Source organism: Anser brachyrhynchus, assembly GCF_964034855.1.
Source record: "Anser brachyrhynchus genome assembly, chromosome: 1".
Taxonomy (NCBI): domain Eukaryota; kingdom Metazoa; phylum Chordata; class Aves; order Anseriformes; family Anatidae; genus Anser; species Anser brachyrhynchus.
Window position 1 is genome coordinate 62894693 of NC_137694.1, and position 72089 is coordinate 62966781.

General features: G+C 38.9%; 3 protein-coding genes across 3 annotated transcripts in view; 2 read left to right on the forward strand and 1 right to left on the reverse strand.

The window, feature by feature from the left end:
* The first annotated feature begins 2192 nt into the window (after window positions 1–2192).
* On the forward strand, window positions 2193–27787 carry FAM180A (family with sequence similarity 180 member A). The gene is made up of 3 exons (XM_080593801.1): window positions 2193–2494; window positions 25981–26081; window positions 26936–27787. Exons 1-3 carry the CDS (start codon window positions 2419–2421, stop codon window positions 27275–27277), a joined length of 519 nt encoding a protein of 172 aa, XP_080449927.1. The 5' UTR covers window positions 2193–2418; the 3' UTR covers window positions 27278–27787.
* A 524-nt stretch (window positions 27788–28311) lies between these two features.
* On the forward strand, window positions 28312–56985 carry SLC13A4 (solute carrier family 13 member 4). The gene is made up of 16 exons (XM_080593784.1): window positions 28312–32240; window positions 36923–37051; window positions 39564–39700; window positions 40283–40464; window positions 41123–41177; window positions 42662–42701; window positions 43411–43488; window positions 45557–45747; window positions 47032–47151; window positions 50034–50135; window positions 50638–50739; window positions 51962–52059; window positions 53216–53346; window positions 54168–54329; window positions 55903–56040; window positions 56784–56985. Exons 1-16 carry the CDS (start codon window positions 32142–32144, stop codon window positions 56919–56921), a joined length of 1902 nt encoding a protein of 633 aa, XP_080449910.1. The 5' UTR covers window positions 28312–32141; the 3' UTR covers window positions 56922–56985.
* Window positions 56986–66831: 9846 nt separating this feature from the next.
* Window positions 66832–72089, reverse strand: part of STMP1 (short transmembrane mitochondrial protein 1) — a 7434-nt gene continuing 2176 nt past the window's right edge. Inside the window, exons 2-3 of the mRNA XM_080553101.1 lie at window positions 69535–69588; window positions 66832–67531 (exon numbers count right to left, since the gene is read on the reverse strand). Of these exons, the coding sequence (XP_080409227.1) occupies window positions 67451–67531; window positions 69535–69588 (135 nt within the window). The 3' untranslated portion in view covers window positions 66832–67450. The remainder of the gene's footprint in view (window positions 67532–69534; window positions 69589–72089) is intronic.

Genomic DNA, 72089 nt, shown 5'->3' on the forward strand with positions numbered 1-72089 from the left:
ATGTCCATCTGACCTGTATGCCAGTCTTATCACACATCTCTCCTGTCTCTCCCAGCTGCTGCTTCTCTGTTGCTCCTGCAGTGCTTTCTCTGGAGGCTGGAGGTGGAGTAGAAGATTAGGGAATGAAATTCCTGGGATTCTTCTCCTTTTCCTTTTCTAGACAGTCTATATTAATTGGTGACATCAAATGATCATAGGAATTGTCCTTTTGCTCACAGACAGGAGGCAAAGCCATCCTGCAGGGCTCTTTCAGCAAAATACGGGGGGACAGAGCCAGGCTGAACTCCTTCATCCTCTCCTATAAACAACTTTTCCTTTAGATATAAACAATTACATGATACAGCACCTCAGAACATCTTTTCCACTCCCCATCCTCTATCCAGCACCACTAAAAATGTGTTCCTTAATTACCCCATTGGATTTTGAGTTTTATCATAGTTTTCTTTCATCTCTCAAGGCTGGAATGCACACCCTAAGTGAGGCAGTGATGCTTCTCCCTGGTCTACCTGGCTTTGAAACATCTTGTTCACAGCCTCTGCTGGTATTAAGATCTTCATGCTATGGTAGCCTGACTGATACACTTAAGTTAATGAAGCCGTCTATTCCCACTTTGTTAACTTGCTAGAAGTTTTTCACTAAGGTGGTTTACTAATTTAAAGTGTACTTCCTCACTTTTTTCTTTTTTTTTTTTTTTTCCTCAACAGTTGGCAGATCATTACCCCCTTACTACTGTGCAGTTTGCACCTTCTTGATGCAAACACATCCTCTCAGAATTGGCCGTGCTGATGACTTGATTCAACTTCTCCAGAGAGCACCTGTTCTCACTCCTAGTTTTAGCATTGTATTCAGATCCATCCCTAACACGTTTCCGTAAGAAGAGTATATAATGAGAGAGATAGTTAGCCTCTCTCTGTTTTAATTATACCGTTTGCCATCTTCTTGGCATGCAAAGAGCTGTCTTACATTCATGTGCTGCTCATGTGGGAGTAACCTCAGGCAGTCTGAGCATAGGAAAATCCGTACGTGTAGGAAAAGAAGTGAAGTCGCTTTAGGCAAGGCAACCTTATTTGACCCTCCTCCTTCCTTGCAGCTGGTGTTACTTGAAGCTGGTACAGAGAAGAATAAGGGGACTGAGGCAAAGACCAATGTTTGGCATGAGCAAGGCAGGAGCTGAGCAGGTTTTCTCCTGCCTTCCTGCCAGCGCCCATTAATCCTGAGCCACAGTGCCCTCTTCATTCCAGCTCTTGATCCTTCCCCTTAATTCTGCTATTTATACCTTCTAAGCTGGACTCTGCTCTCATATATGTCAATTTTACACCAGCATAAATACAGTCAGTGGATTTTTTCTGGCTTTCGTTCACCTATAAAAGAGAATTAGACACATTACTTTGAGGCACTGAATGGGGTATATCCTGTCCCTTGATTCTGCTAAGTGCTCTTTATATCCCAGTTTTTCAGCAGCCTATTCTGACACACAGCAATCTGCTGTTATTCCAGTGTTGTGTTCCCACCAAGCACTGCCATGTGCTCCCCAGCCCTGTCCTGAAGTTGCTGTTGGAGCTGCACCACAGACAGTACATACCCACAGCTCCCTCCATGGTGAGTCTCTTCAGGATAATGCTCCCAGTGTCATCTTCCCTGGGGCCAGCATCAGGGAAGAAACATCTGTCAGTAGCCTTTACGTTCAGCATCACCTCTCCACATTCATCTTGGGTATTATAGATTGTCCCCATAGCACCGTTGAGGAGAGCCAGTTAAGGATTTGGACCTTCTTGTGCTCTGCACTGGCCAAACAGAGGAAAAGGCCAAGACTTGTCTCACAGAACTGAAGTCTAAGTACAGCATTATATGTTCCTAATAAAGGAGTGATTATATGAATCACAGTAGCAAAATGTTCTTGCAGAGCATATGCTCCACTCCCTGACTTAAGTGTCCAAGTGCAGCTGTACATCATTCCAGAGGAGCTTTCTGCCTTAGATGCAGGTTAATGTACAGCCCCCTGTGTTACAGAGAAGTAGCAACAGATCTAGCACTCAAGGGTGTCCTTTAATGAGGTCGCTTGTGGCTGTTTATTGGACAAAAATAAATTCCAACTGGCCCATATAACAAATGAAAATCAACTGCAAAAATGTAATGATATTTATTCACACAGCTGCCAGCAAACTCACATGCACCATGAGTCATTCCAGATGTGGATAAAAACAAAGTCTGTCTGTGAAAGTAAGTTTCCTGATCCCGAGGAGACTTGGTTTGGGAGAGGAGCTGCACACTGACTTCAGCTGCACTCGGAAGATCAGACAGGTTCTCCTTCAAAGGGGGAGGGGGAGAGGAAAAACCATTTATTTATTCCTGAGAAGAAAGGAGGTAGAAAATAAAGAAGCCAATACATAGCTAGACATACGTATTTTAAAGAAAAGGATGCTTTGGAAGACTTTGTTGCTGCTGCTATTCTATTACAGTGCTCATGCCACTGTGACGTACAAATGGAGCAGAGGTAAGATTTAAGCATGAAAAAAACATTTAAGAGAAAACTTTGAGTTTGTAGATTTGGTCTGTAATAATCTTCCATTTTATATATGTGTAATTTGATCCTCACAGATCTGGAATTTCTTTTCTCCTTTAAGTGGGTCAGTTAAATAATTACATAGACAAAAAGAAAAATACACATGCATAAGTGAATAAAGGTTAAATTATTTATATATTCTGTTATAATAAAAAATACAAGATATATCCCAAGAACCAAAATTATGGTTTTTGCTTACTTTCTTCTTTCTCTTTCTCCTTTTTCTCTTGAATTAACAGAAAATACAGGTCATGAAACCTTAAAGCAAAAACCTTTGCAGCCACAGGTGGCATGATTTTCTGCTCTACCAGGCAGATATCTGGTAACGGGAAACACAATAAGGCACAGATTGTGCAGGATGCTTGTGACACTGTGCTGGTAGACTAGCACACACAACATATAAAAAGATACCTAGGGTGTTATCAGGCTTCGATGGCCAATGCTACAATACATAGTCATGATATATTTGTATTCAAGTGTGTATATTTGTATTCAAGTGTATTCAAGACAGTAACTTATGAAACAGTTTGGGACTATTAGACTGCATATGAGATGCTTGCTTAAGAGCTAGTGAGGGTGGTCTTTCCCTCCCAAAAAGGATTTTTTGCTTCAGATACTGACATTTACAGATTTTTAAAGGAACTGGAGTCTGTTAAGTCAACCACTCAGGTGCCCTCTCCTACCTTCCAGCCCCAATCTTCCATTTCTTTCTCATTATAATTCCTTTCTAATCTGCTCTTCGGACTTGGTTTGAATTTTTTATGAGAGGCAAAGTCTGAATTCAGTAATGAAGAGATATACAATTCTGTTAAGTCTGTACCGATATTTAATTGTTCCTTACAGTCTTTGGGGCTTGCTGACAGGGCATCGACCCGAGACTCACAGTGTCAGGTTCTTTCCTTGGCTTTTACATCAGCCTCTTTAATGATACTGGATGAGTGATTGTGCCTTCACATACCTCACTTTCTTGTGACTGTACAATAAAGGTAATGGCACCAATTACCTTCATGAAAACCTTAATTCTCTAGATAAGTGTTTGTCTTTCCAGTGAAGACATATAAAAAGGTCATGAAATTAGAAGTAGATTTGCATATCTGAAGCATATATATATATGTAACATATATATATATAACATATATATATATATATATCCTACCTTTTGGAAGAATGAGGACATCCTATTTATGAAGGGGCGGGGGGGAAGGTGGGGGGAGAAGGAGGAAGGTCCATTTCCACAAAATAGTCACTACACAATTTAAGGACGTTCGTTGTTTGCTAAACCACTTACTTCAATTAAAAAACAACAAGACAACCTTCAAAGAAACCCATGCAATTATTAAAATCCAGTTTTAATCACCATGAACATTTAAAGGAAAACATCAGAACTCTGTTCTTCTTTTTGTGAAAGCAGATTATTTTCAAGCTGGAATCTCTACAGCTTGTTTTTTGAGACTTCAGAGGGAAAAGGAGATTCATTCACTGTTGTGATTAGGAGTCTAATACTCACAAATATTATATAGAGAGACCTTCTCAGGAAGAAACCAGACTTCTCCACAGCTGATGGAACTGTGCAGATGCAAATACGTCTTAAGGGCATGACTCCTTCAACAATAGCTGCTTCAGAGTACCTCCACTCCCTTAAATTATCTATGTGTCAGCCTAACCAATCCCATCCTATTCTGCAGTATCAAGGAGGGGAAAAGCACCATCCTAAGTTATGAATTGCTCAGAAACCTCAGAGGAAATTTGACTGAGTACCGAGGCATGACACACCCTTTTGCACACTCATTACCCTTCCCTCCCTCCACAAATGACAAATGACTTTTGTCTGGATTAAACCTCAGTTATTTAAGTCTTGTCCAACTCCCTATCTCTGTTTTGCAATAGAAAAGCAAAGACAGATCAGCATCTGGTGTGATGGAAAAGAAATACAAATCTGCATATCAGCTCCATATTGACTAGTAGTCCAGTTTGTTTACAAAACAGTTGGACAAGGAGTCCTGCTTTTATTACCAGCAGTTTTTGTTTGTTTGTTTGTTTATTTTCCCAGTAGAAATGATCAGTGAAAATTGGATAAAGCAAAGTCTAGCTTTTAATTAATTCATTTTTTTCTTTTCACTGGGGGCATCGGGGCACTTTGGATGTCTACGCCCTGTAACCAAGTATTTAGTCTTTGCTCAAGAACAAAGTCATGTGAGGAAAGACGATTGTGCTTGTGCTTAGTGGTGAGTGGGAACACCAGTCTGCCACCTCCCTGTGCTTTTATGAACATTAGTAAATGGAAAAAAAAAAAAAAAAGCATAAACAAATCTTAGGTTGTTTTGTTTGTGTTGGGTGTTTTTGTTTGTTTGCTTGGCTTTTTTGTTGTTGTTGTTTTTCTTTTTTACTCCCTCATTCATTTGCATTAAAAATGATACACAGTCCTCAGCCTGCTGAGATCCAGCTGTGGACATTGGTACAGAAGTTACAGGCATACTTTAGTCACTAGGATAGACATGTTTAGAGTATTAAAGTAAGGATACTAAGTGAGCACAAAATGTTTTGTTTCATCAACACAGATTTCCTCAAGCCTTCTGTAGCCTTATCGGTATGATATTAGGCTCTTGAATTTTATAAAGTGCATGTTTAGGGAAAAAATATAATGTTAGGTCTCTAATGAGTTGCTTTCCCTATGGAATGGAAGAGGTGAAGTGATATTAATTTCTGAAAGGCCGAAATAACAATTGCAGTCCTTAAAAGATGTGTTTGTTATAGAGACCAAGCAACAAACCCTGCCCTTTGACAATAAATAAATAAAAACTAACAAACAAAGAAAAAAGACACATACTGCTTGCCACCCAGTTGCTTTCTTCACACTGCTCTGATGAGCATCAGTATGTTGAAGAGCAGAAGTGAGCTTCAGATCTGCATTATAACAATTGCTTATTCCCTGAGGGGAAAACCCAAAGGCAAGTCTTGTTATACATTTCATCTCAGCTGGCAACATTTGCTTTAAGGGCTTCCTAATTCAAATAAACAGCACAAAAACAGTAGCATGCCTGTTATGTGGTTGCTTGGGGAGTGAAGACAGTGTGATTCCTTGCAGTTGTGGCTTCTTGGACAGCGAGAAAGAGATGCAATGGTAAGTGGGGGCTGGAGAAGGAGATACTGGAAGACAGAAAATTGAAAGACACAAAAAAAGAAAACCTTAGTGAGGAAAGGATATATTAGCTATATTAATACTTATGAGGTTTCATGCTTTTGGGAATGGCTATGCTGTGCCCTCCAGACCTTCAGCATTATTACAGTCACATCCAGATTTATCTGATCCACTTTATTTTGTACCTCTAGTGCTCAGTGAAAGTCAAAAGGTTGTTCCATAACACCAGGTGAATACTTCATTCTCCTTAGAGGCTCTCTGAAGAAACAGTTACTTGGAAGAACAGAAGGCCCATCCTCCTTGATTTCCCAACAGTGCAAACCTTTAGTATTTGCTCTAATGTTGTGGCAACTGAGTTTGCGAGTTTGATGGAGCAGCTGATACATGAAAAACTCTTGCAGGCTGCTTCTGCTGCAGAGCTTAGCTGCAGCAGGCTGGTAGCTCTCCAGCGCAAAGAGAGGGGGGACTATGCAGAAGAGAAAGAGAGACTGGCTGATACTAGAAACCCAGCCAGTCATTTTGTAAGGAAGCAGAGTTTAGCATTTTCTATGCTATGTGATCATTTGCTGCATACCAGGTTGCTGGTGATTTTACCACGTGGAAAAAAGATGAAAGCCTTGGAATTAGGGTATGCACAGCATCTCCACACCTTTCAACCTTATTTTCCTCTCTTCCACCTCATCTCTTATTGCACTGTTATGGCCAGGTACTCCCAGGCAACGTCTGGGATTCCACCACTGACAGTACTGCTTGTTCAACACTTTTGGCTTGGATGGTGTGAGCAAAGGGAATGTGGCTTGAACACAGAATGTAATTATGACACAAATGTTCAAACACACATATTCACCTAGCAGACCTCAAGGATACCAAATTATGGTTTTGGCTTCTTTAGGACATGTTGAGGTTTCCAAAGGTCTGGCCCAAGAGTAAAGGCAAATTGCACTAGCTTGACTGGGTACAAGAACTTTTTAAAGTGCAACATCTATTTAACTTCCTTTGATTTTCATAAAGTTACTGTTATCCAATTTATAAAATAAGTATTGCACATAAAACACATATTACCCATGCCTGGCTGTGTAAAGTATGTTTCTTCTTATGGATAAAAAAATATTTACCTTTTCTCCGGCTCCTACATGGTCACTTGGAAAATTACCTCAGCTGCCCCGACTTCCCCGCTTGTAGGACCCATTCCACTGACCTTGATCCACTTGATCAATCTGCTGTGGATTTTCTTCCCAACTACCTTGAGTCTATTTCAGCAGCCTGTACCAATTCCTGTGAACACATGTTTATGGGCTGGAATGTCCTGGTTTGGGGGTTCATTTGCCTGATGCAAATCACTACCGCACTAATGATCACAGCTATACCTGTAAAGAGAAGTAGGCACTGTGTGAAAGGGATTGAAATTCAGAAGAATTATTAGCTTTGAAGACAAATAACCCGAAGAAGACAGCTTTTATAACTATGCTTTTATTTCCTCAGTTCCCTTGCAAAGAGTTGTAGAACAGATGAGTGTAAATGCAAAGATCTAAATAATAGATCTTTGAAAAAAAAATCCCACACTGTAGTAAGTAGAAAGGAGTCATTTAAAGACTGTTTCCTGCTCTTCAAGAAATTAGAAGTAGACAAAGACAAAAATATGTTTTGAAGCAGGAAAAAAAAAAAGGGAATTAATGAATGAAGGAGGCAACTAGGACATCTGCATGGCACAGTGGTGTGCAGAGCAGAGATCACAGACCCAGGGTGGAGGCGGCACAGCACAAGGCGATGAAGGGTCCCTATCTGGAGTCCGACCAAGGTGACAGTCACAATGTGGCATGTCCCCAAGGGAATGAGCTGTGCCTTTCAGCAAGGGTCACCTGTTTGGACCTCGTGCTACAATGATATGGCCATACTGCGTCTGGCTCTGACATGTCTGCCCTACGCTTTGCTGTGCAGCACAGATGTGGTCCTCCTGTTCCACTTAGCAAATCCCTTGGACATCAGCCACAGTGGGAGTCTGAAACTATAAAACAAGGAACTATTGCAGGAAACAGTAGGGAGTAGACTGAAGAAGGGGCTGAAAAGGGATTAATTCTTTGTACCTGTAAAAGCTGCTCAGTGTTGCAAAATATAGCTAGACTACAATAGCCCCTGAATGAATTTAACCTGAGAAGGATAAATATCCAATAGGGTAGGGCTGCAACTGTAATCAAAATCCTTTCTAGCATGTCCTGATTTCCCAAATGCTCCTCTAGAGGTAGTCTTAATTAATTTAAGCTGTATGGAGTATGATCCATGAATCAGGATTCACTGTGGATACCTGACGCTGAAAGACATACAAAGGGTGCTTAAAAAATCAAAGTTTATAATCTCTTCTAGGGCAATGGTGCTAAACTGTGATGATATCAGAGGAAGGATAGATTATAGTTTTTGCATTTTAGTAAGATCACAGGTGGATTTTGTACTCTATAAAATCAGTCATGCTGTTAACAGGGAAGGATCTAAGTGATTCTGAGACTCCTATCACCACAGAAAGCAGCCCAAAAATGGCTAAACCTTACAGCCCATATTGTCATAAATTGGTTGACAGAATCAAGTTAAAAAGGAAAAGAGCTCAATAATTTTAATGAAATCTAGGTAAAAAACATTAGAACATTGAAAAGAGTTATGAAGTAGAGCAGTTTTCAGTATTTGCTACACTAAGTGAGAAGTAGAAGATGAAAGTGACCCAGTAGAATCTTCTCAGTGATCCCAGGTCCATCCCAATACTGAGGACTAGTGAGCCAGTAAAACACATGCTGTTACTTTCATTTTTTAAATTATTTTTTCAGGATTTCTGCATGCCCCACATGTATTCGCATAGGTCACAGATGTAGAACTGCCATGGGATCTGGATCAGTACACACACTCTTTATCTCCCAGCCAAAGGACAGCTCAGAAGAACCTCTTGCCATCCAAATCCCTCCTTACACTTTCAGACTGAAACAGCTCTCTTCATCTTACTTTTATCAACCCAATCGCTGCTCCAAATGCACACTATTAAGCCAATGCTCTCCTCCACAGGCGAAGCAGCTCTGTTATGAATGAAATAACTCATCTACACTTGCAAAGACTGTAGAGCACTCTGTGAGTCCTATCCTGATTATCTTTTACTCCACTGCTCTGGCCAGAGACCCCACTAATACCTGACCTCTTGCAAACAAACATAGGTTAAAAATTTCTCTTCTCCAAAGAACTTTCAGTGTAATTAAGGAGAGTAAGTGTTAACATCCCTTTTCTTTGTGAGGCACAGAGTAATTTAATCATTTGCTCTGGGTTTCTTCAGGATGACTGCATGTGTGTAGTCCTGTATATTGGTTAGTGATGATTATATATTTTTTTTTTCATGTTTCTGAAGCATAAAGTGCTTTTCTTGTTTCCTTGGGTAAATCATTCCAGATTCAGCAGGAAGGTAATGACTTCTCAGGCAGAATGAAATCCTGTCAGAAGCACTGAACAGTACAGTGTCATTGAAGAGAAAGTCAGCAGGTCTTAATGAACATCATCAGGCTGCAAAGGCTCTGATTACTCAGATTGTGACAGGCAAGATGTAAATCACTGAGGTAAAACATGGAACAGTGGAGTAATTAACTCTGCTTGCAAAGCCAGTGCTCAGGTTCAAGGCAGGACAGGACTTGTATGCTGGGCTGCAGTCCTGGAGACTAAAACTGGACTCTGCAAAACCATGCACTCTCCCTCTGCACCCCACTGAAGGGAACATCTGAGATGCCGAGAACCTAGCAGGATGCATGAACCCTGAGTTTTTAGCAAAACAGGGAGCCATCAAGGTATCACAAAAAGGAAGAAAAAATCAAACAGGATGAACTACAAGTAACATTTGTGCGAAGACACACAAACATATATGTGGTATATCCGTCACAGCATACTCACTCATTGGGAGACATTATACCAGCCTGAGTCTGCATCCCAAGTCATGGGGCTCCCTGGCCTATTCAACATTTTATCCTTCACCAGTAGTTCTCTTTAACCCCCCACCCTCAGGTGCTGCAGACTGCAACCATAACCTGGCTTTTTTTTGCCTTGCTTCTGCTGCTATTGTGGCAAGCAGAGCTCCATACTGGGCTTGAGGCTAAGAAGAATGCAAGGAGGAAGAGAGCAGAGTTAAATAAGCTCCACTATTCCCAGTTTCCACTAACATTCCTTTCCTCTGGTGAAAGCGTATGTGGGGCCTTTCCTGGCTCAGCATGCTGGCTCGGTTTGGCAGCTCCCCAGTTCCCCTGAGATCAGCACGCATACCGCTCATCCTCTGGAAATTCCTCCCTGGCCACAGAGAAACAGGTCACCAGCCAGGAGCTGGGCTCCAAACTCCAGGAGTCTCTCTCTGCTCAGAAGGAGCCAGGTGGGTAGCTGAAAAAGAGTTGCTGAGAAAGAGAAAAATAAGCTCTTCAAAGCTCAGAGGTTATTTGGGAGGAAATGGGGTGGCAGAAGGGCAATGCTGTCCTGCAAGCACTTGATGGAGACCCAAATGCACAAGGTCTTCTGTGTGACCCACCCACACCCTTCCCTGGAATGGCTGTGGGGGAGCAGAACATTTAGGTTAGATTTTGCCTAGTTGTGAAGAGAGTAAACTGCTCCGGACTAGTTGTGGATATCTGCTGAGATCCAAAACATCAGGATTTCATCATTTCCATCTATTTGGCAGGTGGTGGCATACCCCAAATGGAGATGACGCTTCTGATCTCTTGTCTGTTTTGGAAAAAGTACAGACTTTCTAATCTGACAGGACTTTTTTGAGTAACTGAGAGGGAAACGAGAAGCAAAAGGAAAAGGCAGAAATGCTAAGAAAGAAAGAAGAGAGAAAAAGCTGAAGACAAAGGTAGCAAATTGGAGGAACTGGCATGAATGAGAGGAAAAGAAGAAAAGAGAGGAAAAGTTGACAGAGAGAGAAAATGTGATAAATGTGGATGGGAAAGAATAAAGCGCAGATTTGCTTAAGAATAGGGTAGCATTCACCCCCTTTTCAGTGTGATATGCATCCTCATTTGAACCTGCTCTTCAACAGATGTCCATCTGTCACAGCTGGTCTTCATCTTATCTGTCTACTTCTCAGGCTCATGGGCTGGCTGCATATATCTGCCTTTTCTCACATAAGCAGGACCCACATTTTCTTGTGGTCCTCACCGACCTGCCAATGCACCAGGATGGTGAGATTCAGTAGTCTGGGCAATTCACCACTGGTCACAGTGTAAAAGGTAAAGTTACTGCTGCTGAATCAGAAAGGTGTCAAGGTCTCCACATATCTCCTTTTGTTTGCCTCTCTCTGAGCTTTTTAAACTACGTAGGTATGAAAGGAACTCTTCCCCACTTCCCAAGAAACAGCCTGTTTTTTCCATGGAAGTTGCAAGAAGGTTTCTCTTTTACAAGGTTATAGAGCTACAGCATTCCCCACTAATACCCGTCATCTTCTCCCATTAACATCAGTCATAGCAGCAGTGACACAGTGGCACATGTCCCTGTTTTCCCCCCATCAGTCCCTGGAGAAATGGAAGCCAGTTCTGCAAGGCCTCATTTTCCTCCCTGGTTTTCATAACGCTCACAGCCATGACATTATGTTTTTGTTTGTGCCTGGCTCTAAAGAGGCACAAAGTAATTTTTTTATTGAATTTATTTATTAAATGCAGATTCTATGTCTGAGAGAACTGTTTGTGACTTAAACCCCCTCCTAAAATAAAAGACATTTAACGCATGCTTCATTTTCGTTTACTGCTATTGTTCATGACTTGGCACTGAACAAGCTCCATTTCCAGTTAAATACTACTTGTAGACATCCTAATATAGTACAGCATGTTTTAAGTGAAACCATTCATTTGTCATAGTCACAGCAGCTTCTGGTTTTCTGGATCGCCATGCCAATTTGGCAGAAAGGTTTGGAAGGTGATAAGTCTAACAATAAAAACGTATATAAAGCTGGTTTTATTGCTTTCTTTCACTGGGGTTTTTACTAAACAGAGCTCAAAGGGGCAGACTTAGCTCAGCTTGTACTTAGTAAGCCCAAAGATCAGTTGGGTCCACACAAAAATACCCAACAAGTTTTCCTCAGTTGTGTGCCCCATTACAAGAATCTCATACAATCAGGCCCAGTTAGGCCCAAGTTGCAAGGGGAAGTGTCAAACAATAAGAATAGCCCAAACCTACTTTCTGTCTCAGGTCTGGGGTTCTTGCCATCATTGCCTAACCCTCCTGCCTTTCTGCACCAAGTCCCGGTCTCTCACCATGCCCTGTCTCTCCCCAGAATCAAACCCAGATGCACAAAGACAGCAGCTGCTTGGCTGAGGCCTGAGCAACACTGAATACAGTGGATGGAGGGAATCCTCCGGGAATGCAGGGAGCTGAGAGGAAGATTCAGGTATTTATCAGTGGGGCTGAGAAAGGCAAGGCAGTCACAAGCCACACATCACACAGACTGAGGGGTTGTCTTTTCAGGGTGTTGTATTTCTCACATTCACAGTGAGGAAATGTTGTGGGCTCCAGGCTCCAGATTATGAATAAGTATTTCAAGAGTCTACCTGGTATATAGCTAACCATGAGAAATTACATTTCCCTAGAAAGACACTTTTTTTTTTTTTTTCCAGAAATAGTATTTAGGGAGCAGGCTGTTGGATGTTTGCTGGGAAGTTCTGGATGCCCTTCAAACCCTGAATGACTAACTACATGTACCACAGACCATCCATCCAGCACAGATCCTCTTATGTCAGCCCAAATCTCTGTGCGTGCTGCTCACAGCCAGCACTGTCCAGCTGAGGTGAAGTCTAAAGCAGAATGAGATGTTCATATATTTCCTACAGAGGAACATATGGGGACTCAGGCAAAATAGCACCATCAATGCAGAGCTCTATTTCTACTTGCACACATTTGCCAGTGAGGTAAACATAACCAACCCATCATGTGTGTTAAATACTCTATACTCATTCCTGCTTTCTACTCACTGGATCAAAGAGATGTGTGCATCATTTCCAGCTGGCTTGTTCACTCCTGATTGAATTCATGCTGCCAAACAAGACAACTGTCAAAGAAACAAATGAGTCTCCCCTGACACCTCTGCATGTAAATGCTGCTGAACCTGAGGCTGGACTTCAGCACCCCCTGAATGCCTGCTTGCTGAAGTGGAAAAGAGTGCTGGTCCTTCAACAGGGAGCAGCTATTTGAATATATTTCATTTTACTTGTCTGTTTTCAGACTACAGTGCATTTCTTTACAGGTGCTTTTGTTGAAAAAATAAAGCAAACATTATTTATATGAAGTTATAAATCACCTTCTGAATGTCCCTTTCACAACAGCCTAGAGTGCTGTCTGTAACCCAATGCAGCTGCTAATCCAGTGTGTCCTAGGAGCTCAGCCAGCTAGTTTGCATTCTACTTCATCTTTAATGTCTGTGCAATGCTTAGAGGTCAAAATGGAACTTAAAGAGTACTGCGGCTCCCATTTAGAAACATAAATATGGGGACAAGTTGTCCCTACCTCATTTTGTGGCCATGTGAAATGTCAATCTACCACTATAAATAATTAGTTCGGTGTGTGTGTTGTGTGTGCTCCAGTACCTCAGACAGTGATTGCCTCGAATCTATAAGGTAGACCAATAATAATATTCCCATAATATGACAGAAGCAAGTTAGATGATGATGGCATAAAATGAATATCTATCACATGCTCAGACCTAGATGATCTCTATAAGCTTCCCTAGTGATCATCATTACCACCAAACTGAGGAAGAAATGTCATGCAGAATTATCACACAACGAAGTCTGGTTTTCATGAAGAGTGTTTCTCTAGACACAAGACCACAGAAGTCAGAATGACCTAAAGATTTTTCATTAGCAGCTTATAATGACAAGCAAATGAGTGTAAACATACTGGCAAACTTTTCTAAGCAAACATATTTCATTGTGAAAGCATCAAATTGTTCAACTTAGTGAATCCAGGAAAAATCCAGGAAAAGGCAGGTTGATATTTACAATGTATCACAGCAACTTGCCTAAATTGCTCTTCCACAATCATAAAAATGTCTTCTCTTCCAGTTCCTTCATACAGAGGAGTTAAAATGAAGAATAAATTCCCAGCTGGTTTCAGTCAGCAACATGCTAGATGTTTTCACTGGAAATCAAGTCTTCCTTCCTTACTCCAGTTTTACTCTTCCTAAGTATAGAACATGAGATCATTAGCATTTTTTCCTTAAACATTTACTTAGACTATTTTCCTGGAAGCAAAAATCCATTTTACAAGTTCAGCTCAAAAGAAGAGACTGTACGGAAAGGAAGAAAAGCTCTGACTAATATCCACAACAAACTGGCAGGGTACTGTTGCCTGGGAGCCATTGGGTGATGACATCTGTAGGTGACAGGAGAGGGAGCAGCAAAAGATGCTGAGATTTGAACTTTCATTAATTTCAGAAGCAGCTGTCAGCATTTGGTTCCTTCCAGTTCCTGTCCTCAGAAGACAATGTATTTGAGTAATTTTGTTGACTGTAAGATTTCTGGAAGCCCGAATCTAACCTTCTTCTCTTCCTGTTGATTCCAAACATGCCTTTCACAGCACAGGGCTCTCTGTGACCTGGCTGCCCACAAAGGAGCATCACAGGGCTGGTAGTGCTAGTTCAGGTCATCTGAGGACCTCGTCCATGGTGTCCTGCCTTTAGCAGTTTGCAGCACTCAAGGTTCTGGCAGGACTTTCTGTATTTAATAGTGAATCCATTTGTACCTCAGTCTCAGCTTTATTTCAGCAGATTGTGAAACCTGAAAGGTCTAGAAATATTCAGATTTTAGGAGAGTGTGAAATAATAAAGAACAGTAGACAAAGGACAGCTTTGTAAAATGGAAATCCCATATATGTGTTTGTGGAGCGGGGGAGGCAGCTATAAAAATAAATAATTTTGCATCCATCCTTCAGATTACTATGTTTCTGACAATATCACAAAGATTGATGAAATTCTGTTGGCCCACCACTACATCTGCACACAATGAAATCCAACAATTATATTCTGTTATATTTGAGTTCTGTTAATTATTTTAGTAATATTTTCACTTAGATGCAGAAAATAACAAAATAGGGTCCAGACATTCATGCAGGTGTGAACTTGACAAAACAGATGCGTTCTTGTGGTAACCCTCCCTCACCACTCCAGAAGAGACATGTGGTCCCTTCTGGCTCTTCAGCAGGGATACTGCACAGGTTTTCGCACTCCGTGTTCTGCTCAGGTGGCAAAACAGCTGTACCAGTTCAGTTCAGAAACAAAGTGAATCCATCTTCAGCTCTGTTACATTCTCAGATGTCTTTTTTTTTTTTTTTATCTTCACTACTAGAAAATACACAATGTTTTGAAAACGCATTGCTTCCAGAAATAACGTATTTCTTCACAAAAAGGATATGATATCCCCCTGGTTTTTGTTTATTGGGCAATGCTGATTTATACATTTTCTCTATCCAGCACATATTCATGTCGTTAAGAAAAATAGTAGCAGGTGCACTGACATTTGGAGCTCAATGAGCAGCTGTAAAAACAGCTGGGTCTGCCTTGGTTTTGAAGAAAAAGTAAAATCTTGGAGCACAGGAAGCAGAGAAGTGGGATTTATGTATTCTCCTCTTACTGATTTACTTGAGCTTGGATGGGAATTGAAGGAAAGGGGAAGAAAATTCTGATTTTTTCTATTCTGAGGGAGAAGATATGATGAACACCGTAACTTTTATTTGTCCTTGGTTTTGAGCTGTGACATTGATACCTAATGAGTCTGAGGAGTAACTTGTCATTTCACACGTGTGCTGCTATATGTGGGTGAGAAGTTCATGCACAATTAAAATAATAGATAGTTTGTTATCAGTTTAATAACTGTTCCTAGATCCACAGTTAACTTCTGGAATTTATTTGCTGTTTGAAGGTATTCACAAATGGCTTAAGTGAATTATTGTAAGGTCCCTATCATTTCTTCTGTTTTCCTTTCCCTCAGCTAACAGTTCCATGATCTCAGTGGGACAGTTCCCACACAATAATTCACCACAGGACAACACAATCAGCACCAGCACTAATCCCTCGTTATTTTTCTTAATCTGCAGATCACATATTATGATCATAATATAATGTATTATGATGTAACATATATATTATGATCATAATATCATGATCATAATATCATATATTATCATATATCATATCTTAATCTGCAGGTCATATATTTTAAGTCAGTAGGTCCATGTATTTTTAAATTTGGACACCTGCACAGAATTTTGTACAGGGGCCCTTTCAACAGATCCAGTGCACTGTGTTTCGTTAATGCAGAGAAGGCAGACAGATTGAACTGGAAAACATCAGGAGACAGAAATCTAATTCTATTGCTAGCATGTGGTAGGGGACAGCCATTCTCTCAGTTAAAAAGGCAGGCTAATCTTGAAAAGAGCACGTAAATATATATAGTATTGGTTGTCTAGATAATATACATGATATTGTTCCTATTCTCTGAATAGATATTTTTTGGAACTGGCCAACAACAGCAATACATACTTCCACTGAAGAATCTGAGCTGTCATTCATGACTATGACAAAATCCATACTGCTCTCTGCTAGGTCTGTAGTTCAAACCAGATGTTTGATATTTTTTCTCAGCATTCATTCTTAGAATAAATTTGAAATATTCTTTGTGCCAGTTGAATTTACTCTGTTAAAAGTTCAGGAGAGTGTAAGCATAGAAGGGAAAGGAATGGTCAGTGGCTAGTGGTCCTGCAGCCTATCTTTATCTCTAGTAGGAGGAGTAACTGCACTGTGTGAGATGGCCATCCTCAGAAAGGAGACCATGAGCTTGGTGGTTAGATCAAGGGTGTGTAACCATGAGGAATGTCCTCTGCTTTTCCTAACCAGGGCTACCATCCATCCTTACATCATTCAAGAACTGGAATCATCACCAAATGTCCTAAGAGCACTTGGACCGCACTTTCACTGGGAGTTGCTCACAAGGAGGAGCACTGCTAGCGTAGCAGCTGTGATGGGAAACAAGGCAGCTAAAATCTATCATGTTTTTTTTTGGTTTGCTGTTAGCCTTCATTCACAACCAGCCAGATCCCTGACTTGGCTCACCGTGTGGCCACACGACGTAGTAGTGTCGGCACAAAGGGGAAGAAGGAGAATGTGGGGAAGGCATACAAGACTGCTTCTTGCAGCTGCAGCCATGATGAGGTCAGCCTCAGAGAAATCCTAGCTGCACAGACACCTTTGCCTGCCTAGAAACCAAGGAAGCCTGACTGAAAAAGAAATTACAACAAAAAGAAAAAAAAAAAGAAAGAAAAAAAAAAGAAAAAAAAAAAAGGCCTTTCATACTACTTGGTGCTGAAACACCAACCTAGCTGCACATCTTCCCTCCCTCGTTCCCTTCATGGGAGATCTGGAAGTAGACCTAACCATCATTATATCCCTTCACTTGTAACAGACATTTTCAAAGCCATTTAATTAAGATTGCTTAATGTTTTTCTCTCATACAAGAGATCTTGGAGAGAAGTTCCTGTGAGCAACGTGATACACATAGGGAAGGAAAGGTGGCCCTGCAATGAGGAAGGAGACATAAAGCACCGTTTCATTTTCCACCTCTGTCTGAAGTTTCACAGGTTTCTAAAATTGCTTATTGCCTCTGTGTTAGGTCTGTGCAACAGTGTTAGTATCTCCCTTCTTTACTGTTGCCCTTTGCTCATGTAGTGCTCACCATAGCCCATCCCCAGTTCCTGGGACTATGGCAGTAAACCGAAGGACACAACTTTTCACTTCTTCTTTCGTTTAGTTAGTGTGTGTGTATTTCCTCTCTCCATTTCTGCTGCAGCAGCTTTACTCCAGCACATTAAAGGCTTTCTTGGCTGTTTGCATGTTTTTTATGAGCATAAATAATTCTAGGGGGGGGACATCCTCTTTATGACCAAGTGAAGAATAAATAACGCAGCATACATTGCTCCAGGCCGGGAACTGGTAAAAATGCTGTATAATAAAAATTCCATGTGAGGCAATAAATTCTGAGACCATTTTAGTTGATTGATGCTAGTCATATCTTTCAAACCATCTACTTAAATCATAAAAGTTAAAATCTCCTCCGCCTCTCACAATCACAGGCTCAGGTGGACTGTTTCCTTCTCTAGCAGTCTCCATTTCTATAAACTGTTTTTTTCTTACTTATGTTAAGTAACTAGAAAGGCTATTACAATTCTTGTTTAATATAGGAACTCTGTTACACATTAATTTAATCTAATGTAGTCTAATCTAGTCTAATGTATCTCAGGATATTTATGAAGTGCAGAAATATAAAGTGGATTGGTCAAACTTTATGGAACTAAGACACCCATTTAGAAAATGTGTTTCTTTAAAAGTAGTTAAATAATAAAAATTAACTTTGGAAAAAAATGATTAGGTCATTAACTAAGTAATTAAATACAATCTGTTAATAATTCTAAGCTGATTTTTTTCCTCTTTTTTACTATTTTTTTTCTAAACAGTGTTACCTGTTACTGATTTTAGTAGGAAGATCTACTTCTTGTATCGTTATTGACAAAATTCAGACTTTCAAGATGGAGCTTTTTTCTTTTAACCTTCCATTTATAAGAAGAAACAAATCTCTATCCTCACTTTTAGTCAACGGGCAGATAAAAGGATGGATCATTGACATTATTAATTTTATTCTTAGGAGCTAAGATACCAATGATATGGAGCTGAAAGTACAGAGAGGAAAATTCTCTTGGTAGCTGCTTTTAAAAATGTGTTAGTTCATCTTGGTTTGTAATTAAAATGTCTTCTCCATCTCTCTGCTGTGTTCTCGTAAGGGGCACTGGGATTTCAAGTCCCTGTAATGGAGATTTTAATGTATTAAAGCTGGAATGCACAAGTTTTGCATAGTACTTGTTGTCATGGGAGCTACTTTTGTGAGTAACTGTAATTCCACATGCAGGTTTCAGAAGCTGGCCTATAGCACTGTGATGATTTTCCCTAGTCTTTCTTTTTTTGTGTGTGTGTGTGCGTGCTTGTGTGTGTGGTTCCCTTCTTTCTGTTCCTCTTATTCTTCCTTCAGCTTCCCACTCATTTTATTTCTCCTGTGCTAAAGCAAAGTGTTCAATCATTTCTAACACCACAGTTTTATGCATGAAGACAAAATGTCTGGAAGTATTAAGAAACATTGCCTGAGCACGCTCCATTGCAGTGCTGGCCAGTCAAAGCTCAGGTCTTTTCTTGGCCGAGAATGCAGGCCCAGGACAGTTTAAACACCTTATGGGTGATGAACCCACAGGGGACAAGACAAGTACAGGACAAGAAGTAAAGAAGAATGGGATTACTGCACATAAACCTGCTCATCATTATTTTCACTGCCAACCACACTCTTTCCATAGGCCAACACCATTTCACTTTGGAGGAAACAATGCTTCTCGAATCAAGATCTGTCCCAGACACAAAGTAGGTAGTTGCTTAAGAAAGCAAAATATGTATTGCCTTTGTATGACTGCAGAAAAGTAAGGACAGGAATTTCACAATCAACCTGAGGCAGTTAACTAGGGATTCCTGCACCAGCAATGGAGCAACTTAACTAAAACTAAAGCTCTTTATGTATAAAATATACTTCTTGGCTGGTTGTAAACTCTCATCAGTGAGATAATCAAAGTGAAACATGAAACAAAAAGCTTTCCTCAAAGGCATGCAGACTTTGAGACTCATGTCTTTTTCTCTGTAGTGTATAGTCAAGGAAAAGCATAGAGACCAAAGTCAAAGCAACACTTCTCATACACCATTAAAAAAAAATCCTCTTGTGAGAATTTAAGATATTTGCCCTAAGATCCAAGGCAACAGTGACCCCTGAGAACTGCCCAACAGCCTCCACAACAAGTTCAACAAACCTAGATCACTAATAATTTCTACATAGCTTTCTAATGGCTGCTGCATCTGCATATACAACTACCTTGTGGGCAGTGTTCAGCTCATTTGCTTTTGCAAATGCTTGAATTCTTCTTAAGTAAAGAAGAAAACAGAAAATCTGTTATCAGCTTATCAACAAATATCTTCTCTTGACAGGATGCTCTAGGTATGCTGAGATCCATTTAGTGCAAATCCCAGGCAGGTGAAAAAAAAATGTCATGATACCAAGAAAATTTCTAGCTCCCCAATGGAATTAACATATGCTCCAGGCTGATTAAGAGCAATCTTAAAAGGCTTATGCGTCTGGCAAAGGAGCTATTTTCTCTCTCTCTCTCTCTCTCTTTTTTTTTTTTTTTTTTTTTGACTCTTGAAGAAGCTAGCATATATATATACATGTAAAGGGAAAAAAAAAAAAAGACTGAGCAAGTTTACATATTTGTTAAATTTTCTTTTCTAACCATGTGATTTTTAGGCTACCACTGGAGTATGATTCAAATGCTGTGCTATGCTCTGTTTCTCTGGGCTTGTTATAGGACAGAACAAAAATAAAAACCAATGAATTAATTAAAAAAAAATTTTAATTAAAAATTAAAAATTAATTAAAAAAAATTACGTACTTTACTGAGCCATCATGAGCAATAACCTATCAAGTTTTACATTTTCATTTCCTTCCATGTAGTGGGTAGCGTATTTGTTTCCATGCACTCTGAGAACTGAAAAGTTCTTTTGTAGCAATAACCTTTATTCTCTGGTTTACTAATACAATGCATCAAAATAGAGAGAAATTGTTCTTCTTATAATATGGGATGCATTCATTTCCTCCCATTGAGATCTAGGAGTCCTGACTTCAAATGTCTTTGGCAAGAAAGGGAAACTTTTGCTCTGAGGAATCAAGTACTACAGAGCTTGTACCAGTTTCTCACTACTAAGCAGTGGTTGTGATCTTGTAGTAAGAAGATGGTTATGGTGATCTGAAAGGATATGGTTTTACTACAGTTGCAGGTAAAAATGTAAAAGAGTTTCAAAGATGGCTCTTCTTTTTCTGGTGCATTACTGCCTGTGCAACTGCTCTCTTCCTTGTAATCTCAGAAATAGGGAGTTGGTCTCAAAAATCTAGTGATGCCCAAATAAATGATTTTCACTGCTTTCTTTGGAGTCAGGCTCTAATAATCTAAGACAGAAAGACAAAACTAGCAGCTGCAGACTTGAATTTGGCTTGTAGAACAGCTCCACTTGGGCCACTGCATTCACATATGTCAATAGGCAAATGCTGCTTTCAGGAAGTCAAGCACAAGCCCTCTTGTTACTCTGCTCCTCTTGTCCTTCATTAAAAGGGTCCAAATGAAGCAATTAGATAGTCCTTTTCCATGACCCTGAAGTCAATCAAAATAATTCCTACTGAGTCATGATCCCAGTTAAATTGGGTTCATGTCCCAGGAACCCCAGGGAGGTGTACATGCTTTGCCAGGATGGCCCCCACAGGGACTGATTCATGCTCTTGGCTTGATACTTCTGTTTTTTGTTTTTTTTTTTTTTTTTTTTTGTAGGGGAGGAAAATGGCATTGATGACGCACAGACAATTCAGTAGTCTTGCTGCTATGCTCTGTACTTGTTGAGCAAGCACATCACAGTGCTTGAATCAGGAAAAAAATGCCATGAGCAGGAGCAAGTACTGGAAAGCAAAACCAAACAGCTACACTGTCACCAGTGAAACTGCATAGAAAATCTGGCTCACAAATGTCTATCATGTGGATACTGAGATCCAGAAAATCCTTGCACAGTTCTTAAAAGAGATGAAAACATCTTTAAAATAAATCTATTGACAGCTTCAGACTTGACATTACATTTAAGCAGTAAATAAGTCTCTAAGATGTTGTGAGCTAAACAGTTAAAAGCAGGCCAATGAGTTGGTGAACCCTGCCATAGCTCTTAGTAAAAAACCTGGGTAGTCCTTAAGGAGAAGTGGAGCTGAGCCAGCAGTTGTGTGAGAGTGGTCACACTCCTGCCATGAGCAAGAAGACGGGTACGCCTCCATTTCATTTTGTGGGGCACTTTCAGCTGCCCTTAGGACTAGACTTGTTGGCTGCCCACCACCTTCAGGCATGAGCAGTGGTGCACTCCAAGGCACAGATTCAGGCTGCTCAGGGTCAGGCGGGTGGGCTGGGAACAGGTGACCATGTTCAGACACACTGCTCTCATCTCCCTCCAGCCCTGAGGCCTCTCTGTGCAGTGCGGGTAGGCAGATCTGGGAACACTCCTAACACCTCTCTGAAGAGGGGATGCAGAGGAGGATGAGTGTCAGTACACAGATATGTAATAGAAAATGTTTACAGTAATATTAATCAAAACCTTATTTTTCTTACCTTATCTCCATGTATCGGAAGCTTTTCATTATGTGACCACTCAGCCCTTTGCACAGAAGCACCCATAACTCAGTTGGAGATCTCTCAACATATTTGTAACACAAGTAAAAACTACAAATCAACAGCAGCTTATCCATTGCCTTATAGCTCTAGCTTGGGCCTTCTATGGCAGTACTGACTGGGGATCTCCTCTTCAGACATTCACAACTGCTGCCACTAAAATGAATTGTCCGAATCATCACCATAAAATAATGCACCCTGTTCTGAATCTTGCTATGACATAGGGGAGAAAATAGATAAGATATGGTAACTCTTCAGGAGAAGAAAATGGTAAAGAGATGGTAACTTTCTTTTGAAAAAGAAAACTGTAAAGAGATGGCAACTCTTCTATTTATTGGTATTGCCCAGCTAACTTACATCAGATCTAGAAGTAAATGCAGGAGGAAGTAAAATCAGCAGAAAAGTTTTAAGTGGAATTTGTAATCACCAAATGTAGAAATTAGCTGCAAATTTTTATCTGTCTCAGCTTTTTTTGCTAAACTTACGTACATGTTAATTTAGTGTGATAAAAGTCAGAGAGTACTTGCTCTAAATGCTCACATGATCTCTGAGGAACTCGTGAATTCATGGAAAGGATGGTGGAGGCAGTGATGGTGGAAGGATTTGACTACTGTGCAGGAAGAAGGAGAAAGGAAATGACTGGAATAAAATGTGAAGCAGGAAAATCAGATCACCATGACAAATACAAATGAGCTCAGAAAGAGTTTCTGAGTAAAGTTTGTAAGAACTGTAACAAAGTTTAATATGTTTTGGGAACAAGATAATGAGATCAGGGAGTCAGTGCTAGTCTGGCCCCTACAGAGGATGGTATGATTCTGATACGCATACAAAGCTGTTTCTCACAGTGTAGAAGCTCAGACCATTGTCCCTTTGAATCTCCTAAAGTAATATATAGTCAACCTGAGAACAGCATGTTAGGAAAACCCAGCTGCCTTTCAAGACGTTACTTGTGATTCTGCAAGTGTGTCAGTACTAAATCAATAATATGTTATTCAATATCCTGAGGACTCCTTAAGAGAGTTTTTTTCTGGGCAAACGGTGATGGGCTGGATCTGATGACTCCTCACCAAGCCCCACTGTAGGAACCTGCACTTGTCTGAAAGCTAAGAGCAAATAGTGTGGTGACAGAAAGAATAACAGCACTGAAACAAAATGACACAGACAACTTTTCCATGGCTCAGGGAATATTTGAGCTGTGAACCATCTGCATATGCATAGGTACTTTGTACACTGGGTCTGGTTCCATTGAAAAGTCATATAAAAGAGATAAAAATGAATCATCACCATTATGGACTGGATTTCTGCCAGCTGCTTAGAAATTAGAATTTTAATTGCCCAGTAATAAAAGTTTTAATTACTCAGCAATTAGTGTTTGAAGTTTCAAGTCCTTCACAAGCACTCAAATGCATTCTCCAGCTGCCAATAGTGAAAGATGAAATAGCTCCAGTATGTCTCGGTAAAGCTATGAGCAAGAATGATGAACATCAGTGATGGAGCAGCAGCAGAAATTGTGGATAGTTCCACAGTGCCAGTGGTCAGCCAGTTTGGCTAGGTCAAACCCAGGCTGTAGGAAAGCTGTGTTCTCTTTCCAACAGCAGGAAGCAGATAAGAAGGATTCTAGCAAGGAGGTTGTTACCAAGACAGGGCATATTGACTTTCAGGGGAAGAATGGACCTAGGAGACACCTGTCCTTTTGATCACTTACATCATTCCTCCCACAATCCTCCAAAAAGCTACTACACCAGAGCAAACTGAGCAAATCTGAGTTGACTCCTCACATGAAGGCAAACACACCTGCAGAGCAGAATTTGCAGACAGCTTTTGACGTGTCCCAAGCTCACCACCTCCTCAGCTGGGCCAGACAAGATGGTCAGGTAGTAAAGGCGTCATGGTGGGGGAAAGACTACTGCAGAGACCAAGTAGTTGTCTGCACTTCTGTTCCTTTACTTGGTGCATTCTCTCTTTCAGAATTTTAGTCACATATTGTGCAGGTACCATTCAGTTCCTTAAGGAAGTTTTAATCCAAACTCATATGGATTTGATATTAAGCACTGAGCCTTATATGAAGAACCGTGTCTTACCAAAATTTCATTACACCCAACACTGTAGGATGTATTTACAGTTAGTAGTATCCAGCTGCAGGATGTTTTTTGCAAAATAGCAAACTATTTTACCTATACTATATTCCCCCATTAATTCAAGTCCAAAATACCTTTTCCTAGATCAAGCATGTATTACTTTATACCTGGTATTATCCCAAATAATTTTCCATATGCCAGATAGCAAAGATCCTAATTAATTAAATCTCTTAGGGTCTGGTTTCTTTCTCATTGTATTATAAGAACTTAAACATCATTAACAAGTCAAGATTTAACAAAGTCAACAGCTGGAAACAGTCCAGGAAACAGGAATACATTCAGGCTACAGAGTTTAAAAGAAACTATAGATTTTTGATCTGCTTAGGTAATCAAAGAAGAAAATTCTCTGAGGAACTGTATGGTCAAGGAGCAGAGACAATTTTTCCATAAAATTAGAGTTACTGCAGAATTTTTTTGCATGTCCAGCATAGAGAGCTTTAAATAACATTGAGATCTTCTACAGGCAGCATGCAAAATCCATCACAAGAGCTTTGGCAAAAAAAAGACAAAATTGAGCTAGTTAAAATATTTCATGGAAAAAATATGGTAGATAGAGGGTGGGATGAAACTTCTCAGAAATTTAAAATAAGTTGAGTGTCCCATTAAATGTTACTAGTAACTATAGAACTGTTTTTTGTTGTTGTTGTTATTGTTTGTTTGTTTTAATATATTTAATTTGGGGGGGGTGGGATGGGGCAGGAGGGTGTTCATAACGCCTTTTTTTTTTTCCTCCTTGTCTAAACTAGTTACCAAATTTACTTAGTGTTCAACAGCTAAAGTTTTGAAATGAAGTTCATGAGAAAATTCACCAATAATCATGTCAGCACAGCTTTAAAAACAAACAAACAAACAAAGAACAAAAACAAAAAAAAAACAAACAAAAAAACACCTTCCTGTTTCCAGATATTAGAAGAAATCCAGCAAATCCAAACTATGGTTACCATATCTAAACATCAACATCCAAATCATATACCTATAAAATTGAACAAAATATTTTTTTTTTCCTGAACTCCAAAAGGAGTTTACAACTCTTACTAATACCTAGTTAGTAACTCAAAGCCTTTTGGTGGTCGTCTTCCAGCATCAGACATTTTCTGTGCTCCTGACTGCACAGTTCATTGTTTCTGTAAATGTTTTACCACACTGGGGTGCTGGGTTCAGGGGATATATGTGTGTTTTATTTTCCTAAGAGAATATCCATAGTGCATTTTGCAACTGTGAATAAATGCCTAACTGTGACAGACTGGGCTGTGTCTAGCTATAAGGCTGTGTAGTATTAAGGTCATAATAAATTGGGATTCACCTCATTGAATTTAGCTGTCTTGTTCAAGCTGGTACCAGGCTTAATGAAGAGACATAGCAATTTCAAAAGGATGAGTCACTCCTTCCAGACATAAATAGCCAGGACAGATGAGGTAATCTACTCTCTGGAGGTGCTCACTGTCAACTAAAGAGAGATCAACTTTTAGACAGCTGAAACCAGGAGAAATGTAGGTCTTAGAAGTGTGACAGCAGGAGAATGGCCTGAAGAACATAGGCTGTATGGAGGGTCAGTATTGGCTTCCCATTGCAGAGCCAGGAGAAGAACACAAGTTTCAGGCTATATTGTTGGTGCAGTTGTCATTACTATTCCTTATTCTGTGGCTGCATCTCAGAGTCCCAGGCCTGGATGACAAACCACTCTGCGCTGGGCTCTCTACAAATAAGGAACAGACAGTTAACCTCTAACTTGATTTTTTGATTACAGTCAAAGCAGTCCATGTGGCCCATTTTATTTACAGTGAGAAATCATACTTTCCATAATTATTTTCCAGCTATGCTTTACCCAGCTGCTCAGCGATTGAAGAGGTCCTCAGCTGCCTTCCTTAATCCAGTGCTACAAAACTCCTTGGAAGACGTGGTCCTGCTTTATGAGGTTCAGTATATGGGAGCAGATGGTTCCTCTATCTCTAAGCAAGACTGGGGTTACTTTTCATAATGGGGTTATCCATCATATGTCTTCATACCTTTACTAATCCCAGCTTTAAACCCATTGCTGACTATATAGTAGTTTACCAAAAGGGAGGGAAGAGACATATAGACACCAAATGCAGCTCTTTCAGCACTTAAGCAGGCAGCAGCTGCCTGCAGTACCTCAAATGTGGGTTCTAGCTCACTCACAGGCAAAGTGAAAGACGGAGTAAATGTCTCTGAAAGTAACTTTCTTCCAGAACAGTTATATATTAAAAGCACGATGTATTTTAATTCTTTGATCTGAGTCTCAGTCCCAAACTAATTGTCCAAGCTATTAAAACAACCAGTATCAATCGCTGCAGAGTAATCCCACAGGCATGACTCTTTTACTTCAAAATTATTCAGGTCCCCTCTTTCCCATCAGTGGAGATTGCAGATGTAATACAGAGTCCAGAGCTGCTGTCCCTGTGAGTGTAAATGAGCTTTCCTAGTTGTATTGCAGTCCCCTCCTCTCTAATCCTCACATAGCACTGGCAGCAACCTCTGCCTGTTTTGGACAACAGGAGACTACCTGATTTTCCTCTTCCTCTCTCCTTTCCCCATAGCCTGTCTCTAGTTTTCCCAGGTGGGTAACAGAGGAGTCCAATATTCAAATAGAGACTTTCTGGTTTGCCACACCACCAGGCAGTGCTCTGAGAGGTTTGTCTCCATTTGACCTGTAGCAAAGACCTCAGAATACGTTGTTAATTTGTGTTTGCTTTGAATAGAGTCTCTTGGAGAAGATAAATAGCTTTCTGTGTTCTGATTTTGTACCAGTTCCTTTTATCTGAGCTTGACATTGACAAGAGTCAGAGGATCTCTATCAAAGATGAGGAACTGGCTTCACTGAGGAAGGCTGCTGAGTTTGACACCATCTGCAATGAGATTATCCCCAAGAGCATCACAGAGATCCGCAGGCTGAGTAGCAGGCTGTCCTCCTACCCGAGGGTCCTCAAGAAAGAAGACTTTGAAAGGACAGTGCTGACCATGGTCTACACAGCCTACAGGGCTGCTCAGTCCCAGGGGCACCAGAAGGACACTTGGGTTGAATCTTTTGTCAGTCTTTACAAAGCCCTGAAGCACGACCTGATGTTCCCATACAGCAAAGAGCCATCATAATGGGAGACTTGATACAACAACTCAGCCATCTCTTCTGGTTGATAAGGGACACATGTAGCACGTCCACCACTTTATTCTATAAAGAATTTAATAGCCTGCTTCATGAAAGATTATTTGTTTTCTAGCTCCCTCTTGTGGAATCGACTTTATAGATACAAGTTAAATGGGGAAAAAATGTTATTTTCAGTCCCCAAATTTTGTTTTTGTGCTGGCTTAGAGGCATGTTCTGTGACTGGAAAATAAGGGAGTCCCAGATGGGTATGCCCGTATCTAATCTGTATGTTTCCTATAAACAATACGTAAGTACATGATGCTTATGCTCACATACTTATGTGTATGTGCTGGAAAATGCTGCTTTCCTAGCTGGGAAAACAAGTTCATATTTCAGCTGCCCAGTAAAAGAATATTAAAAAGAGTTGCAAAGGTCCTCTGTGAAAGGGAGAGGATTCGTTACTGTCAGCCTCCAGAAATTATGGAAAATATATTAATTCCAAATATTCTTGTAAATAAGCACTGTCTGACTCACTTCATTTGGCTGAGCCAATTTTTAATCACAATAACATTTGTAGAAGACAAAGGGCATTGTGAACACCAGCAGCAAACAATGCCTGTGAACATATTCCCTGCTCCCCAGAACTGCCCTTCCAAACAGTCTGCAATGACTCTTTCACTGTTTGCACATGACTTTGCTTCTGCTCCTTTGTTTTTGAATAGAACGTGGATTTGTCCTCAGTGGAGTCAAAGGCAAAACAAAAGCCCTGTTTAATTTAACAATGACAATATTTTCCTGATTCTATCACTTGAACACATATCATCTAAACTAGTGCTTCAGAATCCCTCTGAGGCAAGGGAAGAAGGTGGATTAAAACATACCTGGTGCTGAATTCATCAGTGTGGCTCATTTTTGATTGTAAATTAAACTGTTCACCTGTGTATATGTGTGTGCATGTTTGTGCATGTGTCTGTATGTATGCGCATGGAATAATTCTTTTTATTCACTCAGGGAACAATTATATCCAACCATCTAGCAGAAGAGGCTGTTCATCAGTCCAGCATTGGAAATCATGAATTTGTGAACAGAGGAAAAACAGTACTTGTTTATAGCAAAACCTGTTTGTAGAATTAGTGCAGCAGATTATTACAAATTGGAAAAAAATATATATATCATGGAAGATGTGGCTGTAATGGACAGGAAAAGGAGATCTATCTTGTGACACAGGTGACTAGCAATGAAAGATCTAAATCTAAACTTTTCTACAGCAAACCCACAGATTTTTGTCAACAAGTTATACAAATGCTGTTTCTCCATCAATATTAAACGTGTTTCTTCTTCCAGAGTATGGGGAAAAAAAAGCTGAGCATATTTCATTCTTTCATACCAGCACTCTCTATCTATTTAAAAAATATCTTAAGGAGATTGGTTCAAATCACAAAAACATGAGACTCTACAGGGCAGCTGAAGACCCTAAACCCAGTTCTGAGACATGCTTAATTGCTTCTGTATCACTTGAACAAAGGAGCAATAAACTCCATGTCCTTTAACAAGGATACTCCAAGGACTGGAGCTGAAAAAGTCCATCCAGCATCACCTGGTTGTAGCTAACCAAGTGGCTGCAGCAAACCAACATTGCAAGCAGTCAGAGCATATTGGGCTTGGCAATCACCCATGGGAATGTGGAACTGCAGCGGCCTTAGGGGCAGGCTAGAAATGGCATAAATAGCTGGAAAAAGGGCATATAAAAGTCAGAGTCAATCCTGTTCCTCCCTAGCAGTTACAGTATCAACATGCATGGGTGTACATCATTGCATGTATACACGCATATGTGTAGATGCATTTTTACACCTTAAGACTTTTGCTGGCCATCTTCAAAACCTTACTGGTTTACATAAAAGGAAACTGGAAACCTCAGCCACAAATATATCCATTTTCTGTACTTGCACACACAGTTCAGCACCCTCAAAGCAGCCTTGTGCTACAACTCACATGCCTTTTAAAGCCTTCAGTATAAACTGTTGATCTGTTTGTGTTTTCTTCCTGCCCTATGCTTTACAAACAGGGGGAGAGGGAATGCCAGACATTCCTGCCTTTCGAGCTCTACTGATTCTTGGCTCCCTGAATCACTGCTTGCTGGAAGAACCTGGAACAGCAACTCTTAAATCCCTCACAGCCAGTGACTCCAAATATGCAAAGAACAGAAAAGAGCACCACAGCAAGTATTAGTTGCTGGCAGTGATCATCCACAGAAATACTTCCCAGCTACCCTCCTCATCCCACAACAGAACTGTAAAGCAGTGAGGGTTTAACCATCAGTAAGTATCATAGGCTCTTTGGAAAAGAATTAGAGATAGTTATGAAAGATGGGTAATCATCCCCTATGGTGTACATACCTTGCAAATTGGTAGTTGAAACCTTTATCTCCTGAACAGAAAATAAAATATTTCTGAGTTTGTTTCAGCCCTTGCATTACTCTGCGTAGTGTAGGAAAAGAGATTTATTCCTCAGGAATGTGCTTGGACTGCCCAAGTTAATTTAACAGAAAAACATTAATGTAATAATAAAAATATTTTGCATAAAACTAACTGTTTATCCATTGTATTGATTTCAGCAGCAGATTTGCTATTTAATGACTGGCAGAAAGGAAAACAGGTTATTTCAGTCTGTGAAACTGTGCAATCAACAGTACAGGAGAGAAGAGAGCATAGCTCTTCCCTCTAAGGAGCAGGATGAGGTAATAAATGGGAACAAGGGTGTCTCCTTTTTCCAGAGTTCTTGTGGGAAGGAACACTCTGCCTCAGGGCAGATCTCTGAGTTTAGGGCAGCTTCCCTCCTTTAGTATTGCTTAAGATGCATGTGCAGGTTGTCTGCTCCAAAAAGAGAAAGATAGATAGAAGATTGTTGGCTATCCCTAGCTCAGCTTGCTTCTCATTTCTTCAGACTGAGTCATGTTTACAGATGGTCCTTCTTTCATGGAGTAAAAAGTCATTGTCTCTAATATAAAATTTTATCCAGCCTTTGACCTTCCAGATCTTGAAAAAGTGAAATAACACATTTTAAATTTATAATAATGATAATAAATTTTGAGTATTTTAATAATTCTTTTGGGTTTTGTCTTGTTTTTGTTTGTTTGTTTGTTTGTTTTGTTTTGTTTTATATATTTTTGTAAAACAACTGCCAAAAAGAGACATAAATTCCCTGGCTGGATTGTACAACCCAAAATCTTCACATTAATTAAATTTTTGCTTCCAGATCTAATTGCTAAACTTGCCTGAAGGCTCTCAAGGTGCTGTTGCTTGACATTAGTTTCAAGGCATAGAAACATTACATAGTCTCAGATACAGTTATGAATTTTAGGAAGAATTCAAGCTGCACATCAGACTCATACGCTGAGGCAGTCTCATCTGGCACAGGTCTGCCTTTTCCAGTCCTCCAGGACTCAATGTCACAGTAGTATCCCAGCTCAGCTGGGGGAGCTCATCTTCTGTCTGATTAGCAGAGTATGGGGGGACAATAGGCAAGGTGAATATGTTTGGGAGCATGGAAAACCCCAGGTGCATAACATCTAGTGAGATCCAGGGCAAATGGATGTCTGCAGGTTGTACCTGGGTCAATGTATTCACTCATAATTCTGCAGTACTTTCTCTTCCACAAAGAAACCACTGAAGAGCAGTAGAAATGTTCCTCCAAAAGACCAGAGTAGAGAGCCTAAAAATTCTGAGTTTGAGTTGGGATCCTAGTGTTACTGAAGGCACATGAATCAATGTCCATGCTTTATGAATAAGAGGCATTCAAGGGTCAAGATGAAAAAACCATGAAAGACAAAAGGTACTGTCCAGAAAACAATGATTATTTGTTTATCAGTACTGGAACCTTGAAACAATAACAAACCGTTCATCAATTGAAAAAAAAATAAAAAAATCTTTTTCAACATTTGTGTATGTGTCAGAAAGAGGAGTCTGCTGATTTTCTCAAAATTTGTGACTGCGTTTTGGATAATGGGTGGAGCAAATACAGTATTCTGCAGTCCTCATTGGCGAATTAAAGGGGTGGGGAAAAAAAAAAAAAGAACAAACCCTTTTAAGACTTTTTTTTTTTTTTTTAATCTTGAGACCAAGTATAATCTGTGTTGGAATTGCTACCCTGTGAATTCCAAGCTCGGGGCAAAAGTGGGCTAAAGGTAGATTCAAAGTAGAAGCCAAAATTATAGCAGAGACAAAATCTGAACAGAGAAGATATAAGGAGTTGGAGTTAGTTGGTTTTTGTTTGTTTGTATGTATGTTTGTTTGTGTGTGTTTGTGTTTGTTTGTGTTTTTTAAGAAAAAAATACAATTAATTATTTTCCAGCAGAACAGAAACATATGTTTGAGACATTCAGACTAATTAACAGGAGAAAAAGAAGCATCCCAAAAGATATCTCATCCAGTCTATGAAATAGGAGTTACATTGCCGGAAATCAGATGATAAAAGAAAAAAAAACTTTCAAAACACGTGGGTAAGGATGAAATACAGCTATATCTGTGATTCTGAATTAGAAGAAAAAATGTCAAAAGACCATTATGCTCCAATTTACAAAACTCTGCCTGCTATGTTGTGATAATCATTTGGATGTGCTGATGAGCCCTACATAAACTGAATGCCTTTTTAATAGAAAAATCATTAGGGTTTCTTTTCAAAACAACAGCAAGAATAATAAGCAAATTAAGAAAGCTGTTTGAATTGATTTGGTGGAAATAGGAAACGAGGCAGAGAGAGCCCTTTCAGGGAAATCCAGGCAAAGGTGAAGGAAAATGTGGAGTGGAAACTGGACTATCTGAGGAACCCAAGAAGAAACCCAAGGAGAAGAAAGCCACTGGGAATTAAAGGAATATGGCAATGGTAAAGGAGATTCTCCGATCCAGAAATCTCTTACTCGTGGTTTTCATTCCACTTCTGCTGCTTCCTCTGCCACTGTTATACACCAGCAGTGTAAGTACATTTTCTTTTTCTTTTTCACAAACCTCTGAGTACAGTAGGCAGTTTTGCTGGATAAGCTTGCAGTAGTCAAAAAGTAAGGCAAGGATTGAGAACAAACAAAAAAAAAAACACAACAAAAAATGCTCTTAGAAAAAAGGGCTCGAATTTGAAGTAGTGTGAAATACAAGTCATTGAGCAGTCATCACAGTAACAACCAGAGATAGCATGAGTAATGTCACAGGCAGAGCTGAAGAACCAGGTGAAGCACTATTTTAAGGCAGAGACACTGTATCTCTTCTTTTTCTACAACAGTGTTTGGTTGGAAGTGGAAAACAGAACATTTCCAATAAAATTTTCTTTAGAGAGAGGTGTTTAAAATGAATACTTCCAGTGTTTTAGTTTTTAATAACAAGTATGCATGGATGGACTTTAAATTGGATGTGAGTTTAGAGGACAGCTGTTCAAGTGAGTGAAGAACTAGGACTCAATGACAGACATGTAGGACGAAACATGGCATCCACTACTGGCTACAACTCCTCTCTGTGCATGTCTCTGCAGTTGTCAAACATTTAAAAAAAAAAAAAAAAGTTTCCTACCTTATAGAGATGGTGATGTTTAACTTATCAGCATTTGCAACATGTTAAATATTCTGCAGCTGTGGCTTCCACAGAGCTAGACATAAATCTGGTGCAGCAATTTCCATTCCTTCCTCTACCCTGTTAAAGATTAATTCTTCCTTCTAGCACCAGAGGATTTATGAATACTACTACTTTATCAAATTGAAATGCAAAGGATTAGAAATTGTATAGCAATTTTCAAAATTAAAGATATAGGTTTTTATTGGGAAGGAAAAAACAGGATTCACAGAAAGGAAATGCTAGTACAAATGATATGTTGCAGTATGAATGAGTTTTCCTGCTTGAAACTTCAATGTATATCTCAGCTGCACTCTTATAGTAGCTTTTCATCTCTTCTGTCTTGAGAAGGAATGAATGACAATCATGCCTTCTCCAGAGAACAGTAATGCACACTTTTTTACAGAAATGTGTGTTTAAAAGGGTTTCATCTCCCCCAGTGTCTCTGAAAGGATGACATGAACAGATTCTCTGTGATATGCTTATATGGCACTGTAATGGTAGCATGCTTCATATCCCTTGAGAACCTCTCTTAAGCAACATGAGATTCACTGCACTTAATGTTGTTATTCATGTTCACTCCCTGCTGGAATCAGAGGCACAGGATGTAATAAGGAAACTCTAATAACCAAGGGAATTGTAATAGCATCATGTGGGTTTTGGAACAGAAGTTCACTGACAGTATTGCTGCAAGAACTGCTATTATACAGCATGTGTTCCTCTGCACTATTATTCTGCACCTTGTAGTGTTGCTTTACTGCAAAGTGATATGAAAAGTCATCAGATGATGCTTTAGATTCACTTTGTTTATAAGCAAATGACCACAGAAGTTAGAGCATAGCTGTGAACCTGACCCAGAGCTGGACAAAAGTTTGTAATACCATTAAGAAAACATCTACACCTAATAAACTCGGTTAACAGGACACTATTCAAGTGTCTTAGTGTAGTATTTACTTTGTTACAACCCATTGACTAAGATTACTTCTTAAACCTGAATATTAAATTTGTTGCCTGCTGACTTATATTTTCATTCACCAGACAATTATAGTAGCTTTCTGTCTTATAGGGTTCAGAATGGCTAGGTGAATTATACTTGTGTTTCATCTTGCATCTTCCTTGTTGATATCAGCACAACATTGGAAATGTCAAAGTACCATTACATGTGTGGTAGCAAGAGACATCAAAGGGAGCACGAGGACTCAAAACTGTTTGGAGATAAGATTTACAGGAAATTATATACACATTTTCTTTTCTAGTATTTTGTGACCAAAAAAAAAAAAAAAAGATTGGAAAAAAATACACCTGGGAAAAAATTTTGAATTATTCTTCCTTTCCAAAACTTATACCTGCACTATGACTTTTATAGCAAGTGTGGGGCACCCATAAGCACCTTTCAGGCCATGACACGTACAGAAAAACAAACGAACAGTCTGTGCTTTCCGGTATATGGGTCTTTTTCATCCTGTCTTAATTTCCTTCATTGTTAACAGTAATGGGGGAGCATTTCTACCTTATTTTTTATCTTTATCTACATTTTTTCAAAAAGCCAATAGTGATACCATAGAGTATCACATCAATAGAGTCAGTAGTGGCCAAGATCTCCTGAGACCACTGATCCTGTGCCAAACCATGGGCTGTTCCTCAAAAGGCAGCAAGAAGTGCTGTAAGCTGTGAGACCTGAAGCATTAGGTGATGCTGACAGGTTGACATGCCACATCTGGGGGATGGAGCCTGATGCACAGAACAGTCTGAATAGTAACAGATGGCACATTTTTGTTCACTTTTGTTTTTATGTATACAGGCTGAAGGGAGGGAATTACAGTGTGATCCTATCAGCTCAAAGACGGTAGACCAGACGCTGAACTGAACTGAGGGTTTTTTTGTTGATTTTTTTTTTTTTCACGGATCAAACACATGCATGCATGCAAGATGTGTATTGTTCATCCTTAAGTGGGCAAATCTGTAATCCAAAATTTGTTTTCAATCACTCTGAGAGTTTCAAAGAGTGTAGCAATGCTATTTTGTAAAATGCATGCTCCATAATTCATGAATATTAAAAAATAAAAATCCCCCTGATCCCATTCATTCAAACACAATCTCCTCTAGCCTCTCTTACAAGTTCTTCTCAGTAGCAACAATGCTACAAGTGCAATAAAATCTTTTAGTGTAATATTTTGTTGAAGGACTTGATCATAGAGGGCTAATGAAATCTGTTTTGGCTACCTTAAAACCTAAACCACTGTTTTGTAATAATTAAAGAAGAGAAAGAAGTATGCATGTTTCTGTGTAGTTCAGAATATTTCAGAACACTCAAAAATACAGGTACTTTTCTACCCATGAAATAACAATACAGAATTCAATTTCTCAACTTGTCTAATAGCATTACAGATACTCTTAATTGTCCCTAAAATCATTAGACTTTACCCGATTCAAGGAAATTATTTTTCCTGATATCATCTTTTCATTTAGTTTTGCGGCCCTAGTTATTTTAATTAGAACTACTTCATGTTATACTTTTCTGAAACAGGAGTCGGAACAAAGTCTGGCAGCTAATTTAAACCCAGGTTTCTGAGTAAGCTTGGCAGCAATTTCTAAGCATGTGAAGAAAACAATACATAATAGTCTATCTTAAAATTTTTCTCTGGAATGTGTCTGCCTGTTATTACTATAAGTGGTACTGAAAAAGAAAAAAGGAACAGCTGAATGTGTATCTTCGTACATTAGGAGTATTGTAAAAAGGAGATGTATAAGCTTGAATTTAAATACAAGCTATTGATTCATTCCAGTGAATACACATTTCTGCATAGACTTAGCTTTGCCACCTTGTTCACAAAACTGATTAAAAAAAAAAAAGTGTTATACATACCTAATGATTTGCACAAGGACACGTGGGAATATCTTGTGTGACTTCTTGAAAGCTGATTAATTTGGGAATCATCCAGTCAGGAAACAAAAGTAAAGAAGCTGTACTTGAATACAGTGAAATAGCCATTTATGAACAATGAATTTTCTAAATAATAGCCATTGTGAGATGTGAATCTTCGTGACTCAATATGGTCATATGAAACATCCAGGGATTGATGAAGAATAGGAAAATTAATAGCTGGTGTAAATCAGCTTCCATAGAACAATATGAACTTCCATAGTTAACCCCAATGAAGGGTCTGGCTGCAAATTTGAGAAAAGGAAAAGAATAACTTTTTCTTTAAGGTAATTTCTGTAATTATTAACAGGAAATATTCCTAGGTTTCTAAGCATAGCAAACTGAGCCTAAAGAGAGCCCTACTGAATGACACAAATAAAGACATATCTTTCTAAAAAGTGGACCAGACTTACTCCACCTTTCACCAGCTCTCTTGGAATGCTCAGCACAACATTGTCATGGCGGCTTTGTTTCCCAGAACCCTGGACAGTAGCAAATTTTCTTGATTAACTCTGTGATCGAGTGGCCCCTAAGTCCTTTGGGACAATGGTCTTTTCCCAAGGGTCTGCAGAAATTGCCTGAGAAAATAAAATTGCCTGAAAAAAAAAAAAAAAGTATTTCATAATGCCTAAAAAAGTAAACTGTCAGAGTATTTCCAAGAAGAGACATTGTGTAGCTTTATCGATGCTACTGCAAATGCAAATGTTCTCATCTGCCTGAAAGCTCCTATTTCCTTCACTTGCCCAATACTGGGGAAAAAGCCAGGTAGATATATTACAGGCTTCACAGACCCAGTCTGAGGAGTCATGAATATAACTTTGGTAAGTATTGGGTTATTTAAATCAAAGAAAACCATCAGTGTACTCGGAACCATTATTTTGCTGATAAATGAAGTTACCCCAAGGTTTTGCCCTAGTATGTATGCAAAGACTTTCATTAGCAGCATCTTCTTTAGGAACTGTCCTTTCAGGTGGTAGCCTAGGTTTAATACTCAAAAAGATGTAATTTAGGAGGTCCTTATATAGTTCTTGTTGAGTTCTTTTAGTCCAGACACCCACAAATTGATGAGTCCCATGAACACCTTCACAATAGGTGGTATGGCAACAACATGTAACCTCAGTGCTTTCTCCCTACAGGAAGCCTCATGTGCCTACGTGCTGATCGTGACAGCTGTATATTGGGTTTCTGAAGCAGTACCTCTGGGTGCAGCAGCCTTAATTCCTGCTTTCCTATATCCACTTTTTGGAGTCATGAAGTCCAGTGAGGTCAGACCAGTGTGCACTTTTTTGTCATTTCAACTTGTTACTCACGGTTAATTATTTGAAGAAAACAAATATTAGTGGACTAGCAAGACTGGGAGGAAGAAGTGTACTTCTTATAATGTGTAACTTGGGCCAACCAGCACTTTCTTCTGCGGAAGAAAGCTAGACATAGGAAAGGCCGTAGTAGCCAAGAGGTGTGTCCATCCTATCAGCTACTGCATCACCAGCAATGCCCATTGCCTACTCCACCTAAAGATATGACATTTCCTCTCCTCCAAAATTGTATAAACAGCACTTATGGGATAAAGTGAAAAGTTTCCTTTTAGTAATAGTTGGAAGATTTACATGACTTATAGATGATGTGTAAAAGCATGAGGCTACACATTCTAAAAACTATTACCATTTGCTGTATAAAACTAAATAATTTTAATATCCAGGTAAATGTTGAATCCTTTTTACAAGCTGTAACCCTAGAGTTGCCTTGTAGTCATCAGTTCTAAGGCAAAGGAGTAGCTGTATAAAAAAGTCTCTTTGATCAGTTCTGAATTTGCTTACTTGAGTTTCTCTTGAATGTCATTTTCTTTCATGATATGCCAAGAATTTCTTTGATTTCATCTACAGTTTTTTTCTCACTTTTCTCTCTTTCTCTCAGAAGGAGGGGAGGGAGGGGAATAACACTTGGTTTTTAAGGACTAGAAATACAGATAAAGAACACAGAAGAATATAAAGAAACCATAAGGTTGTTGAATTTCTAACACAATCTGATACCATGCATGTCCATAAATGGATTGAGTCAAGCATTAACCAAGAGTTTTATGACCTGTCTTATTCCTCCCAATGGTGTAACAGCTGTGTAATATAACCAGGTACATTTCTATGTCAACACAGTTAAATATTTTCAGTTGATTTTTTTTTTCTTAACAAAAAGTTAAAGTAGTTACACTTTTTTATTTCTAAACTCTGCAGCATATCAGAGAAGGAAAATTTACGGGTAGCCTGACAGAAATTCAATGTAATATCAAATTAAATGGCAGTGGGACTACTGCAGAGAATATATTATTTACTTTAGGAACATAAATAAATAAAACCCTGTATTTTAAAATAAGCAAGGCTGATGATGCTGCAGTATTTCCAGTCTGCTCTTCTGCGGTGCCATAGAAACTAGGCCTCAAGCTTTGCGGTTTGAGCCACACATAACTCACAGGGGCTTAAGAGCATGAGCCTGGGTGTTATATGCGTCTACATGTGTATTAATAAGAACATTAGTATTCACTTGTTTCTCCAAAATGACTGTGAAAAGGATAAAGTGAAACAACAGATTCTTTGTGCTGCTGATTCGATGGATTCCTTTCATTCAGTTCAAGATTTTTTTGAACAAAGTAGAAGGAAAATAAATAAAGTTAATGAGAAAGTAACCAGTGGAAGAAAGCCAAAAAAACCTGATATTTAAAATTTCTGGCACACAGACATGATGGCCAAGTCTATTTAGGTCACCATGGGGATTTGTTAAATATAAGTAAATGCTTAACACTTACTGTAACATTCACAAAATATTAGTGCCATTCATGAACTTTTATGGAAGAGGACAATGGAAGAAATACTATTTCTACTGATCTTAATTGCTTTAAAATACTTGAGTCTACATTTTGTTACACCAATAGTTTTAAACTGAAGAGCCAATATTTAGAGAAAAATATTCCAGAAATAGTTTGGAAAAAAATTCATTGGAAGGAAGAAAAAATTCAGCTAAATTCCAAGCATCCAATTATATACATTATTTCTCCCATTTAGCTTGTTTTCACACGTAAGTGTGTGTGTGTGCATGAATGTTCTGGTTTGTTTCTTGTTTGTTAATTTTGTAGTAGCTTCACAGAACATTTTCTCATGTCTTAGTAAGTCCCACATTCAAGAATTTTGCTTTGGAGTGTTTTCTCTGCATGGTCTCTGAATATTTTCCTAAGCCTTTTTTTTTTTTTTTTTTAAAACTTCACCTTCTTTTCCTGACACAATGCAGGTGTATTTCCACTGTGAAAAGTTCTGGTGCAGTGTCTAAAGACCATCACAATAACCTTTGCTTGCTGTATTCAGAGAGACAATTGAACATGAGAAATACAAATGAGATAGACAATTATATTTCCATAAAGAAAAAGCAGATGAAGCACATGAATAAAGTGCCCTCAATGCAGAAGTTTGTGGCTATTTCAGTGTGGACCTCACTGCATATGATTAACTGCAAGCAGTGAACATCCTGCCCAAAGAAGTAAGATTTCTCTCAGTCTCTTCAAAGCTGAGAAATCTACAGACAAGTGGGCATGGAGCACTGTTATTTGTAAATGCAACATAAAAGAAATTAAAGAAAACAGGAATCATGAATTCTTCATTTTCTCCATCTTCCTCTCATTCTTCTGGTGTAAGGGCAGAAACCCACGATATGTCTTGTTATTCAGCATGTTCTCTGTGTAGGATAGTTACTGATATTTTTAAATTGATTATTTCTCCCTTGCCTTTAATGCAGGTGGCTGCAGAATATTTCAAGAACACAACTTTGCTCCTCGTGGGTGTGATTTGTGTGGCAGCTTCTGTAGAAAAATGGAATCTCCACAAAAGAATTGCCCTGCGAATGGTCATGATGGCTGGAGCAAAGCCAGGCATGTGAGTGAAACTTTGACTTCAGGGTAGTCTGAGGTTCACAGCAGCAGCTTGAAAGATAATATAATAACTTAAATTTCTCCAATCCACAGGGAAAAGCTAGCTCAGTTTGAGGAGACTGTTCCTACCCACCATTATTTCCAGAGTTTGAAAGATTTCAAATATTCTCAACTTCTATTTATTTATTTATTTATTTTTCTGCCACCTCTTACTCCTTGGCTTATTTTTCTATTGCTTCCTATTTTCTACTGATTCCTTGTTCCTAGTCTCTCTGTTCCTTCTTTGCCTGTTTAGCAAACACAAAAGGATTCTTAAAGTATCCCTCGAAATGCTGAAAATTGGCGTTTCTCACATCACATGATGGTTTCCAAGTGAGGCAACAAAGGGCTTTCAATGATACATGGTCTTGTGACAGTTATTAGCACAAAGCAGCATTTTATCCAAGCACAGAATAGTATTTTGGTACCCACAAAGAAAAAAAGAAAATGACCTTACATAGTTACCATAGGTCTAACAAAAATGTTAGGTAAGAAAACCTTTAATATTTGTGAAAGTGCCTCAAGGTCTTACTGTGTTGTACTCCAGGTTGCTTCTTTGCTTTATGTGCTGCACCACGGTGCTCTCCATGTGGCTTTCCAACACATCCACCACAGCTATGGTGATGCCAATTGTGGAAGCAGTGCTCCAGGAGCTAGTGAATGCTGAGGAGGAGCGTGATGTCATCAGTACTGCAGGCAGCACCATTATTGAAGAAAACGAGCCAATAGGTATTTGCCAATGCTGGCCATTCTTTTCTTATTTATCAGTGACCAGAGAGAGTCATTGACACACATGAGTCAAATTCTACTGAGGTCAGCCAGAGCTGTCTGATTTGTACTGCCAATGATACTAGTCCATTCTTTTTCTTTTAGCATGATGATATTTCTTTCAAAACTGAAAGAGAGTTTCAAGATGTGATGGGAGAAGTGGAGCTGGGAAACTATTTAGGCTGAATTAGGAGACGAGATGGAATCTGTGTGTCATAAATTCTTAGGTCATATAATTTTACAGGGTCAGAAGGAAATCTCTGTGAAGAAAGTGAAAAAAAAATCTTCTGGACTGATAAGAACTTTAGAGGCTTTTAATGTTCATTCCTTGCCAGAAAGCAGGATTTGGAAAGAAAAAAAAAAAATACCTCTTCTTTCATTTCAAAGATTTCAGCCTGAATAATGTCATCTAACTTTTGTCAGAAGTATGTCATGAGGACAATACAACACAACAAAATGCTGCATAACAGTCAGAGAGTACCTGAGAAGGTTCAGACAAACAAGATTTTTTTTTTCCTTTTTTTTTTTTTTCTTTTTTGAACCTCCAGGTTCAGTGGCATGGCCCAGGGGCTCAGATCAGTTCTTACCCCAAGAGCTGCTTTCTCTTCCTTCATTACAGATCTCAGCAACAAGCATGACCAACCTTCACTGGAGCTTATCTTCATCAATGAGGAGTAAGAATGAACCCTGTACATCACGACTGGAGATTTGAACCCTACACAGGTTGCAATGAAATGAATCTAGGAATAGAGCCAGGAAGGGCAATCAAAAGCTTAAAAGTGAATGTTTTAGATGTGACTAACAAGGAAGGCTTATATGAGAAATAGGATTGATGTAATGGTCTGGATCTCATGAAACCTTGCCAGGATTCATTTATTTTATTTTATTTTAACACTATGGCCATTATAAAGGGAAAGAAACATCCACTTACAGAAGATTCTTGAGAAAACTCTGAATGCTAAGAACATGCAAGAGACAGATGACAGAAGAGGGAAAAAAAAAAACAAACACACACACCTGTAAAAGATTTCTTTTAGTACAGCCAAGGTTATTCCAAAGTTTGAATCACTAACAGTTTCAACCAGGCCTCTATTTTGGGTAGAATAAGGGCAGATCAAGGAAAGGACTAATTTCAATGTCAAGTTATCAAATTAACCAGCCAGATAGGAGAATATATGAAGTTCTTGTCCTCAAACTATACTACAGGTAAATTCCGAGGAAAATCTTCTTAAGAGATATGAGATTGAAATACACGATTGTTTCTTGAATTCCTTCTATTTTATCTCTAAGAGTTCAAAATAAAAGAAAAACAAGCTATGGTCACACCATTTAAAATTTGCTTTAAAACAAATATTATCATCCAGATGGCTCATGTTGATGATTTTAAGTTACCTTGCAAGTTCTGAATAGTTTTCTCATTCGTTTGGGGACTACTGCCCTCTCCAATATTTTGTCCACTGTCTCTTTTAATCCTAACCATATTTTCTTCAGTATAGAATAAAACTTTCAGTCTGACATTATGCCATTAATTCCTTTAAGCCATATTGAAAAATATGTGAGGGATATTTCATAACAGAAGTTTCATAACAGAGCTATCATTAAAATAGTATTACTTGAGAGAGAGCTTGAAATTTGTTTGGAAAAGAAAAGCAGACCATCTTCTGGAATTAAATATGATTTCAATGGCAAAGTAAAAGTTCATTGGAATGTTTGCATGGTCCATATGACATGCAAGAGAGATTTTAGTGAAAACTTTAATGTGGAACAGGAAGGTGCTCAGAAAGTGTTGAAGAGGCTGGTGGAGGAAAAAGTAGAGTACAACAAGACAGTGGTAGCACTGGATTGCCCAGTGATTCACTCCACTGTGAATGGAGTCCATTCCTAGAATGTAGTGTACACTACCAAGAATACTTATTTTTACTTACATGGAAGTGGAACCCCATTGCTACTAGGTTAGAGGCAGAGCTATGGAACATAATGACTCTTCTAATATATCTGCCCAAGATACCACAAAAGAGATACTAATAAATGTTATTCCTCACCATTTCAGTAGGCACTAGTTCTGCAGATATTGCCCTTCCTACCAATGATTTGTACCTTTTGGGGGAGCTGGGTGAAGAGGCATTTTTAAAGCATATTTTCCTTTCTTTATTTTTAGTGCTACTACTACTGACTTCAGATCCTTGATGAATTCAAAGGTATTGTCATAGGTAGTACCTGTATCTTCTGAGCTACACTGCCTGGTAATGCCATCAGAGCACAGTCTACATAGCTCTACAACAAACTTAGGTTTCCTTTATTTAAAAAAAAAAAAAAAAAAGTGGTTGTTGGCAGAAAGTGAATAGTACAAAATGTCCCACTTTGTATTTAACCTATCAGCCTGCTTTCACAAATCAAGATGGGGAACAGTAACTTTGTAGGGTTTGTTGTATATGTTGTTGGAAAGCCAAAGACCCAGTCAGAAAATTAACAACTCCATACAGACTCTCAAATTTTACCAAGCTCAGATAAGATCTTTTAAAGTCTAGTTATTGTCAGTCTCTGCATCTGAGATGCTTTGATAGATTAGAACAAACTACATTTCTTACAAAGCCATAGTCTCTAGCAAGGGATCTGTTAGGTTCTCTTACATGGCAGAAGGAGAAAACCTAAACTTATTATAATCTGAATTTTAACATCACTTTAAAATAAAAACAGTATTTTAAAATTATATGGGTTTTTTCCAGTATAAAATTTATCGCTGAACTTTTAGAATTTTTTGTTGTCATTGCTGTTGTTTGTTTTGTTTTATTTTGTTTTGTTTTAAAAGCCCACAGCCCATGACCTTTGCAAAGCATCATCTGTTGTAATCTAAGTGTCTCCAGGAACAGAAGAAAAGCTAATCTAAAGGCATTTGCCTCCCTACAGAGTATGAATAATGTGCACATGATAGCCAATCCTAATGGAACGGTGAATTCCAAGAGCAACGGGCAGCACCTACCTCAGGTAAGGAAATGTTAGACATGGAGGATGAAGGAAAAGACAGAGATGAACATATCTGCTCACCACTGCATCAACGTTGTTCCTTGTAAGCCACTTTGTATGGAATTACTTTCCATCAACTTAACAGCAGTCACATTTTAGCCCTATGCTGAGCCCTATGCTCCTATTTAGACACCCCCAGCACAGATATTTTTGAAGGGCCTTTCCCCAGTAAGATATTTCCTAATGGCTAGTACAATTCATTTAGCTTTATCTTCAGTTTAATGACCACAAGTTTCCCTTGTTTGATTGTTCTACCCACTTTATTTCTACAAAGTCTTCCTGGAAAATACTGCAACACAAAAAAAAACATCATTTCCTGACACACAACTGTTGTGGTTTAACCCGGCTGGCAGCTAAACACCACACAGCCGTTCGCTCACCCTCCCCCCTCCCTCTCTGGGATGGAGGAGAGAAACGGGAAAGTGAAGCCTGTGAGTTGAGATAAAGACAGTTTATTAAGACAGGAAAATAATAATAACAATAATAATAATAATAATAATAATATTACTAATAATAATGTGTACGAAACAATTGATGCACAATGCAATTGCTCACCACCTGCCAACCGACGCCCAGCCTATCCCCGAGCAGCTGGCCCCCCCTATATATTGTTTAGCATGACATCAGATGGTATGGAATACCCCTTTGGCCAGTTTGAGTCAGCTGTCCTGGGTCTGTCCCCTCCCAGCTCCTGTTGCACCCCTAGCCTGCTCGCTGGCAGGACAGAGCGAGAAGCTAAAAAGTCCTTGGCCTGGTGTAAACACTGCTCTGCAACAATTAAAACATCAGCATGTTATCAGTGCTCTTCTCATCCTAATCCAAAACATAGCACCCTACCAGCTACTAGGAGGAAAATTATCTCTGTCCTAACTTAAACCAGGACAACAACATACTAACAGCAGACATGAACCATTTAACTGGGTTTGGCAGTCTTAGTATCCTCCTCCTTTCTGTTCTGCCAAATATCCTCTACCAAAATCCTCCATTACATCACTCCACTGCAGTATTTCTACTTTTCCTGAGTGGATCCAATGAGTGGCTGCTGTTTTTTCTACTGTTACATAGTACCTAAATGGCATAAGTTGATGTCCAGAAAGGATTAACCTAAACTCAGCATATGTATTTTTATTAGCAGTTCAAAAGAATCTAAACATGTGTTTCTAAAATAAAGGCTAATGCACTGCTCTTGATATTTGATTTCCTCTTACATCCATTTTCCATTTGCATTTAATGGTTATTTTGCCACTAGTAAACTTGTTTCACTTTTAACCTACAGGGATGTGAACCAGAGTACCCTCACAAGAATGATGAATCTACAGCATAACTTATTTTATGACCTAAACCCAAATCCAAATTAACAATTTAACAGATTTGTTAACTCCCGTGCTATCTTTTTCCTGATTCTAAATTACAGCCTAGGGTTACATGCTAAGTGCTCTGAAGTGCTGTACCTTTTTTTACCAATTTCCATGTGCTTGATTTACTAACATGGAGTCTTTCCTGTCACTATTAAGAAAACTTTTGGAGCAATATCTTTTTCTGTAGCTTTTTCTTTCATATCAACATTGCTCAGCCTGTTTCATGCACTTTCTGAGAGTCCTAACACTCCATTCTTAATGAGAGGCCCTAAGCCAGTATGAGTGCAAATAGTCCACCAAGCATTTGTCTGGTGGCTGCTCATAAGTCTCAAGGATTATAAATTCCTTCTACTGCAGTGCTGGCATCCTGCCTCTGCAACCCACAAAGGCTTTTGGTATCCAGCTGAGACTCCAGTAAGAACTAGAGTTGACCCATACCATGGCCAGAAGCCTGATTACTGTTTGTCCTACATTTCTGCCTCAGGACAGGAAACTTCAGGCTCCTGGACAGGTTTCTAGCTCTGATCCCAACTAATACTGATGAAGAAAGAAGCTTGCTCCCTTTTATGCAAACCTATTGTTTCTTTGGGACCAGTAGCACCATGGCATTAGAAAAAGTTGGGTTGCTGTTCTAAACTCCTGTTCTCCTTGGTTGGTGTATCTCCTCACAGGCTCAGATACTGGTCCTGCCTCCTAAGCCCTCAGAACCGGACCTGAGCACTAAATACCGGTATCAGTCCAGACATGACCACATGGTCTGTAAATGCCTCTCACTAAGCATCTCCTATGCAGCAACCATTGGGGGACTGACAACCATTATAGGGACTTCTACTAGCCTCATATTCTTAGAGCATTTCAACAAGTAAGTGACATTTTGGGTGTGTGAGAATATGGTTGGGTCATTATCATCTCTGTGGCATTCCCCATGGGTTATTTATTGTCTCAGGGAACTCTTCTAAGATGGTCTCTCTGAAGACAGTTTTGTTTCCTCCTCTACTCTAATTTTTTCTAATGATTAATGGTTGAAAGAGGAAGCTTAAGTTAATATATATCCTTGTCCTTCTCCCATGCGAAATAAACTCCTAAGCGTGTGATATTTCTTCAGCAACTTCTGTTGATATTACAAACCAATTATTGTGAAAGTAGCAGACACCCTGGAAAACTACTTGCTAAAGCCATGCAGACATAAGAACGAAGACAAAAGGAAATCTATGCAAAAGGTGAAAAGTCATAAAACCTGCTTCAAATATTTTTCTATGGGTTATTAGAAAGCCAATTCTTGTGGTGAATCTATACACATCATTGGTGTGCTGTTCAAAATATGGTGCAAAAAAAATGACGAAATTTAGAAATATGGCCTTACACCTTTTCTTCAGGGAAGATGGAAAGCAGCTCTGTAATTAGCTAAATACTCCCTTTATCATATATTCCCAGGAGTCTCAAAAACATAAACAGTAACTCTGTGAGAAGACCAGTTGAACTTCTCTTCATGCACAGATACGTAACCAAGCTCAAAGCTGATTCTGATCATCTGATGCTGCCATTGCTGTCATAATATGCTGCACTTCTCTCTCTGAAATGGTGGCAACGAAGAAAACTGAATTCAGAACTCATCCCTAGCTCAATAATTTGGATTTCACAGCATTTCCAAAGACCCTGTTATTATGATACTTCCACAGCAGACACATGGCACATAGCAGACATCTTTGTCTGAACTTGGTAGAATATAGATTTTATTTTTATCATCCACAATAATACACACAAAGACGTTCTGGGTGAAATCATTCTTAGGCCTGTTGATGCTTAAATGATTTCTAACAATAACCTCAGGTAGGGACAGGATCTCATTCCTGGTAACTGTAAGAGTTTTTTGAAGTTGGCTGGACAATCCAGACCACCTGATCTTAAAGGTGTGAAGTGCTGTATGGCTCATCTCTTGGTCAGGCATGGTCAATGACTGACATTCTTTGGTAAGTAGCTTTAATATGCACATGTATTGTAGCTGTCACAAATATATGCTGATGAAAATTTTCTGTCATGTCGTGACAGATAAATGCAAGTACATGCATGGCCATCTGTACATATTGGGGGTGTTTTTTATCATTCTAAACTCTTACACACACACTTTTTTTTTTCCCCTTTACAGCCACTACCCAAATGCTGAAGTGGTGAATTTTGGAACCTGGTTTTTGTTCAGCTTCCCAATCTCCCTCATCATGTTGGTCCTTACTTGGTTCTGGATGCATTGGCTGTTCTTGGGTTGCAAGTGAGTGCAAGTTGTTCAAGAAGTACAGATTCCAAAAGCAGGGTGTCTTTGACTTTATTAGAATAGGTCTTATTAAAGCATTTCTAGTTGCAAATGACAAAAGCTAAGGTATTTCTTTCTTCTTGGCAGAACAATTACTGGAGGAAGTCATATTTCTTAGCAGCACTGGATAGGCAGCAGTGAGTGTATAGTATTGCTGCTTGAGAGTAAAGGTATTGGTGATAGAAATCTTTACTATGCATTCAGCTGTGGTGTGGTTGTTTTTGTTTGTTAGTTTTGTTTTGACTCATAGCTGTGTCTTGTTGTGGAGCAAAAATCTTGTCAAAAGTTCTTTTGGAAAAATACAACTGAAAAGATGAAAGAAAAACAAAACAAAACAAAACAAAACAAAACAAAAACCACCTGGAATGGAACAAGTTACTTTTCAGATCAGCCCCCAGCTCAATGAAGTTAATGTAAGACAAGTTAAAATTAAAGGTAAACTGTCTCCATTTATATTTGTCTTTAAAGTGGAAAGGACTCAGCCTAAGAGGTGAATATCCTCTGATACCAGCAAGTCCCTGATCCCCCAGATAAGAACAAGGCTCAGTCTCCAAGTTCATTTGTACCACGTCTTCTCTTTGCAGAGGTACTCAGCAAAGTTAATGAAAATTGACTAAGTATGTGCATTTAGAGTGGATTAGTTAATCTGCATTAAATTGTGGTACACACACGTTTACTCAGAATTAAAGTGTCCTTAATTTGATTTAGTTTACTCTTAAAAGTAAGATGAACTGACATCACTAATTTCTTCCATGAAAGGCAACCAAAAATACGATAATGAATTCTGCTTGCTGTTGACCTCGACTAGATTTGAAGAGGTAATTTAGAGGTGAATAGTTTCATGTCCTTCTCTCAGTCATTCCCCTGAGCCTTGTAGTTCCAAATTAAAATGCTAACATAAGTCCTTTTTTTTTTTCTTCTTCTCTTTCTAGAGGAAAAAAAAAAAAAAGCTTGAGAGGAAACAAGCCCTAACACTACCCTCAATAACATTTTTTTAAATAAAAGTCACTGAAATTCCACATTGTATCCAAGACCTCATGCTGATTAATGTTTTTGTAGATAATACCACAGACTGAAGCATTATTGACTTCTTGAGAAGTGCTGTTTGATTCCAAGCCTCTTAAGTCTCTGTTTATTGCAGTTCATTAAAGAATATATTATGTTAAGAGCTTGATTACAATACTCTGCCTTCACATCCTCCTAAGCCTAGCAACATTGACAACATGTTGAAACAGCTGTTAATGTCTGTGCATAAATGTTTATTAGACTCCCATGACGTACGTGTTGCATGTTCTCTTCCTAGGAAGCCCAGTGTCACTAGGCTGTGACTTGGCCCAATTGGAACAACATCTCAGACTTGGATTGTAGGTTTTTGACTAATTCAAAGGGGATGAAGAATAGATCCACCAAACAATTTTTGCCAGAAAAGCAGGGCTAATAACATAATTGTCGCTATAGAACTGACCATTACAAAGCGTATACCTTTTTTCTTCCAGCAGATGCATTACTGCTGGTGGATTTAATGGAGTTTAAAAACAAGTTCACAAGGAAATTTAAATACTTATATGTGTAGAACTGTACTAACGGTGCTTAAAACAAGTGTCATATAGGTGTTTGATTGCAAGGGACATGAAAAAAAAAAGTTTGAGACTTTTTTTTTTTTTTTAACCAATCAGGTGTTATTTGTATCTTTAGGTATGCAAATTCCTTTGATAATTTGACCTTAACTCTTGAGGGAGATACTAGTGCACTGTTTGGCCATTGCAGTAGCATAGATCTCTTGTGGGGTAATAAATGACACATTAAAATTGCAGGAACTTTAAAACCAGGCCATTATGCTCTCAACGTACTTATTATGTTCCAGCTTCTGAAAAACCTATCTTAGACTGGCTTAGTTGCAGAAGTTTCTTAACTCCCTCCATAAGCCCCTGTCTGACAGATGATACAGCTGAAGCAGAAAAACAGAACTGTGGCTCAAAGCACAGCAAAGTGACACTACTGGAAAGAATAAACGAAAAAAATGTTTAAATGAACTTGCAAGTGTATTCATTTCAATTAGGAAAGTCTAGTCTTAAAACATGAAGGCAAGCTGCAGAAACTAAGGGCTTCACCTAATTTGTATATGAATGTATGGAAGGTTTATATGTGTTCAGATGTGAAATGTGCTTGTGCTTGCATTTACCTCGTGGAAGTACAGACTTTTTTCAACAGGACAAAACACTATTGCCTTGGCCTCTGTAGCAGAGGTGATGTAGTACTACACTAATTGTGCCTAGTTTAGAAACTGCTAGGAAGAGTAGAAACAGACAAGCTGTGAAAGCTACTTTGATCCCCAGCATAGCTTTCACCATTAGTTATAGTGAATCCTAAATATTCAAGTCAAACTTGTGCTCAAAAGCCAGACCAAACCCCACATGTTTTGGCTATCCTTGATCCTACTGGGAATTATACAGTTCCTTCACAGATATAAACTAGCCGTAACCTTTGGAGTTTTCAGGCACAGCAAAAAACTAGCCACCGCCAGACATTTGAGGAAGTTTACAGGAAGGAGTCCAACCATAGTTTGGAGAGGCTCAGCGATACCAGTCAGCATTAGACAGACACCATAGGGACTTTCATACCATGACTAGGATTGCTTCTTGGAAAACCTAGAAACCTGACCATACGAAGGTGACAAGCCATAATTTCCCTTCCCTTTGCCATCAGACCTTGTCCCAGTCGTATCTTCTCCCAAGAAGAATGAAAAGAGGAATTTTCAGCTTGCCACTTTGTTGTTATTTTTTACAACTTTTTATTTCACTTGAGACCTTTGTTTAATTTGACTGTGCTATCTACCTTAGTTTTAAGGAGACCTGTTCTGTGAGCAAGAAGAAGAAGACCAAACGGGAAGAAATGTCAGAGAGAAGAATTCAGGAAGAATATAAGAAATTGGGAAATGTTAGGTAAAACAGATGTGATTTACTCAGTAATTTGCTTGCCCAAGCAGGACCATCCACAAAAATATTTGTGCAGATTTACTTTGTCAATTGCTCTTATGCTTATTATACTTTTTAAAAATACAATACAAAGTGTTTACAGTAGAATGGTAACATGAACTTTAACTCATTACCACATTTCATCGGAAAACAGTGCAAATGCATAACAAACATTTATGATTATGTTCCTTTAGGATTTCCCCATTAATTATTGAACGGAAAAAACAGATAATGATATCTTTAGTTCATTTTTTTTTACTAGGTTTAGTTGGTTCACAGCTGAGAGTAAAATGTAGAATTCTTTAATTCAGATTAATCTTCCTTTCTATTGCCCTTATGGTATATACCTGTTTTGTGGGAAACATTTATAACTGCTTAATTCATTTGGAATCTGCTCTCGAGTTTTCAGACAGACCTTGGATTTTACTCTCATTTGTTTGTTTGTTTGTTTGTTTGTTTTTGTTTCTAGCTATCCTGAGATGGTGACTGGGTTTTTATTCATTCTAATGACATTGCTTTGGTTTACTCGTGAGCCTGGCTTTGTACCAGGCTGGTCGTCTTTCTTTGAAAAGTAAGTTCCCTATGTAACTGCAAAGGAGTACAGCCTAGCAGCTTCTGACTTTCTGCCATAAATTTTGGCTACATACGTCATTAGCCACTTTTAACAAGGTGGCAAAAAATGAAGTTTTTATTCAAATTTAGGATTTTTGCTTTTTAAATCACATCTCTTCACATGGCAGCAAACTGTGTTCTTTCTGAGTAAGGAAGAAGGAATTAACTATACAAAACAAACATATTTCATATGTAATAAATGGGAAAGCCACATACTGAAGTGAAAACATTTTAGTGCATTCATAGAGAAGCTGTCTCTGAAATGTATTGCTGTTATAATTCAAATTAAAACTTTTGGGTGCTTTTTTTTCTATTTTATTTTGAAAGATTTTTTTTTCTCAAAATAATGTATTTTTTTGGAGATAAAGTTTATTAAGAAAATATTTCAATTAAATATTAGAAGATTGAAACAACTGGTATTTTTTATTTTAAATAATATTGAAAAGATTTCTGTTTGAAGTAACTTTAATAAACAATGCATAGCAAAGACTACATGAAGTTAAATTTTCTTCAATTTCTGCTGTATAAAATTATTTTAATTTGTAATCCTAATTCTCCCTGAAGAACAGCTGTTAATATAGTATTGGGATTTCCTGAGGATCTTTGTAGTCTGACATACCTTGAAATACTTTTCAGGCTGAGTTTTAATGTCCAGTTCATTTCTAGAGGATTATTTGGGCTTGGCTTTTCCTGAGAATGTATTTACTATTTATTCTTTTTGGTAAATAAATTATTTTACTGTACCTCTGAGTTAACAGATTTGTAAATCAAAAGGGATCTCTTTTTATTCTTTTTATTACTAGAATGTTAAAAATATATAATAATAAAATAATAATAATAATAATAATAATTAAATTAATTAAATATAATTTATTATTATTATTATTATTATTATTACAGGTAGTTAATGTAGACAATTTACTATATTGAATAAAAAGTTTTGTTTGTATCCTTGATGTACAGACATATTTTTCTAGAAGGCTGTTGCTAAGACTTCAAAAGTGGAAATAAAACTTCACCTATAACTGTTTGAGTGGCGGTTTGGACCAGATGACCTCCAGCAGTCCCTTCCAACCTTAACCATGCTGGGTTTCTGGGATTCTGTAACTGCTAAGAGTTATGTACCTAGTTTAAGAATGTTTCTGTAAGTTTTTATGATAACTTCACCACTTCTTTCTTAGGAAAGGTTACCGGACTGATGCCACTGTGTCTGTTTTTCTTGGTTTCCTCCTTTTCCTCATTCCAGCAAAAAAGCCATGTTTTGGAAAAACAGAAAAAGGTAGGGTACATATGGGAAGAAAGAGCTATGGCACATTTTATTTTAAGAATATTTTTCTGGTCTCTATAAAATGTTTGAAGAACACATTTTGTTTTTCAAGTGGAAGTGTATTTTTTTTTCCTCTGATACCATCCTTTCCTACATCAAACTCCACTTTCGTCCTCTGCTTTAGTTCATGTGGTCTCATCTAGTAGATTACTAACAGGTAATAGGCCACAGATACACTACTAGGTCTTGTAACAATAGCCATCATCTCTTCTGTGTTTACAGAGTTTTGAAAATTTATGACTGAGCTTTAGGAAAGGTTGAAATGTAGTTCCATATTGAGAATGATAATGCAGAGATTTGCAAAGTTGGGTGAAGGTAAGCTCTAGTAAATAATTTGGTCATTCCTTGTATGTAAGAAGTCATTGATAATCTCATCAAGTAGATGTAAAAAAGGTAAGTAAATATGTGACAGTTGTAATTTTTGGTAATGCTCCTTTTGCAATCTTCCTGATAATAACAATGATCAACATTTCACGTTCATTTTTGGATAGCACTCAGAAGTATCGATCGGTTTGCTGTGCCAGGCTTTCAGCAATAATGTATGGAAACAGAGCTCCCTGCATAGTCTTATGTAGAGATTACAAGTGTATATAGATATGTGGTTTTTTTGTTTTTTTGTTTTTGGTTTGTTTTATACTGAAATGCATGCAACATTCAGGAAAAATAACACCCTCTGGCTTCTACTTCAAGAAATTATTCAGGGACATAAATGCATTTTATTAAGCTTCATGACTTAGTGGGGAGAGAGAAAATGTCCTTTAACAAAATAAACCCATTTTAACTTCATCTTTGTAATTTACAGATAATTTTCACAGGTATATACACAGCAGACAGTCCCTCAAGAAGCTGTATCATAAAGCACAGAGTTTTGTAACTATTGACATCAACAGAGCAGCCAAGTGGAGGTCAGGGTATTGGGAATCAATATGCTGCATTTTCTGAGGCTGAGCTAACCAGAGAATTAAGCTATGCTTTTCTTCTTCATCTCTCTCACAGACAGGTCTCAAGATAACTTCCATGGTTATTGCATTATTGCTACTAGCATGAAATGTGAAGATCTTTGTATAAATGCCAATGTAAAATTGATCACACACTTATTTTCATGTAGGAGATGTTGAAAGGTCAACAAACATTAACACACTGGATCCCATCATTACCTGGAAGGACTTCCAGAAGACTATGCCCTGGGAAATTGTAGTGTTGGTTGGAGGTGGTTACGCCTTAGCAGCTGGATGCAAGGTACTGATTTAGATTATATTCCCCTTCCTAAAATGAATAAATAAATAAATAATGCAAACTTTGAATTTTATCCTTTTGTATGCTCCTCAGATTGGAATTATAAAGCAGATACTTTCAAGTTTGTACACAAGCTAGCCCCTACTCCCTAAACTCAATGGAAAGATACCTAGCTAACAAAAGAATGGGTAGGGCTCAAGTCAGTTGTGTAAGCATAGGCACCTACTGCCATTTCAGATGCTCTAGTAGAGCTAGATATTCCTACAAGGCTGGTAAAAATGACACAGGATCTGAGGGAAACCTCACCCTTTCTCAACTAGCAGCTAGCTAGCTGTGGGAAGAACATCTCAGCTGCCACTGGTTGCTCATATTTAGGCAACTGGGTCAAACACCCAGCATTGATAAAACAAATCATTCTCTAGGCTATACCGACTGTATCTCCACTCAATACAATTCGTGAATATACACCTAGTTCTCCTACAGACACCTATCTGTAGGCAAATAAATTTGTGTATGAGTTCTACCTACACTATGAAATCCTTCATCACCAGTTTGCAATACTTCAGTTTGCATGCTGAAGAAAGAGGAAAGATCAGCCTTGGTGCCAATTCATGTTATTTATCTTTTTGATACTATGGATAACTGTTTATTAGACACTACAGTGAAATCCAGTTTACTAAACAAAAGGTAACGGAGAAAGCATTGATCTAAATTTTGTTTATTTGCTGGTGGCATTCTCTGATGCAAACTGCCCTGAAAAGAACAAACTGGTTATCAAACATCCCATGTACTTAGTCATTCTTGTGCTTCTGTCCTTTTCTCAGACGTCTGGCCTCTCTACGTGGATTGGACACCAAATGCTGTCCCTGAGCAGCCTTCCCTACTGGGCCGTAACTCTACTGGCCTGCATTTTGGTGTCCCTTGTTACAGAGTTTGTTAGTAACCCAGCAACTATAACCATATTTCTACCTATTTTATGCAGTATGGTGAGTAAAAATAATGGCATTTTTAGTCTGTTGTTTTCTCATAGGCCCATAGGAATTTTTCAGGATGGGAGGGTATTGGCATTCGGATCCCATGAATCCCTGCCTTGGTTTCCAAACTATTGATCTGCAGTCTTGTGTTCAGAAGGCTTTATAAACTCAGCCTGGCAAAAAATACTGACAGGCAATTTTAGCACTGATAAATTTATTTGAGATTTCTAGGACAAAGCAAAAGCATAGCTCCTGCCCTGAAGAATAGATTGTTTAAATAAAAGGAAAGGTGATCATGTAATCAACAAGATAGTTGGTGAAGTCTGCATAAAGCTTATCAATGTTATTTTAAATGTGTAGTTCATTAATTAGTGGTCACCCACTCATTACTTCTAAGAAAAGACTGTACTAATGAATTCTGTATCAGATTAAAATGTGTTCAAGGGTGTGATCTGGTAAGTGTGCTATCATCCAACATGGAAAGCAGAGGTTTTGTAAGGAAAAGTTAACAATTAGTAAACTGGTGACAAAGGCAGAGGAAATAAATGCAAATCTCATTCCGTATTAGAATAGCAGTTAGAGAAACCTATCTCATTCCTTTTTTTTTTTTGTGTAATGTGAAGCTTTCCTTACCAAGAATGCAGACCATGATTCTTGTTTCCCTATTATAACAATTTTATGAGATTGAGTCAAAGAACATTATGTGAACTGCTCTGAGGTAATATGAAGATACGGTCAGATGAAAATAAGTAATTATGTTAGAATGGCTTATGAGTTCAAATTTACCTCTGCACTACACTTAAAGAGACTCTCCTAAAGAGAAATTTAGTGTGGTAATCTCCTTTTAGTAGCATGAATAGCCATTTTTATACAGTATTTCTTTTTTGACTGTGAAAGAAACTTGGAGACACTTCTGTCTGCAGTTAGCCTTCACTCTTCAGTTAGCCCTTCCTTTCCCTCCCACATAGAACTATGTATTGTGTTGCTACAACAACACAAATTAAAATACAAAATTTCACCCCCACTGAAGGCTGTAGTGGAAGAACAATTATTTAGACCACTTTAAAAAAAATAAAAATAAACTTTCCACCAGCACTGCCCCCTCACAATGCAAATTCAGACCAAGCAACTATTTTTCTTAAACACTGCTTGGAAAAGCTTTACAGAATTGTTTCAGCAACTTCAGCAGCTGTAATAAGGAAATTCTTCATTTAAACCAGCTTTGATCTCTCTTGGATGAAGACTGAAGCAGCTCTCAGTGATCAGATCCACAGCTCAGAATGACAGGGAGAACAAGTGAGAGAAAGGCTGAGGAAGGCCTAACAGTAGCTATGTCCACCCATGCCCAGTGTGAAATAGCTCAACAGAAATCCCTGGAGGGTGACCAGCTCCAAAGCAAACCATTATCCCACTTTAAAGAACAAACAAACAAAAAAATATTTCCACACTTAGATTTAGATATGAGGGAGCTGAGATTCATAAACTTATTATCTTCACATAAAGCAGAGACAGGTTTTTCATCTTAACTATGAGCACGGCTTTTACTGGTTAAGTAAAACTTCTCTTCCTGCCCCTCTCCTTCCAGTCAGAAACCCTGCTTATCAACCCTTTATACACTCTGATCCCTGTCACCATGTGTATCTCCTTTGCGGTGATGCTGCCGGTGGGTAATCCTCCAAATGCCATTGTCTTCAGTTATGGGCACTGCCAGATTAAAGATATGGTGAGTCTTGAGATTGGGTATATTCTCCGATACTTCATGCAACCCCAACACCCTGTCCCCACATCCAGCAGCCAATAATAATGGTGATGATATTAGTGTTAATATAAATTCATGCTGATTTGCACTACTGTTATGACACAGAGCTGCCAGGTTAAGAACATCCGTACTTCTACTGTAGAATATGCACATTTCTTGTCTTTATTTTTTATGAACATAATGGTCAAACAGGTATCAAAGAGTAGAAGTACACAATACTTTGTGTTGACCTATTAGGACAAGCAAAATGGCAGTTGCAGAGGAAAGAGACTGCACAACACAGTGCTTGGAGAAATCAGGAGAGCACAGGGAATCGGATTTATCATGTAGCTCCACACTAAAACATGCTGTTATCACCCTTCTATGTGTAGTACAAAACCCCATTCTCATTATGTGATTGAGAAGTTCAAGTGACAAACTAAGTAGTTTTCTGATTAGGTGCATCAGCATTTATCCCTCCTGAATACTCTCACGATATTCACTCTGATACATAATAGTTGTGCTTTTTTGTCACTTTGGAAGTCAGCATATGTATATTATCATTATACATATAAACAGGTATACGTACATATACAAATATATTCCATCAAAGTTAGTTCTGCACCATGTACCCTCTTGTCTTCTTTTTTTTTTTTTTTCCATGTTAATTGTTTTTGATCAAGTCATCACTGACCATGCTCTGGTGATTTTTTCATTTTTTTTCATAGGTGAAAGCTGGCTTGGGTGTAAATCTGATTGGTCTGGCTGTTGTCATGGTGGCAATCAACACATGGGGAATTAGACTCTTCCAGCTGAATACTTTTCCAGAATGGGCAGCAGTAAGCAACATCACTCGCCAAATTTAGCCTTTTTTTTTTTTTAAATCTTCAAATTAAAAAAAAAAAAAGTAAAAAAAAGTAAAAAAAACAATGCAAGACCAAAGCAAGTAGGGGCAAGACCAAAGCAAGTAGGGACAAAATACTAAATCTATATTGTACATATGAAAGAAAAGAGAAAATTTGTGCATACATATAACCAAGATCTGGGGAAAAAATAAAATAAATAACAAGAAGGTCTTCTGCATAACTCCGTAACTCTTCAGTTCTGAAAATCAATGTGAGTTAAACGGGGAGATTATCTTTCTTCTGTTGTTTTCCCTTAGATACCATAAATATGAAAAAAAAAAAAAAAAAAAGGTTTGTTCCAAATTCTCTGCCTATGGATTTTTCATGGTCTAGAACAATTATGTAAGCTCTATAAAACAGGAGATATTGGACTTCAATGAGAGAAGACAAGTATGCATACACTCGTGTACTCAGTAGTTAGATATTCAATTCCGCTGTTGACTTCTACAATGAATAAAAGGTGAGTCTTCTTCCCAAATCCAGAGTTTTCTAAGCCTACTTCTTTTGAAGGCAAATTATTACTATTCTTTTGAAGTAAGTCATCACTGTGTTGGGAAAAAAAAAAAAAAAAAGTTTATCAGAGAATGCATATGGCCTGGAAATATATACAGCTACCCACCATCCGCTACAGCATTTCAAAGGGATAATAAGAAATGACAAAACAGATAAGAAGTCTCTTGGAAAGGAGATTTTTTTTTTTATGCTGTTGGTGGTTTGTTGTTGTTGTTATTGCTTTTTTTGGTTGGTTGGTTGGTTGGTTGGTTGGTTGGTTTGTTATCACACAGCATTAGTATAAAGTTTCCAGTATTGCAGCACTTGCAATCCCTGATAGAAAGTTTTGGTCAATATCTTCTTTCCTTATTACTGTGCTGCAGTGGAAGCTTCTTCAGCAAAGGGAGCCACAACCAGCAAAATATTACCTGGCCTACAGACCCATTGCTGTCCTCTCTTTTGGCTCTGATTAGATGGTTATGGATTTATGATTTTCCTGACAGAGAAAGTACCATCTCTTCTAAGATAGCCCTCAGTGCTACTCCATGAGTAAGAAGGGAGAGGGCTGAAGTGGAGTTGCACTGGCATATCTCGTCATCGTATGTATTCACTTGAACATCACACCCACCTGCTCTCTAGCAGCCCAGAGAACAGGACCTTGAAATGTGGGAAACTGTCACATAGAGCAGATAATTAGAAGACCAACAAGGCCAATCTCTTTATCATATGCAAAGTGAATGCCCTTGCTGACTGGATCCCTGTGATACTTAGTAAACCTTCTCTTGCATTATGTGCTGCTTTTAATCATTTCTTTAATGTCAATGACTTTAAGCTGTATATTAAGATGATTGAATTTCATGTAATCACACTCTTCATATACATACTTTAACACATTTTTATGCTTTCCATTTATAATCTAGGCTCTTTAGATGTTAGTGTGAATGACTACACAGAACAAATAAGATGTCAATAAAAGAAATTATTCACTACTGCATATTTTTGTACTCTGTGAGAATATAAATAAGACACATTTCACCTCATAACCCACAAAGCCCTTAGGAAAGCACTGCTGAGACAGCAGGAGCTGTTGGTTTATGACTTCTGTGAAAACAGAGGGATCCCACAGTCTTGTCTTGTAAATAAACAGATGCAGTAAGAGGTTACAGGTTAGCAGAGGGGGAACAAAACTGGAAAATCACAAAAGCACTTCTTAACTCCTTGTACCAAAAGCAGGAGGCAACATCCTTTAACAAAACAATTTCTATTCATAGTAAATCCTGTAAACTCGGTTTTGAAAAACAAAGCATTTCTGTAAATCCGTGGCTTGGTGCATCCCCATGCCATCCTAATCCAAGAAAGAAAACCCTTCTTACCTCCCTGATTCCTGTATTCCTCCACCCTGAGCCTGTGTCTCTGCTGCACCCCAACACATGCAACCCATGCCTGCCTCAGGGACGCAAATCCTCCCCATCCAAAGGGCCTGTCCTCATGCACAACCAGCAGGACATCTCTTTGTTCACAGTCCCCAAAATTACTTTTAGCCATTCTCCCCCTGACAACAAACTTTTTCTGGCTTGCTTCCTTCCCAAAGCTTTAGTCGCTTTGCACTCATATTCTAATCCTTTTCAATTCACGCTCCATCCACCACCGTCCTCAAATTCCCTAGCTGTCTGGCAACAAATCACTCTCCACTGCTTAATACTTATTTCTTGGCTTGGCTCTGCTCCCGTCAGGCCTTGCTATCCCACACAATTCCCAGGGGATATGAACATGGGGTATTCATATTTTGCAAGACAGGCAAGCAGCTGGTGTGCCAATCAGCTTTAGGGAGATGTAGGCTTACTCACAAATCAAATAGGGTAGCTACCAGTAATCACAGCAATAGCACCAGGTCAAAGAAAATTGCTTGAAGCTGTGTTTCACACCTAAAGCAATATTTCATTTTTTCAGAAACATTTCCATGAGCCTCTGGCATAGTTTATGTCTCACAGGACTGATGTAGAGACATTTAGAGTGAACTCTGGCAGGGAGTTTCCCCAGCAGCCTTCCCTCTTGTATCAGTGCTCTCGGCACATTTTGATGTCCACAGCTTCTGGCACTTGTCACTGCCACATCCCACCAAGAAGGCAATTTGCTGCACTGGCACTTTTTCCTTACCAGATCAATCAGTGCATGCAGTACAGCCAGATTCTGCCCTTGAATGTACATTTCTGATTCCCTTCATTTCACTGAAGACACAAGAAAGTACATAAGAATGTATCTAGTGGCAGAAACTGGATCTCAAAGGGGAAAACAGTAGCAGATGAGCTACAAGCTTAGGACTGGGCAAGCTGCACAGCTCACACAGTGACAGTGATGGGTGCTGATTGCTTCTTTTTCTATTTTGAAATGAGGATAAATGGCAAGTGGACAAAAAATAAATAAAAAAAGTGGGAAACTTTAACTGCCACTGAACTTCTGATTTGTCTCTACCAATGACCAAAGCCAAAGTATTTTCTTCAAGGGGAAATAAGCCTGATTTCAAATTAAGTGATTTCCAGAAGCTTTGAACATTCACCACATTCATCAGGTCATAAAAACAGAAGTTCTGCTTTCAGCCCAGAATTTAAGATTTCTGTCCAAAAAGTATAATCACTATAACTAGTAGCAGTATACTATTTCATCTGACAATTTTATATTACCTTTTACTAGAATTTTATTAAGGCTACATATCTATTTTTTCCTGTGATATAAAACCTGAATAATTTCACTGAAGTAAATTGAGGTGATTTATACTGAGCAATTCTTTATCCTGCAGCTGATATTTTATTTCTTTATTTCTTAAAAGCAGAGCATGATAGTAATACTTTTACAGCGGTTGTTCAATTCTCTCTTGCTTGTAGAAAAATCTGAATAACAGAATTTAAAACAGGCCCTTATGTATTTTTTTTTTCATATACTGATCTTACCGCTTGGATTCCACCTTTGAACCCAAAGGTGCAGATTACGAAGAAGGGTGATGAAATCAATGTGATGAAAGATTGTAGAATCTCTGTTTTCACACAGAAAACCAATAGTATGTTCTACTTCATCACCTGGGCTCACAGGAGATGTTGTCAGGCAGCCTGGGGGAAGGTTAGGCTAGAAGAATGAACTTCCCTCTATTTTTGAGGCAGTCTGCATAGATGAGAAGTAAATCTGTGCAGTGTCTTTGTCTTAAAAAATTCAGCCTGAATTATCTTTTTTATTTTTGACAAGAATCAACTCCACATTAGAAGATTGCCAGTGCTCTAGGAACCCAGTTAAAGAAAATAAAGACAAATATGTAATCTTAGTCAGGGAAAGGTTAGAAAAGTTTACAAATATATTTATGCTTTGAGTCAGTGATTTACAGAAGTGAGAGATTTAGGTGTTATCCAGATGTATTAAAAACTACAGGTAGAACTGAGTTTGGTGGGAGCAGGTATTCTGAAGTCAATTTATGAAATTTGTTTTATTTTTCAAGATAGTAATCTTGGCTCTCTGTGATTAATGTGTGTTCCGGGTGAAAAAGCAAATAACATCCACAGCTATTTTATCTCAGTACAAATTCAATAAAAATGACCTTGGCTTGGGGTTTGTAAAGCAAATGTTAGCTTATACCACTGAGAAGTGTAACAAATAGAGTAAGCATCTTTTTCTTGTTCATCTGAGGCAAAAATAGACCTGTAAGGGAACTTTCTTTATGTAACTTAGCAGCAGTATCTACATTGTAATATGCATCATTATTTCTTAATATTCAAAGTAATTCTACTAGACATAATGGAGATTATTAATTTTTACATACAAATATCAATTCAATGTAATTTCTGTATTTCTATAGTCATTTCTATTTCTATAAATACAGCCTATAAATCTAGGCTTATAAAATCAACTCCTTGTTAATTTTGAAATACTGATTTCTTCCTTTGCAACACTTAAACCTCAACAGCAATCTACAGGCTGCCTGTGCTTAGGGCCAACAATAGTCCGGGCCATTCAAAGCATATTTCCAGATGCTCAGCATGTATAGTATATAGTATCGCATCAAGAGAGAACACACAGAGAAGTCATAACAGCTGTTGGTGCACACAACTGCCAGCAACATAGGACAAAGGAGAACCACAGTGGAAAGATTCTGTCTTCACAAAGGCAATACATTTATTGAGTCCCACCACAATTCCCTGCAGCATCACCACTGAGAAACGTCCTCTGCTGTCAGATCAGCACTACATTCCTTTACTCATCAGATATCACAGTGAAGAGTTAGCTCTATTAAGGTGGTTCATGAACTAGATATTCACTCTCCAGTCAAAAAGGAGAGCTGTCTTATAAGAAATATTTCCAATAATATGCTAGATTAGCAGGAGTCATGTATCCTTACATGAATTCACAATAAAAGTTTCTGATGTAGATGATGCTACCTAATGTAAAAACATACAAGAGTTGTCTACTTTAATTTTTTCCTTGTCCTTGAGTAATTTCTGTGTAGTATAACCCAATTTTACACAAGTAGGCTGGAGATAATAGTAATTTAAGTAACTCAGATGGGGTTCAGAAAGCTAATGCCAGGGCCCTGAGTGCACCAAAGAGCCTTTACAGCCCTTGGCAGCCTCATCTGGGGCTCCTACCCGCAACTCCCTCCCTTGGGCCCACAAGCCCCACTCGAGCACAGACCTGGAGATTTAGCTTCCAGTCTGCCTCCTCACTTGATCCCTGGGCCTATGCTGTAGCCATGTCTACAATCATCTGTTGTGGGAGACTATTATTAGAGAGAGCTTTTGAGAACCGTATCCTGGGGTGCATCAAGCACAGCATTGCTAGTTGGTCAAGGGAAGTGATTGTCCCACTCTACTCTGTGCTGGTGCAGCCTCACCTCAAGTACTGTGTGCAGTTCTGGGCACAGCAGTAAAAAAAAAAAAAAAAAAAAAAGATGTGAAACTATTAGAGAGTGTCCAGAGAAGGGCTACTAAGATGGTGAAGGGCCTAGAGGGGAAGAAGTACAAGGAGCTGCTGAGGTCACTTGGCCTGTTCAGCCTGGAAAAGAGGAGACTGAGGCGAGACCTCACCGCATTCTACAACTTCCTCGCGAGGGGGAGTGATGGGGCAGGTGCTGATCTGTTCTCTTTCAGTGATAGGACCTGAGGAAATGGTGTCAAGCTGCGACAGGGGAGGTTCAGGATGGATATCAGGAAGAGGTTCTTCACTAAGAGGGTTACCGCACACTGGAACAGGCTCTCCAGGGACATAGTCGCGGCACCAAGCCTGTCGGAGTTTAAGAAGCATTTCGACTGTGCACTTAGTCACATGGTCTGAATTCTTTAGTAGACCTGTGTGGTGCCAGGAGTTGGACTCGATGATCCGTATGGGTCCCTTCCACCTCGGGATATTCTATGATTCTATGAAAGTAGATTTGCAGAAAAGGAGCTGAGGGCCCTGGCAGACACGGAGAAAACCATCCAGCAATATGCCCTTGTGGCAAAGGCGGCCAACAGCACTCTCAGCTGCATTAGGCAGACCACCCTCCGCAGGCTGAAGGAAGAGTTGAGTTTTAGTTCAGCCGCCACCGGGTGGCGCAGGGCAGAAGATGATGGCGCTCCCCCACCAGTGGGCCGACCTCCTCTATGGTCAGGGCAGAGCCTGAGGCTCTGGGCCGCGCTGCGAAAATCCCGAGGGAAAAGCTTGGATATGTGGGAGAAAAAAAGGCATATCGAGAGATTGTGGTTGGGTTTCTGCACAGCTGGTGCTTCTCTCCGGAGGGTTTGTGTGAATGTGTTTGTGTACATACAGAACCACAGGTGCGGGTCACAGTTGGTCCATGGGCCTGTCCATAGGAGAAATGTCCGCCACACCACATCCATATTGTTCAGTGTGTAAGGTATCGATGGTGCTGGCCTGCTGTGGGGGAAGAAAAGGGATGGAGTATGTAGGGCTGTAGGGCTGGTGCTTTGGGAATGACCCCTCAGACCTTTGCCCTCCACTTGTTCAGGACAGCAGCTATTTAGGAGCTGTTTCAGGTAGGATATCTCTGTCATTCACAATACTGCACTCACTTTGATGTATGGGCTGCAAAAACTAGTGTAAACCAGTAGGCTTTGGGGGAAGAGACCTTCTTGCTCTCTAGAACTACCTGAAAGGAAGTTGTAGAGAGCTGGGGGTTGGCCTCTTCTCACAGATAACTAGTGATAGGACTAGAGGGAATGGCCTCAAGTTGTGCCAAGGGAGATTTGGGTTGGAAATTAGGAGACATTTCTTCTCAGAAAGAGCAGTCAGGAAATGGAATGGGTTTCCCAGGGAGGTGGTGGAGTCACCGTCCCTGGGGGTGTTTAAGGAAATGTTGGATGGGGTGCTTAGCAGCATGGTTTTAGTGGATGACATTGGTGGTAGGGGGATGGTTGGACCAGATGATCTTGGAGGTCTTTTCCAACCTTAATGATTCTACAGTACTCTTGTTCTTAGCCTTGATGAGACACATCTAGACTACTCTGTCCAGTTCTGGGCTTCCCAGAACAAAGGGTACATAGGCATACTGGAGTGAGTCCTGACCAAGGGCCACGAAAACCAAGAGACTGGAACACCCATCGTGCAACAAGGGTTTGTGGTTCTGTGATGTAAAACGGCATCATTGAGCATTCACAGAATCACAGAGCTCACTTCAGTGAAGTTCTGTGAGGTAAAATGCCAGAATTTCTCTCAAAAATCCACCTTCCTTATTTGAGCTCTTGGTGCACAGTAAGTTAATAATTAGCTTTATTATCTAGCATTTTGTATCTTTTCAGTATTAACCTTTTACTACTTTCAAAGGATGATGCTCCACAAGAGCCTAGGACAACATTTTCCGTCACGAGATAAATCTCAATCCAGAGTAAATATTTTAGCAGTCTGTTAGTAGCTCATATGTTCCTTTCCTCCCCTTTTGCCTCAAATCTTCAACTCCTAGGACGTGTCAAAAAACCAATCAACACCAGAAAATGGAGACAACTGCATTTATCTAAGAGTTTGTAGCAAAGATAGGAAGATTGCATATTTTAGTTGGTGATTTCGGCTATCCACACAGACATTTTGAATGTGCAGAAATCCACAGCAACCATATTAAGTGGGAAGCTCTCTCCTAGATGTCCAGAAGGTGCATTCAACCTGCCTGTGCGACCTGCTAAGACACCACCAAAATCCCTCTGAGCACTCAGATGCAAGATCTGCATCAAGCATTATCCATGTGGACTTTTCGCCATCTGAAATGTAACACAAGTTTAACCTTTATTATCACCTAGGATAGCCTCAGGCTGAATCAATTAGTAAAATGTATTATAGAGTAGTTGCAAAGATGACAAGAACTGCATTGCACTATTATCTAAATTTCCTGCTTATTATATGGGAAAGAAATGAGCTAAATTGGAAAGTGTTGCAAACATTGTGAAATGTTTAAGTCTTGTGTCTAGTATTAATTAACATATACTTGTCCTACAGCACTACAGCTGTAGCTGGTTCACTTCATAATCTGATAGGAAAAGAATCCCAACACATGCTTGGAATCCTCAGCTGAAAGTTTCAACTCCAACTTGCACTTTTAGAGTGACAGGCCTGTCTGGCAGCAAATACACAGATTTTGAATATTCTTGCCCTTCCCATTTATGTGTAAAGAAAAGGAAGAACATAAAGCATGTTTGATGAAATAACTAGTTCAATATTACATGCTAATATAGTTTTATATGACAATTAAAGAAACGTGAGTAGGTTAGAGACAGTATTTTTCAACACTGCTCAAGAATGGGAAATAAAGAAATATAAAATAAATAAAAAAATAAAAAAGGTAGGGGAAACTAAGTTCATTGCATTCATGACAGCATTAAAACAGCTGTACAGTACTGTCTCAGTGTATGGAAAGTTAGCATGTGGAGGACAGGTCTTTCAGTCTGGTCTGAAGTCTGTGAAAGCTAATAGAAACCCCTTTCAAAGACCAAAGTACACTTCGGTAGTTCAATAATAGCTAAACATGGCTGCACTTTATTTTTGAACTTCCTTCACCAATCACAATCTTAGCATGTTCAATGCACACTGCTACCATGAAGTTTCTTCTAACTTGTGCTAGGTGGTATGAAGTATTTCTCCCTTGAGTTGTTTGAGTGTTTAGTATAGAAAGAGTTGATAGCATAGCTTCTAAAACTGTCTGACTTGAGGTGGCTTTTAAGTTTGCTAAATACCAATTTGCAAAGACCAAAAGCTTTTGTCAGCTACACATTTCACGGTGAAAGAAAGGATGAAAAATTATAGATGACATATATCTTGGCTATATATATTCTCTAAGGAGAATCTTAAGATGATAAATAATTTTCTCAATTGTAGAACTGCATTGTGGAAGGACTCTTATCATCACCTTACTTTGGAAAACGAAGTGAAAGTTTGGTGTGTGGTATTTTGTAAACATCTTTGTGATTCCGTGAAAATTCCTGAGCTTGGAATCCACACATCTTTCCAAGTTAAAGGGTTTGGGGTGGGGAGGTGAAAATCACAATGGGAATCACAAAGGGAATCCTGTACATAAAAGCTTGAAGGGTGTGTTTACCTTAAGCAGCACAGTCCACTGAGTCTATAGAGCAAAATAGGTAGTGTCTTTAGTGGTGAAGTTCAAAAATTTGACATTCTGCAAGACTGTCAAGAGGACTTAGTGATTTAAGTCACCTTACAATGTTGATAGGACTTTACTACTTTACGGAAGAAAAAAAAAAAGGAAACGATAATGATATTAATTCAACAATCTACCAAATAAAGCTCATATCTACTCAAACTACTGCAATATTTTCTTAGGAATTTACAACAGAATTTGTACAAAACCATACCTTCCAAATGCTGATTTTAATTTCCATTCAAACAGAAAAGGATAGAGGCATAGTATGATGTGTATTTTCTCATAGACCAGTTTTTTAGTGGCAGAAAAAGGTGAAGAGGAACATACCAGACAGACAGTAAGGGGCACAGTAGAAAAGTGGTTCTAATCCTATGAAAATACATTGTAGATAAACTGAGCCAAATGAAAAGCCAGTGGGCTGAAGACCATGCAGAGCACTGAGGAAGTGATAGGTAATACCAAATATATTTGATAGAAAAAGAATCATAGAATATTCCAAGTTGGAATGGACCCACAAAGATCATCAAATCCATCTCCTGTCTCCATGCAGGAATAATTATGCAAATTGGGCCATTAAGTACACAGTCAATGGTTTGTATTCATACTGTTACTGTAACCAAATGTCTTGGTTACCACAAATGGAAGATAACTCTTTTCTCTCCCATCCTACCCATCATTACAGAGATACCCTCAGGCAACCAAGTCAAATGGAAAGAACAGGAAGAGACAACAATAGAAGAAACAATGAAACGTCGGTTAACGTAGGCAAAAACAACCTTTTATGCCTTCCGGAATCAGTAGTGTTAGCACAAAGTTTACACTGGTAGAAGTGATCATTTAACATAATGGAAAAAGCAGAAACTTCTCCCTCCCCCCAAGTTCATAGTTTGACAAATTAACTTTATTGTTGCACCTCTCAGGAAGTTCCCATCTCAAATAACGGAATGCAGATCTTAAGAAGTACCCACAACAAATTACAAGAAACCCTGAAAGTTACTTCATGATGCATTTAATTTCTTTTGCGGTATTCTAAGACTTAGGGTATTACAAAGTATGAGGTATACATAGTAACAGGACTAATACTATTCTCCAGTTGGATCAGGTAAAAATGTGCTATAAAATATTAGGAAAAGCAATAACGAAAAGTACAAGTGATCTTATCCAGTCATATCGTTGCAAATCCAAAATTCTGAAACCCTTGAAAATCAGTCCCACAAAAAGTTCATGGTTGCTTTTTCAAAACAGGACATTCTGGCTCTAGGAGACTAAAAGCGGAGGAAGCTCCCATGCCAAACCTCTGCTTGATCTTTGTTGCCTGAAAGGTAAATTGCATCCTTGATGCATGCACAGAGGTGACTTGGGTAACACCGCTCCCTTAGGACTTGTCACTGGGAGGTTTCTTCTTAGCTTCCACATCCTTCTTAAAATCTTCAAGCTTCTTTGCAATGTTAGGAATCTTTAAAGACAAAAACAAGAAACAAATAACAACAACAACAAAAAATGAGTTACGAGACCTCATGAACTTCAGCAGGTAAGACCATACCATGAACACAGAAATTCTAAAAAGTTTACACTGCTTTCTAATAGATGCTTGATCCCGGGATCTGTTACTTTGCATAGATTTTGTTAAAAGCAAAGTAGCCTCAAGCAAAGAGCAGAGGAAAGCACCTCACATGGGACTTTGGGAAATATTTTGGAATAGGCAGACTGCTAAGAAAAAACATCAGCCAGTGTTGATGGGAACAGGAGGGAGGAAAAGAAATCACTTCAGAGAAAATTCAGTAAGACCAGTCTGGCTTCCTCACTGAAAGAGAATGAACTGCCAAAGAGTAAGTGATTCAAGCACTGATGCACAGGCTTTAATAATGACTTTTAGAGGGAAAATTAGATTGTACTGTACTGGTCAAAAAAAAAAAAAAAGGAGAAAAGAGATGCTTCATAACAGCCAATATATTTTAAAATAATCTGTGAAGAAATACCTCTCCTGGTCCATTTTGTGGGCACCAAAATTCCCCATTGGGGAAGTTTAGTGCATTGCAAATTGTCAACCTTTTGTAGCTTCATACTTGAAAGAAAATTCAATTTGCTGCTTTTGAAATTCAAAGCTTCAGCTTTCTTTTAGAAACAAAAGCATTTTAAAAACAATCTAACAGTATGTTTGGATAACTTGGGGGGCAAAAAAAGGAACTTTTATAGCAGGGATGGAAACAGATTAACTTATGACTCTGACCTAAATTTGGAATCAACATAGGATTTTACAAGCAAACTAATTAAATGAAAGCAAACCAAAATTTTCACTGGTATTTATGAAGAAAATCATGGACTTTTACTTCACTTGTCCCCTGATGGCAGAGAAGGATATTCAATCCAAACAGACTGCAGACCTCTGGTTGGATGGTTTGAGGATGATAGTACAGGGAATGTCAGAAGTTTCTCTCTTCCCTATTTTTCAAACTTAAGCTCCTTTTGAGAAAGCAAAATTAAGAGCCCAACCCTTAACAGGTCTGACATCTAAAATAAACCAAGAGAAGTACACTGCTATCAGCAGAACTCTCCATATGCTTATAATTAAACACACATGCATATGACTGCAGAATTAGCATCTCATGATGACAAGTTCATCTTGGAGGTTATCTAAGAAAAATAATTTTTGATACCAGTAATAAAATTACCATTGCCAGTTACCAAATTACCAATTACCACTGCAAGTCAGCATTACATTATCAGGGAACCATTTCCTCCAAATCAAAAGCAGAAGTCCCCCTCTTGTGGCAACGCATCATTAGTGCTTCCAGAAAAACACTATACTATGCTTACAATACAAATTGATACACAATATGTTCTTTTGACTGCATTTTCTTAACTTTGTAAAATATATTGAAAAGAAAAAGCTAGTATAGATTATAAAAGAAAGGGGGAAAAAAGTATGTTAAATTCCAATGACTACTTTAGCCTGAAAGCAGTTAAGCGGAACTGGTCTTATAAGGGATTTTACTTACTCTGCAGAAACTGAAAGCTTGTATTGAAAACTTAGCTGTACATCTTCTGTTCTAACTCTGAGAAAAGTCTCAGTCAGACAAAGACAGAAAGACTGCAGATCAGTGTACTGTTTGAGACAGAAGCAGGTACTGAAATCTCCCAAACAGCTGGCTAGATTTTTTCTATTTCTCCTGCCTCTACCTATGTAGATGTCTGGTTACAATATCTGTGCTCTAGGTCCCCAGTATTAGTTAAGGCTCTACACGTTACTTTCTTACAGACAAGATGTCAAAAAGAATCTAGCTCTTTGTGGTTCCATTTAAATCTGAGTTTATCTGTAACTGAAGTTAGTACAATTTGTATTCTATTCAAATCCAATAAAACAACAAAATTAAGACTGATTCAATTTTGATTAGAGTAAAACATCCTTATATATTCAATTCAGATTAAGTTCAATTCTGAGAATGCAAGGATACTTACATCATAGTTCTGAGCCAGATACATCCCAACCACATTGCCAAGAGTAAAACCAAGCTAAAAAGGGAGAAAGAAAAGAATTGTTAGCATCCTATCAAAAGCACATTGGTTAAGAGAAAAAAAAAAAAAAGGTGAAAAGTAGAGTTTCAATTTTAGTTGTACTTTTGCGCCTTTCTTCCAAAGGCAGGCACAATTTTACCCAGTCGCTTCTCTAGGAAAACCTTAACTGTGTTGTATTTTGGAAATAATGGTGTGTTTTAAATACAGTTCTACAAGACTGGATAAGGCTATGATCATCTTTGTAAAGTTCTTTGCAAACCCACAAAGGCAGTAACTCCCATAGCACTGGGAAAGTACAACTACATAGACCCACATTCCTCAGAGGTCTTGGTCCACAACTGAAAAGCCTACATCAATACCTCAGTAACACAATACCTGAGTAATACACAGTGCTGGGGAAGAATACACACACAGAATGATCCAACACATTAATAATACAATAGCAACAAAAAGATTCACAAGCTGGAATCGCAGAACAGAGGCTCTGACAGCAAAAAGATCTCAGCCTCATTGTAAAAGGTGCTCCCCCATCAACTTCAACTGATGCAAAACTGCACTGTCACTGATGGGCAGCTGGCTCCCCATCCCTCTTCACTTTGCCCCAGTGCGGTACTGCTGCTACTTCTCCTCTGTAACCACCACCAGCTGTACACCTCCCAGGCCCCTTGGACCTCAAAAGATAAGTTTTAAGCCAAATCCACTCTGATCTAGGGGCTCCTCTAAGGCAGGAAAGCATTGCTGGAATGTGTGCAGGGCACAACCTCTTTTGACAACTGCAAACTCGTAGTTGCGTGAAGGCTGTCTGTGAAACTGTAATCTGGAAGGAGAGCAAGAGCAAAATGGAAGCACAGTTCTCATCTTGTTCCCCTGCTTGCCAGTTGAAGAAAAGCCTCAAGTGGACCTTGACAGGTTAGATCGATGGGCAGAGGCCAATGGGATGGGATACGGCTAAGTGACGGGTCCTTCACTTTGGCCACAGCGACCCCATGCAGTACTACAGGCCTGGGGCAGAGTGGCTCAAAAGCTGTTCACAGGAACAGGATCTTGGGTGCTGGTCGATGCTTGCCTGAACATGAGCCGGCGGTGTGCCCACGTGGCCAAGAAGGCCAACGGCATCCTGGCTTGTATCAGGAATAGTGTAGCCAGCAGGACCAGGGATGTGATCGTCCCCCTGTACTCTGCTCTGGTGAGGCCACACCTCGAGTACTGTGTTCAGTTTTGGGCCCCTCACTACAGGAAGGACATTGAGGCCCTTGTACGTGTCCAGAGAAGAGCTGCAAAGCTGGTGAAGAGCCTGGAACACAAGTCCTATGAGGAGCGACTGAGAGAACTGGGGTTGTTTAGTCTGGAGTAGGCTCAGGGGAGACGTTATTCCTCTCTACAACTCCCTGAAAGGAAGGTGTGGGGAGCTGAGGGTCGGCCTCTTCTCGCAGATAACTAGTGATAGGACTAGAGGAAATGGCCTCAAGTTGTGCCATGGGAGGTTTAGGTTGAAAATGAGGAGACATTTCTTCTCAGAAAGAGCAGTCAGGCATTGGAATGGATTGCCCAGGGAGGTGGTGGAGTCACCGTCCCTGGGGGTGTTCAAGGAAAGGTTGGATGTGGTGCTTAGGGACACGGTTTAGTGGGTAATGTTGCTGGTTGGGGGACGGTTGGCGCAGATGATCTTGGAGGTCTTTTCCAACCTTAATGATTCTGATTCACTTTGCGAGGGAAAGAAATTCCTCTCTTCAAATGCAGATGATGAAATTTTCACTCAGCAGCTCTAAAAGGCTCTGGATATTTTTAATTGTTACACACCATAATAAGGACACACTATACTATAAAAGTTCATTTGGCTATTTTGGAAGTAGAGACTACTAATACTGTGCTTCCATTCATTCTCAGCTGAGGCCAATTCTATTTAAGAAAATTATTATTACTCAGGCACCGCTGCCAAAATAAGACTATTTCAAGAAAATTAAAACCACTGTCCACAACAACTTTCCCATCACATCTGAGCAGACATCTTTTCCAAGCCCATAGTGGTATGCAGTACAGCTCATCTTTTCAGTGACTCAGAGTCCTTAAGTAGCACTGGTGAAAAGTTAGCTACAGAAAATTAAAATTGGTTGAAAGCTGCCCCATGAACCATGACTGCAATAACTTCAGTAAATTCTTCCATAGACTTTTGATCTTATTGTCTGTTTGTTATAACTTTTTAAGGAGCATAGTGTTTATAATTTAAGAAGAAGCATCGTTCTTTTTGTGGGTGCTGCATCAGTTATAATTTGCTGTTGTAGTTTTAATTATCAGTTAAAGAATTACTCTGAGAGACATTAACAAATGTTGCACTGAAGTAAACCATATTTGTGATTCCTCTTAATATAGCGGATCATTGTAATAGAAACAAGTTTCCTCTATCTAAAGCATACATATCTTTGGGAACTCACTTGAAAACACAAACTAGGTCCTAGCAGGTTTCTAGACTTTTAACCTAGAATATTTCCAAAGATGGG

Excerpts from the sequence above, each read along its gene's own strand:
- FAM180A (XM_080593801.1), top strand. The coding sequence starts at position 2,419 with ATGCTTTGGAAGACTTTGTTGCTGCTGCTATTCTATTACAGTGCTCAT. Across the intron at positions 2,495-25,980 it reads GACGTACAAATGGAGCAGAG|CTATGCTTTACCCAGCTGCT; the intron begins GTAAGATTTAAG and ends ATTATTTTCCAG. Across the intron at positions 26,082-26,935 it reads ACGTGGTCCTGCTTTATGAG|TTCCTTTTATCTGAGCTTGA; the intron begins GTTCAGTATATG and ends ATTTTGTACCAG.
- SLC13A4 (XM_080593784.1), top strand. The coding sequence starts at position 32,142 with ATGGCAATGGTAAAGGAGATTCTCCGATCCAGAAATCTCTTACTCGTG. Across the intron at positions 42,702-43,410 it reads GATCCTTGATGAATTCAAAG|AGTATGAATAATGTGCACAT; the intron begins GTATTGTCATAG and ends GCCTCCCTACAG. Across the intron at positions 56,041-56,783 it reads ACTGCCAGATTAAAGATATG|GTGAAAGCTGGCTTGGGTGT; the intron begins GTGAGTCTTGAG and ends TTTTTTTCATAG.